Source organism: Sorghum bicolor, chromosome 4 (genome assembly GCF_000003195.3).
Source record: "Sorghum bicolor cultivar BTx623 chromosome 4, Sorghum_bicolor_NCBIv3, whole genome shotgun sequence".
Lineage (NCBI taxonomy): Eukaryota > Viridiplantae > Streptophyta > Magnoliopsida > Poales > Poaceae > Sorghum > Sorghum bicolor.
Genome location: NC_012873.2, coordinates 56,280,324 through 56,345,028, shown reverse-complemented (window position 1 = coordinate 56,345,028; position 64,705 = coordinate 56,280,324). Strand labels below are relative to the sequence as shown.

The window sequence follows — 64,705 nt, the reverse complement described above, 5'->3', positions numbered from 1 at the left end:
GCCAAGGTCCGGCGCGCGCAGGAGGCCGTCGTCTCCTCCCGCCCCTTCTCGGAGGCGCTGCCCCCGAACCAGGAGATCCAGACGGAGGACATCGATCTGCCCCCGAACGCCTCCGACCCCACCCCGCCGCCCCGCCGCTGCCGTAGCAGCAGCAGGCGGCCCCGGCCCCAGCTCCGGCACCTCGCGCGCCCAGCGCGTGGGGCCCACACGCGGAGCCTCTCCCTGGACGCCGCTTCCTCCGTGGCGTGCTCCAGCTCAACCGGCGACGGGAGCTTCCTCCGTGGCGTGCTCCAGCTCGACCGGCGACGGGAGTTGGAGAATGGGCGAGGAGAAGCGGAGCAGAGGAGACGAGCAGAGAAGGGGAGTGGAGAGGGTGACGGAAAGCACACGCGAGCTGGCCCAAGCCTGGCTCCAGAAAAACGGACCCCCTATCTATTTTCTGGGAGCCTAGCCAAGGCCTGTACGGCGGCCAGTGGGAGCCTGGCTAAAGCCCAAAACCAGAAAACCAAACAGCCCAATATTAGCCCCAACTAGCCTGCCCAAGAGTTAGCCTGGCAACCAAACAGGCCCAATGTTTTTGAGATGCCAGTTGCCACACCAGGAACGCCGAAACGCGCGGAAGAGAGATGCAGGCAGTGGGCACCGCACCGCACCGCACGGTCGTGGTGTCTAGCCGGCGCATTGGCGCAGGAGCAGGACGGCAATTCCCGCCTTTTTCAGCGCCGTCACTCGCGCGCGCCTCGCCTGCGTTTGACGTGGTCAAGTGGACGGTGGACCTCCGGCGGCCTCCTACTAAACGGCCCAAGGGCTCGACGTCCAGTTAGCCTGCCCTGTGACTGTGAGAGCGTTGTTAGGCCCGTTGAAGCTGGTGATGGATCTGCTTGCCCGCAATTAACTTGAGACCGCGTCAGGAATACGTTGATGGGCTCTAACGATTCTGTTAATTCAGCCCAGAGTGGGAACTGGGAAGCTATTTCCCTTTTTTCATTCGAAGTTTGCATATGCCCAGGGTGAAGTGAAGCCACACGTACCCACGAGCACGACTGAGAGCCACGCCCACGCTAGCCAGTGTTATATTGTGTACGAAAGAGTTAATTTTTAGAGTTATTCTAAGTTAAAAAATTTTAAACTTTGATCAAACTTTTAAAAAAATGTTAAGATTTATGGTATCAAATTAGTATCATTAGATTTATTATAAAATATTTTTATATAATATGTATTTTATGTCATAGATGTTGTTACTCTTTTCTATAAAGTTAGTTAAATTTTAAAAAAAATGACTAGCATAGTAGTATGGATTTTAGGAATTGATTTTTTTTTTAACGGAGGGAGTACTCCGTTACTTACTATGCATTTGATGCTCATAATCTTGATAGGCAATTGGGCATGCTAATTCTACTCGGGAGGTGGGACGCCACGGTTTAGGTGTCAGTCGTGTCATGCTGCAGCTTTCTCTTTGGGAAAGGTCTTGATTAGAGGTGAAAAAAATTTGGATTTCGCTACCGTAGCATTTTCGTTTGTTTGTGGTAAATATTGTCCGATCATAGACTAACTAGGATAAAAAATTTATTTCGTAATTTACGGTCAAACTATATGATTAGTTTTTATTTTCATTTATATTTAATACTTCATACATGCACCGCGAGATTCAATATGACAGAAAATTTTAATTTTTTTTGATTTTCGAGGTGAACTAAACAAGGGCAAAGAACAATTGAGCCGGAAAGACAGCACACAGCAGCATGGGCTGTCGTGATGGTCGATGAGTCATTGAATCACCCCGACGCGTGTCCAAAAACCTGCTAAACTAATCAATACGTGTCCCTGAGTCAGCATAGAGACGCGTCGTAGAAGACACGAGCGACGGTTACAGGTGGATCAATTTAGGACGACACGGTCACGACTCACGCATAGTACTAGTATACTACTACTACGCGCGCCCACTCACTCGTAGTACGAGTGAATCCACCAGGCACCAGGTGCACGTACGCACGTTTGTTTGATGGCGCCAGCGCTGCCGTGCGTGTGGAACCGGGCGTACTCTACACGTCCCTAGTCCCTATCCCTGCCATCGTACCGGATCGTATCAAATCGTATAAAGTTTACATATGCTGATTCATCCGGATATTTTGACATCTTTTCGCCCTTGTTGTCAAACTCGCCGACGGCCGGTACCAATGCCCTTTAGCGCGAATCAGAACAAGCTCAGTGCTCACGGCTTCAGCTCTCCAGCCAAGCCAAAGGCAGCTCTGATCGATGGCGTGCTACTACGGTGAAATTAGATGCGAGCTTTGGTCGCTAAAAAGACTATGATTAAAAGTACTGTTTCCTGATTTGCTAGAAAAAAACACGGGTGTTTTCAACAGGTAAGCAGAAACGAATGCCTTGTTTAGTTCGCAAAAATTTTCAAGATTTCTCGTCACATCGAATCTTTGGTTGCATGCATGGAGCATTAAATATAGATGAAAATAAAAACTAATTGCACAATTTATCTGTAATTTATGAGATGAATCTTTTGAGCCTAGTTACTTCATGATTAGATAATGTTTGTCAAATAAAAACGAAAGTGCTACAGTATCAAAAAAAACCAATTTTTTGCCAACTAAACAAGGCCGAAGTGGACCGTCGGTGACCGCCGCGCCGAGTGACGCTAGTACTGGGAGCACTCCGAAAGGTGAAACCGATGGTTATGTCTTCGTTTGGAGCAAGCAAAAGGTCGAGGAGACGCTTTGGCGGGACGGAAGGCACACACCAGAAAAGCAGAGTGCGAGTGGAGTGCTCCGGAGTGGGAAATCGGTTGTTGTGCCTCGCCGGAAATGTGATCGGAGAAAGAATCGCGCCGTCCTTCCGGGTGGGGAGGGAAGCATGGGACCGGACCGGACGCACGCACTCTTCACTCCGGTCCACGTAATCCCGTGACTGGACTCCCCTTGCCTTGGGGATGAAAACGGTACGGATATTTTCCGACCGTATTCGAGACCGAATTCGTTTAGAGAGATTCAGATCAGTCCGTATCCGAGTCCGAATATTCAACATCCGATACCGTATCCGTATCCGAGTACTTAAATCGTATATTTATGATGTCGACATCCAATCGTATCTTATCCGACATAGTTGATATTATCCGTATTCGAATCCGAATTCGACCAGAAATACGAAAACAAATATAATATCGATGATATCCGTTACGATCCGTTTTCATCCACGCTAGGCAGGATCGAAGCTCCCACGACTCGTCGAGCCGGTTGCCGGCGGCGGCAGCGCACCCACCATCCCTTTTGTCCCTGCGTGAGCTTCAATTCTAGAGCCTTCGACGTAACGTGGCGATGGCCTGTGTGACATGTTTGTCCTTTGCCCGTACAGGCCTCGAGTGCCATCCTCTGTGCCCACCCTGTGGTGGGAGATCCTTTGCGGCCGCGTAGTCATGGGTCCAAACAGGGTTTGCGAATGGACACTACTGCCTGCCTTCACTGTTCATCCCGGTCCCGGGCCGGTTCGTCTGAGCTTGTTCTACGCACCGCGGCCCCAACGGAAAAAGGTTGTGCAAAAGCTAGGACGAGTAGTCATGAGTTTCTCCTAGTTACAAAGATTATTTCTTTTCTGTGAACAAATTTTAATTTACTAGCCTACTTTCATAAAATCTCTATGTACTTCTTGGCAATGTATCACTTACCACTTTAATTAATGAGGTATACATTATCTAATATGTAAAACACAAAATTACTTCTTTAGAGTCGAAACAAATGTTCCTTTTCATCGAACCCATCGATGAAGCTTAAAACTCACGCCTAAACTGGATAACCAAAATAATTTAGCAGCCGCTGTGCTAGTAATTTTTTCTTTAAGTACGAGGGTAGGAGTAGGACATAGAAGTGTAAGTAAATAAATACTCCATAATCATTCGTTTTCCTTGTACACCATCGTTATCTTCTCTTGGAAGCTAAGCATTTTCGATTTTAATCAAATATATATATATATATATATAATATTAATATTTATAGTATATAATTAGTATTTTTAGATAGATTATTTAATCTATTCTATAAACATATAAATATATATTTTCTATAAACCTTGACACAAATACTTATTTGGGACTGAGGACGTAGAAAGTTATTGATAAATTTTTTTTTCTACGGTAGGGATGAAAACGAAAATGATAGTTTCCATTTAAGAGATCGTTCTTTAGATTTTCAGACCTAAATAAATATGAAAGTGGTAACTAAAAATATGAAAACAAAAATGACAAGAATAATCAGGAATGAAAATGATTTTACCCTATTCCAATTGTTTTAAAAAATTACCTTATTTAGCTAGTAATTTACCATCGTTAGTTATTGATTCAAAGTCCTTGGATCCTAGGACCATATAATTCATATACTTTAGGTCCATTTGATTTATATCTAAGCATCACATCTGCATACACAAACACATAAGATATATTTTTTTCAAAAGGAACTATATGCGACACAAAAATCATCCGTATAGACAAGAAGGCAATCGGCCAAACACGTATTACACTCGTGGCTCTAGCTACTAACCGCAAACACTAACAGACTCTAGGGTTTAGCTTGTTTAAAATATAAGATGATATAAACTGTGGCTTTAGCTTATGGTCTTATCAACTGTAGCTTTATTTATTTTTGTCACATGAGATAGGTCGAGTTCTATTGCTCTTTTAATATTTTACAGTTTGACGTGTTTATTATTTTTTAGATATCGCTCTCGTAGATTCGAATCATTATCGATTTATTTTTTAATCGACTATTAATATTTTTAAAAATTACTAAAATATCAATACCATATTCATTTTCAACGATATAATATCAATTTTATTTTCAAAAATAAAAATATATAATTAAAAGTGATTTAGCGTGTTATCAATTGTTTCCGATCGTTTTCATCGTGAAACTCAATTGTACTCCACTGAAGGCCAGCCGATAGTAAAAGGGCCACACATTCGACCGCATAATCAGCGGGCTAGCGTGCGGCCGATCACTTGCGTGCCCCCTTCGCCTTTCCCCCCTTATCCCTTCCCCTCCATGGGCCCACTCCTACAGCCCTCTCCCGCTCTCCCCTTACCCATTGTTTAGTTCACTCTGAAGACCAAAAAGTTTTCAAAAATCCCGTCACATCGAATCTTATAGTACATGCATGAAATATTAAATATAGACGAAAACAAAAACTAATTATACAGTTTAGCTGTAAATCACGAGACGAATCTTTTGATCCTAATTAATCTATGATTAAATAATATTTGTCACAAACAAACGAAAGTGCTACAGTACCGAAAACTTTTCACTTTTCGGAACTAAACAAAGGCCCAAGCCGCTCTTGGCCTCCCACTCCCGGTAGTGTAGAACCCACTCATCAACGAAACGGATCCGTCCTCCCCCGGGACACGTGGAGCTCTGTCGCGGCGCCGGCCCTCTCGCTTTCACCACTTGCATTTCCTCCCTTCCTTTTTTTTTCCTCTCCCCTTCGTTTCCCTTCCTTCCCCTCCGCCACCACGCGAGAACTCGTCAGATATTTATGAGCGCAGCCGCGGGTTAATCCTCCCTTCTCGCTCCCGTGCTCACTGCTCGTGCTCGCGGTCGCGTTCGCTGTCGCAGCGCTGGGGCTGAGCCGCGAGTGGAGTGGATAAACCCTAGCCGGGGTGGCGTAGCTGGGTTTGGTGGTGGCTTTGGCGTCGGCGACGGCCCGCTGTTCTCCGGGTGGGTGAGAATTCCGCGACCGGCGTGTGTTTGTGTGTGAGGGGGTGGTTAGGCACTGTTGCTTTCCCCTCAATTTGGCTCAACTTTTCCCGATTTTTCGTGCGGTAATCAATCTACCTTTGGATTCTCCAGATTTTTTTTTTTACCTCGGAAGCACTGATCAGTGATGTCTCGGGAGGTTCCGGTTCTCTGCTCCTCTCATCCTCTGTTGGATTTGTGCTGACGTTCGATCGCTGTGTGGCTATGGTGTTTCGTTTGCTTTTTGAGTTTTAATTTTGTACCAGGTTCTACTGTTTGGGTCGTTCTGAAGAAGTCGTGTTGGTTAATTGGTGTGTTATTTTCTCTCAGTTTCGATTTCGTTTTGGTTTGCCTTTTTTGGTCAGTTAGCATAGGGTCCGATCGATGATTGACCCCCCAAAAAAATGATCTACTGTTCGCTTAATGTAATCTGAGAGCACCCGCGCTGATAAAAAAGTTAGCAAAAGAGGTTGTACAGTATATTCATTTACAGATTTGAGTCACCGTCAAATCCTCAATAAATATGTTCACGTTGCAGAATGGTGTGGGAGGTGACGAAGGCTACCATGTGCTCAAACTACACCACAATTGGATTATAGGATAGTCACGTACAGCTACCAGTTTCCTAGAATCAAATTGTTGATAGCGGAGAGGAGTGACTGGATTTTGTTCAATACTTTCACCTCGATCATGGGTGGTGTCTGCTCAAGGAAGAGAAGCCAATTGGTGGATGAAGGTGACTCTCTCCAGACATCCCCAAGGTTCTCAAAGACCAGCAGCTTAAAATGGTTGTTGCTTACACTGCCCCGCAGCAATTCTGATGTCTCTGGGAAGGGGCAGGGGAATGAACCTGGACGGTGCCCGTCCCTCATGGAGCTCTGTGTCGCTAGAATCTGCCAGGTAAGTATTGTGGCTACATGTGTTTGAATTTTGATATGGGATGTCTTTCTTCTTGAACCCTGTAATATTTGCAGGATATCGGCAAGTATTCTACTTTTGCAATGCTGCCGAGGGATCTCAGCCAGCAGATTTTCAATGAATTGGTAAATTCAAACCGTCTTATGGAGGCATCGCTTCAAGTTTTCAGGGATTGTGCTCTGCAGGTAAGGTTTCTGTTCTGATATGTCTAGCATTCCATAGGAGTATGCCCCTACTGTTTTCCCGCAAAAGAAATTTGTTTAGCTTGCTTGTAAGTATATAGCACATAGGTTGGTCCCATGAGATGCATGCCAAACTCGAGAGTTGGGATCTAGTAGTTACAATAAGGAATGCTGTCTAGCTTTGGAACCTCTTGTTAGATGTTTTTCTATTAGGCGCTTAAATGCTCTTTCCTCTCATTTGGAATTGATATTCACTTTTCAATTGAGGACTTTATCTGAAACTAGCTTTCACTTTTGAGAATGATTCTTGCATGATAATATGATGCTATTACATTTTTGTGATAACTGTTCTTTCATGTCTCATTGTTAGGACATTGGCTTAGGGGAGTACCCTGGAGTAAAGGATGCTTGGATGGAAGTAGTGGCATCTCAAAGGCAGTCATTGTTGTCGGTTGATATTTCTTGCTCTGAAGTAACTGATAGTGGGATAGATCTTCTTAGAGATTGCTCAAGCATGCAAAGCTTGGCATGTAATTACTGTGATCAAATATCCGAAAGTGGGCTGGTCGTATTGTCAGGTTAGTAACATGTTTCTTACTGAGGTTTTGTTTATTTAAGTGACTTTAGTTCACTTAATATGGATTTAAGAATGAGCTTAATGGTGAGTTATTATCAAACTCAAATGTGTCAAGAAACTTGGCCTATTGATAGCACTTGAAATACAAACCCCTATTTTGATTTGTGTTATAGACTATTAGTCAGTTGACTTGCTATGCTTCAAAACTTGTATTTTGTTATACTAAAACTTAATGCTTCTATATCTGCAGGACTGTCAAACCTGACTTCTCTAAGCCTCAAGAGAAGTAATGCTGTTACTGCTGAAGGAATGAGAGCCTTTGCAAATTTAGTGAACTTACTAAGTCTCGACCTTGAAGGTTGCCTAAAGATTCATGGTGGCCTTATTCATTTAAAAGGTCTCCTCTGGTCCTCATGAACTTTCACTACTTCTGGAGTTGTTTGACTTGAAATATCAGTTGCAACGTCTTTTTATTTTTCCAGATCTGACAAAGCTCGAGTCATTGAATATGAGATATTGCAATTATATTGCGGATTCAGATATCAAATATTTAACAGGTAGCAGCATATCTGTTTGTTTCTGTGTTTACCTCAGAAACATCATATAATATAAGTATGTCAGACAAAGCGGTTGTCTTGATAGAAATTTATCTATGGTCATTTTCAACATAGTAAAATTTATAGATGGCATTCCCAGATCTCCCATTTTTGCATGGCTGATGATCACCTTTCTTTTGTAGATCTTACAAATTTGAAGGACCTTCGATTGTCATGTTGTAAGATCACAGATCTGGGGGTGTCGTATATCAGAGGTAAACAGTATGACAAGTTTCTTTTTCTTGTTTGGAGGTTGATTGTTCTTGCTGTGGATGTACCGCTGTCTGCTTTGGGCTTTATTTAGCTTTTTTAATGTATATTGATATTTATGACCTGTGTTTAACTGTGCGGTAAGTCGATCTAAAGTTTGACAAGTATGCTTATTTTTGCCTGTAGGCTTGCAGAAGCTCACTCACTTGAACCTAGAGGGCTGCCCAGTGACCGCTTCTTGTTTGGAAGCTATTTCAGGTCTTGCATCGTATCCTGATAGTATCTTGTGTTGTTCTGAGTCTTGATATTATGTGACCTCAGTCAAAGTTTCATATCTGTTTCTGTTGTTTTCTTGGTTCATCAGCGTTCGGAGTTCTACCTCTGTTGCACTTGTATGGAATGATAATGTACTAACTTGCTATGACTTTTTGACCTTTTCCCTAATTAGGTGCCATAAACTGTTCTGCAATCTGCATGCAACACAAACTCTTGATTCATGTGAGGCTGGCTTATGAAATTTGTATATAATAAAGTGCTCAGTCATTAGATAGATGCTTCTACAGAAACATTACAAACTTTAAGAACAATGTGTAGACGAGGCATTTCTCACTTTGGGAGCAAATAGAGTTCGATCGATGCCGTTTAGTATGATTGCTTTCTTATATTTATTATAATCAACACTAGCTTTGTTTAGGATTTACAACTCAGCTCTTGCAGATGAGAACCGACTGCATGATTATATCTTGCACTGATCATTGATCTATGTGGGTAATTGATTTTAGTATACTTTTCTGTCTTGTGTTCTATTTCTAGGATATCGGTTGTAGATGTCAAATGCATCTTTTTAGCAATGGCTGGTTTTGTTTGGTCTGTAAGATATCTTCATTTCACTGGCATTCACTTTTGTAGGATTGTCTTCATTGGTATTGTTGAACTTGAACCGTTGTGGTATATACGATGATGGCTGTGAAAACTTTGAAGGTAAATGTAATGCTACTTGCTAACTATTTCTGTACTCGGCAGTCAGCACTAGTGCAGTTTTTATAATTTGCAAACATTAATATTAAGCGGCATACATGTTGTGCAGCCAGGGTGTGTTTTATATGTTTAATGGAGCGACATACATTTTGTTTGGGTAATTCTTCCTTTTGTTAAATGGCGTGTGTGTGTGTGCTCGTGTGCATCTGCGTGTCTCGTGCGTGCGTGCAACATTAGATGCAAGGAATTTGCATGAAATCTGGAAGGATGTTTATGAACCTGCCCCCCCCCCCCCCCCCCCCCCAACCTTTTCTTGTTCTCCTCTGTAAAATGCCCAGGTTTTTAGTAAACAATAGGCAAATAACATACGGTTGCAAAAAGCATTTGTTTCAAGTACTTTAGAAGTTATTATCTGCTTTTATGTGCCAACATGATACATGCATTTAGTTCCACTAAGCATGTGTTACCCTGATAACTGATTTAATCATTTTTGTGCATGTTTATTTCATGCTTAACTGCTGTCTAATTCATTCCCTATTGCTGCATTCCAGGTCTTAAAAGGTTGAAGGTTTTAAACTTGGGGTTTAACTATATTACAGATGCTTGTTTGGTGCATCTCAAAGGTATGATTATCTTATAATGTAGTTGAGAACTCATATCTTAACTTCTTACATTTGGATGTCTGCACAATACAATGTATGTATCGAATTTATATTTTATTATTTTAATATTGGCTATTTGTTTCAAGGAATTGATTTTGCACATAGTACTACATCACTAGTTTATCCAATAGTTATTTTTTTCCTTTCAAGAATTAAAATGGGCTGGTTCTTCAGGAGCTTGGATGGATATTATTCTTCATTGATAAAATGAGCTAGTGATTTTTATTTCCTGTTCTTGATACCCTGATCAATAAGCAAGAAACACTGTTTGTGGAACTAAGTGTTTGATCTTAAAAAAATCAAAATACATAGATCAGGGAAAAATGTTCCAAGACCAAAAGATATAAAATTAAAGCATGTGATTTCCACTGGGCACTCATACATTTTTATATCCATGCATATTGCTGCAAAAGGATGACCCCCTCTTCTGTTTTGTTGCTTTTAAAGACACTGGAAATCCAGAAAATCATTCTAAAGTAGAACTTCAATGTGGTTAAAACTTAGTTCTTGTGATTTTGTTGCATCTAGGATTAATCAGTTTGGAGTCTTTGAACTTGGATTCGTGCAAGGTTGGAGATGATGGTCTATCACAGCTGAAAGGTGAGTAACAGTTTTACTGGTTTTCAGTCTACTGCATCCTTTAGGTACAGTTCTTTTTATCATCTCTGCAATTTGTTTACTCGTTCCATTCTGTGCCTATTAGTCCTGCAGGTTTTTGTCAATGAAATGTTGTTAACTACTCCCTCTGTCTCAGGACATAAGGCATGCACGTATTTCAAAATTCAAACTTTGTTATCTTTGACCAATAATTAGTCTAATAATATAAAAAAAGTATAGTACAATAGTGGTAACATTAGATTTATCTTTACAAATACTTTATAATGATACTTTTGTTGTTACCATTAATTAAATATAATAGTATACATTAATGGTTAAAGTATAATCTTAAAGACCGCACCAAGTCAAATCATGCCTTCTATCTTGAGACAGGGAGTATTTGTTTGACTCAGAATTTATACATCTGTGTGTGAATGTCTGTTCCTTCTTAAATATTTTTAAGAATATTTGTGCTTGTAACACTATGAGCATATGTTAATGCAGGTCTTGTGCTGCTTCAAAGCTTGGATCTTTCTGATACTGAAGTTGGAAACAATGGACTCCAGCATCTATCTGGTCTGTCTTGACTTTTGAAAAAAAAATGAAGTAATCTTTTTTAGTTTTTACCTCTTAGATTGATTGAATCCTAGGCCTTGACGAAAGTTGTAGAGTTGCTTTTGACAACAATATACTAATGTATGTACTTTCGCCAAGTATAAAAAGAGAATGTTCTAAACTTCTAATTTGTGATGCAAAGTTACTAGCTTCCTGTGTGGAAACTGTATGCGACTCTTAACAAAACATGGATTATGTGAATATTAGAGTTATAAGTGCATCTTTTACTTGTTTCACTGTGCCTCTTTTTTCCCTTCTAAATGCATTATTTCAGTGGCATGCTTATAAATGCACTGTTTTTTCTAGTTGTTAAATAGTGTAATGGAGATCTCCATGTATTTCCGCAGGTCTTTGTGATCTGCAAAGTATTAATCTCTCATTTACTTCGGTCACGGACATTGGTATGAAGAAGATCTCCATGTTGAATTCGCTGAAGTCAGTCAACCTTGACAATCGCCAAATTACTGATGTTGGCTTGGCAGCACTTACAAGTATGTATCATACATGGATTGTGTGTACATGATCCTTCTTGTTCCATACTTCCATTTATGGTGTACTACTGGTATTTGGTAGTTCCCACTAATATACGGAGTTGGATGATGCAGGTCTCACTAGGCTGACTCATCTTGACCTTTTTGGAGCTCGCATAACTGACTATGGCACAAACTGCTTCAGATGTAAGAGCATACTCCAAAATCAGTTTCAGTTGCAAAATTGGTTGTTAAGCTATGAAAAATTGGTGTGTTCTATCCAGAGGCTAGTCACAGTTAGTTTATACTTTTTACTAGTAGTCAACAATCTTCTGCTATGTAGTAATACCAGCCTTATTTATGAGGTGAGTTTCATGGAACAGTACCCTAACTAACCTGGCAGCCTAAAAAAATAAAAATTTGCATACTACATTGTCTGTTATGACTTGGTTGTGGTGGTCATATAGTATATAAAATGACTGAAGCACTGTACAGAAATACCTTTTGCTGGGCCCTGTCGAGTAGGCGAGCTTGTTGGTCATGTTATTTAGGCATCCCTGTTCCTATTTAAAGATAATATTGAGGATACATCGTTTGAAATTAGTTATCTTTTCTGTGCCTAAGCAGGCCACATCATTTGACACAATTTATGTTGGTGCAGATTTTAAGAATCTTCTTTCTCTTGAAGTCTGTGGTGGGTTCGTTACTGATGCTGGAGTGAAGAACATCAAGGATCTAAAGGCTCTGACACTGCTAAATCTTTCTCAAAATGTTAATCTGACAGACAAAACCTTGGAACTGATCTCTGGTATTGTTCTTCCCATGCCTGAAGCCCGGAATAAGTTTACTTTTTCTTTTTACAGTTTAAGTCTCATGGCCATCTGGTTTACAGGCCTGACTGCTTTGGTCAACTTGAACGTGTCAAACTCGCGGGTATCCAATGCTGGTCTCAAACACCTGAATGACCTGCAGAACCTGCGTTCACTGTCTCTAGACTCCACCCGGGTCACGGCAAACGAGATGAGGAAGCTCCGAGCAACGATGCTGCCAAATCTGATCAGCATGCGGCCAGAGTAACTTTCCACTTGGTACCTGCTGTAAATAATCATCAGGTTCGAGCAGGCTGTTCTGTAGATAAGTTATGTTGGAAGAACCAGAATTGAACGCAGGCATATATATATATATATATATATATATGTCAACAATGGTTTTAACGAGTGGTAGGTGTTCTGCTATATATGTCAGCGAGCTCGTTCGTTTCGGGTGATGCTGAAGAAATGGCAGTTGCTCTGCACCGTGCGTGCACCCTACAAGGCGCGATGGGAAGAGACAGAATTGTAAATAGCGCGCTTCCTCGCCATCTGGGATGATTATGTGTGTCGATCTTGTTATTTTGGTTAAATTGGAGTCAAGTGTGCGTTATGTTGGTGTCTGATGAGCCCTGGGTGCTTATTTTCTGTTTGTCTCGCGTATGCTTTTGTTCATGTTTTGGCTGTTCACTCTGCAACCACAAAGATGGGCGGTGACCTATCGGGTATATAAAGTTATCCTTGGCCACAAGGACTTCCGGATAATGGCCCTGTTAAATAGATGTATTATGAAAATATAATTAATAAAGAATCTAATGATATTTAGTTGATATTATAAATGTTATTATTTTATATATAAATTTGGTTAAATTTAAGATACTAATTCTTCAAGATTCTTAAAATGATTTATAATTTAAAATGGAGGGAGTAGTTTAGAATATAATTTTTTCAGTGTCTTGGAGATGCTCTACCCAACTGTTATTCCAGCAGCTCAACGCCTCAACGACATCCGCAAAACACGAGAGTTGCGTTGAGCCAAGCATTTTTCGTGCCACTAGCAACAGAATTCTCCAGGTACATTGCCTCGACCCAACATCAACCAAAGATGTGTACTTATTACCAACCTAAAACTCACCTGTCGTACACGGCGTTGCGCGCGTACTTGTGCGGTGTGCACGCACGGCCGGCACGCCCCCTCATCGTTGGGTGCCGCCGACTCGGACTCGATCGATCAGTGTGCCGTGTGCAAGACCAGCCTGGAAGCTCCTCTGCCGATCGAGCAAGGCCGCGCTGCACACGGTGCGGCGCATGCATGCAGCGGCCGGGCATAGCATAGTAGATTTAGATCCCGAAATCCGCACTGCCAAAACTAACTGCGCCGCGCGCGCGCGGCAGCAGCAGCTTCTGTTACCAACGAACTCTCGCTAAACTCGTTCCCCTTTGTTCCCGCAACGAGGAGACTGCGTGCGCATTTTACCACCGCCGCTACTGCCCGCTGGACTGCCAGTTCCGATCGAGTCAAGAGGCCTTGTGCAGCATGCGCGGGCGGTCGTTGGAGTAGCCGACTACGTACGCGCGAGCCAGCGAGGGAGATCGTCGCGCGCATCAGAGAAGCTCTCTGGACGGAGGACGGGAACACTTCCATGGAGAACGGCCGCCGTGTCGCTGCGATCGCCCTGCCTCTCATCGCCTGCGCGCTCGTCGCCGCAGCCTTCGTTCTGCCGCCTCCCGCCTTCCTGGGCGGCGCCGCCGCCGAGTCGGCCAGCGTCGTCCGGGAGCACTTCCTGCGGCACGTTCCGCATGAGCCCCAGAAGGCGCCGGCGAGCGCGCAACTCGCCGAGAAGGTACGGTAACGTACGCACACGTGACGTGACTCGTGCACAAACGCGCGCGGCGTCATGGAAATCACGACACTCTGCGGGAAATAATCGTCGTTTCGTCGCGTTTGATTTGATCTGGTCGTCTGTCTACGTACGTGTGCATGATCAGGTGAGCGTCGGCCCGATCGAGGAATCCCTGGCCCGGTCTCGGGCGGCCATCCGCCGCGCTGCTCGCGAGGCCGCCCCGGCGACGGCGACGGCGGCGGAGAGCGTTCGGCGGAGCTTCAAGGACGTCGGCGACGCCTTCGTGCCGCGAGGCGCCATCTACCGAAACCCCAGAGCTTTCCACAGGTAAACACGTATGCGTTACTACTGTACTTCTCTTAGTTCTCCCAGATGGCCGGATCGATCTCATCGACATGCATGCGCAAATAGAGGATATATTTTTTTGTTATATATACATATATATAGACACAAATAAAGCATATATACCGTCAGTGCACAAATCAATAAAAATTCAATCTTTGACATGGATCGCCTGATCATGGATCAAGGAGCTACCTGGAGATGGAGAGGAAGTTCAAGATATGGACGTACAAGGAAGGAGAGCCGCCGCTGACGCACCTGGGCCCGTCCGCCGACATCTACTCCATCGAGGGCCAGTTCTTGGAGGAGATCGAAGACCCCCGGAACCCCTTCGCCGCCCGCCACCCCGGCGAGGCCCACGCCTTCCTGCTCCCCGTCAGCGTCTGCAACCTCGTGCAGTACATCTACCCATTCTACCGGCGCAACACCACGGCCTACATGGCGCACATGCGCCGCGCGCTCGCCGACTACGTCGACGTCGTCGCCGGCAGGTACCCCTACTGGAACAGGTCGCGCGGCGCCGACCACGTCATGGTCTCGTGCCACGACTGGGCGCCTCTGGTCTCCGAAGCGAACGGGGAGCTCTACGCCAACGCGATCCGGGTGCTGTGCAACGCCAACACCTCGGAGAGCTTCCGCCCGCGCAAGGACGCCACGCTGCCGGAGGTGAACCTCGGCGACGGCCTCCTCCGCCGCCCCACGTTCGGCATGCCGCCGGAGAACCGCACGACGCTCGCCTTCTTCGCCGGCGGCATGCACGGGCACATCCGCAAGGCGCTGCTGGGGTACTGGCTCGGCAGGAAGGACCCGGACATGGACATCCACGAGTACCTCCCCAAGGGGCAGGACTACCACGCGCTCATGGCCAGCGCCCGGTTCTGCCTCTGCCCCAGCGGATTCGAGGTGGCCAGCCCCAGGGTGGTGGAGTCCGTGTTCAGCGGCTGCGTGCCCGTCATCATCTCCGATGGGTACCCGCCGCCGTTCAGCGACGTGCTGGACTGGAGCAAGATGTCGGTGACCGTGCCGCCGGCGAGGATACCGGAGCTCAAGGACATACTCAAGGGGGTGTCCGAGCGGAGGTACCGGGTGCTGCGCGCCAGGGTGCTGCAGGCGCAGCGGCACTTCGTGGTGCACCGGCCGTCGCAGCGGTTCGACATGATCCGCATGGTGATGCACTCCATCTGGCTCAGAAGGCTCAACGTTAGGCTCCCGTACTGATGCAGGTTTCGGTCAGGTTCATTCATTCATGTGCTCGTGTTTTATTGTACATTATGCTTGTGGACATGTATTGATAGTAGTAGATCTTTTTTTTTCCTTCATGTTGCACTGTCAAATGTGTTTAATCTGAGTTGAAGATTGCATTGTATACGGCAGTACGTACAAAAGCTACCTACTTTTATATAGGTATAGTTTGATAGTCAACCCTAAAACTGTTGCCGAAGTCTGGATATTCAATCCTAAACTCTCAAACCGCGCAGGAGCTGCCCATCGGTCTCATGAACGCAGTTTTTTTTAAGCTTCAAGGGCACATGCCTTTACAAGTATGAACTACAAGATTTGCATTGAGACTCGGAGGAGTACTCCGAGCTTATCCTCGAGATGCTGCGTGGGTTCGTCCCCATCCGCGGATGCTTTGCCGCGTCGATGGTGGCCTTGGTTTGGAGCCATTCCTCGTCCGTGATCCCGAGGGCCTTTAGCGACTCCTCGGAGGAGTCGGTTGCCGCGCACGGGGCGGTCATGTTTTCCGGTGGATGCTTTGCCGCCGAGGAGTTTTTGTGGATGCTTTGCCATCGAAGTCGTCGTCCCTTCCGGCAGATGCTTTGCTATCGAGGTTGCTTGGACGGATGCTTTGCCGTCTGGAGGTTTATCTTCTACAGCTACACATCATTGCTGGTGACCAACGTGTTGAGCTATTTTGTGTTAGGTTCAGTTGCTTGGGGTTGTCTTGTGGAGGGTCCCCCCACCTCATGTTTCTTGCTTCGTTTGTGTTATGGACTTCGTTGGTAATCCATGGATTACTTGCGAATCTATTATATCGGTTACTTTGCCGCTCCATCGGCTCTCCTGCTTAATGAAAAATGCGTGAAGTCACGATCTCGAAAAAAAAAAGATTTGCATTGAGATTCGTGTCTAACAAAAAAATTGTTTCTCTCCTACTAGGCGTAAATCTCAGTACAAATATTGTGATCCATATTATGAGAGCATATGCCATTAAAGACAAAATTTACTTTACCTCGGTCTTATTTAAAGGTCCTTTTACTTTATAACGGGATAGTTTGGAAGTCTTGCCAGATCACCTAGCCTCGTCTCGCTAGACAAGGTTAGCCTTTCCAGTAGAGATGGACCAAGTTGGCTCGCTTGCTCGAGCGAGACAAAGAGAGTGTTTGATTCTATAGGCCATCGTCTGCCGACAAAACTTGTTGTATTCTCGCCATAGTTTGTAATGTGATTTTGTCTACCATAGTTTATAGTGTTGCCAAGCCATAGTACTATTTGGCTGATATCTAAACAGCCTCAAAACCTTAAGAAAAAGCATGCATGCTCATCATGACACCCAAACAGCTGAACCTAAAAAAACATGCATAGAAAATCGTGCTCATGAGCCGAACAGTTAAGACTTAAGAACCTTCGGTTTCTTGCTGAGCGAGGCAACCCGTTTCTTTTGTTTGGTGATGTACATTATCATTTTTAGTGCTTATTAAATGTTAGTCCCTTTTTTTTCTAAGGTCGTCTTAAAGGTTGAGCCTGCCTTCCGTTCTCTTTCATAATGCGAACATGCATGCATATGCATATCAGAATTCAAAATTTAAAATTCTCTGAACAATAATTTAGCTAATATTTTCCAAATATTATAATATAAACTTGTTATTATTGTTTTTGTAATTAAATGTAATATTCAATTATCATAGGTTTATAAGTATGGGGAATATACTATAAAATAAATAAATAGTCAAAGTATAATTCAGAAGACAATGTCATGTCAAATTATGCCTTGTAAAAGAAAATAGAGTGTAAGGTGGATCCTAAACTTTTAAGACCCCTCTTTTTGCACGCTACAGATGTGGTAAAGAGAAATATTGTGGCTCCCGGAGTATTTTTGTTGATATTGTGGAGTATGAGTACTAGAGCCTTTATCTCTAAATAAATCATTTTGTAGAGTTGCCTTAAATCAAAACATTTTATGTTCAACCAAATTTATAGAACAAAGTAACATTATTTATGATACTAAATAAACATATTGTGAAAATATTTTCATGGTGATAATTTGATGTCATCAATCTTGACGGTTTTCTACAAATCTGATTAAACTGAACTTGAGTTAAGAAAACCATACACGAGGGAAGAGAGAAGTTGTTTTCTGTGCAACCATATATACATGAGGAATCGGACGTCTCTTGCGAGTTATGACTAGTATGCTTTTCGGCCACATTATCTATTCCAGTCTAGGATGCTTCTCACATGACCAAACAAAAAATTTATGGCGTTTTAATATAAAAGATTAGGTTGATCCAGCAAATCTCCTATCTGATCTGCATTTCTAATAATTCATCCATCCCAAATTGTAAGTTATTCTAAAAATATTGGAGAGTCAAAGTATCTCAATTTGACCAAAATTATAGAGAGAATTATGAAAATTTATAACATTAAATAGGTATATATAAAAATCTAATTAATGAACAATGTAATGATACTAAGTTGATATCATAAATATTATTATCTTACTATAGAAATTTAGTGGTGTTTTGACTCTCTAATATTCTTAGAATGATTTATAATTTGGGATGAAGGTAATATTTTTTAAGGATGTCTCAAAATCCTGGTGATTGCGCCCTCGTGGTCAGTGCAAATCTCCTATCCTGTCTAATCCGGCAAAGTACGTCTCGCTCTACCGCCCACTGGTCACTGCGCCCTCGTGTTGATGCCAAGCGCCCGCCATCACGCCTCACATAGCCAGAAGTGGGGGAGAAGGAAAATTGGTTTGATCATGACATGACCATGTGTCCATGTATAAGAATGGATGTAAGGCTATCTTCAATTCCAACAGAAGACCTATAAGGAGACCTAAATTTAAAATAGGTTTTCAACATAATACTTATACCCTCCAATATAGTACCTATACTAGGTAGCGTGCTCGTGCGTTGCTACGGGACAGCTAAACTTTTATACTAAAACACATGGATCGCACGATATGATAACAATATTATAAAATAAAATGCCGATATTTAAGTGACTTTTAATAAAAAAAATACAAAGTTGGACAATACCCCATGCGTTTTCGCGGGTCAATCAAAGGTAGTGATTGGTTGAATATATGATTTTGTTGTACATATATGAAGACTTTAGGATAATTACCTATTATAAGTACATAAAGAAGAAAGGCTACACCTCAAATAGGTGCTAACATGAATTGATCCCAGTACGACACTATTTTAATCTTAAAGGAAGGTTGAAACCATGAAGTGGCAAATTAGGACAATTCCATATGAGGATTCGAGCAAAGTATTCCTTTATGATGAGCTTCGACATAAGCGTTAGGGATTCAATATAAATATTTGCACTATATAGGGAATATGTGACATATGATGAACTACTATGTGAAGCCAATATCATATGAATTGTTTGGTTGGAACATGTCATATGCAGTACTATTCCAAGTGTCAACGGAATTAAAGAGCAGGAGGGGTCGATCTGGCATACCGGACTAAAATATCTCAGTTATACCATGTCAGAAGACACCTCAGCCGCAATGCAAAATAGATATGATATAAATGTTTGGCTCAAAATGGCATGTCATATCCACTATTATTCGAAGCAAGAATTTAAAAAATTAGAAAATCATAAAGAAGACTAAGAGGGGTCAGGCACAAAGCAATATCATAATGTATGCCACATACACAATGTTAAGCCTTTACAGAGTGTGAAAAACAGAAATTTGATGACGCTATCTAGATTTGAGTGGTACTCAAAGTAAGTCCCACCTCTATGTTTCAATCGGCAAGACCGTTGAGTTAAAAGTGATTACAAATGCAAAATTATAGGAAGGAGATCAGTAACCATAAATTCACAAACACATCGCTGCAGCTCTGTTTCTGTTTCTGTATTTTTCTTTCTACTTTATACTGTAATTCCTTTTCTTAGACAGATAAGCATAATGGGGGCAAGGTAAAATCTAGATCAACATGTTCTATTATTGGTTGCTACAAGCTGCAGGGTATCCAAGTAGCTGAGAACAAAAATAACAATAAGAACCAATAGTTGTAGTAGTACCTGAGAAAACAGATCAGCCAGGTAGATTAGCATGCTCTGTTCAAGATCTCCAATGTTTTATTATTTGTAAAATGTTTGACAAATCTGATCACTGTAGCATTGAAGACCACTGAAATTAATTATAGCGAAACACTGCAATTTATCTCTCGGCCAATTTGGCTTTGCCACCACACCCTTAGGAATGCATTGTCAAACCAGTGATTATTAGCCATAAGAAGCTTACAGTTAGATAGCAGGCTTTGTGTGTTTATTATTTTCAACCACCAGTCCGTTCTTAGGAAGAGGCCCCTTAAGCTGCTGGAGGCAAGAGCAAGTGCTTAACCCCTGTTAAAAGGATAGCAAATTAGCAATATTAACCATTGTTGGAAACTTGGGATATGAGGAGACCATAATTTGTGTAACTAAAATTGATACGCAAAAAAAATACTAAGTTGTATAAAAAAATTATGTATCTGAAATATAAATTAAAAGATGAGGCAAAACCTTTAAAAACTGTACATATGGAACTGAGAAAAGGTTTTGCATAGTCATGGCTGCTGAGGCAGGATTACGAATTTATGATGACCCTGCCAGGACAGCCTCCGGCCGGCCCATCAGCACGCAGCACAGCTCTAGGTGTGCCTCGCCACTCTTGTCTGCCTTGGCCAACATGGCACTAAAATAAAGACAATTTCAAAAGGATTAGGCTTATATGATGAGTTGCTTAACTGGCTTCACAGCTATACTTCAGTATATATGTTTTGTTTATTTCGATATACAAATGCAGAAGTGCTCGAATTAGCAACAAATTCATGACTGATCAGTGTTTTCATGTTTAAGTTAAGCAATAAAAAGGACAAGATATATAAGAACTTTGTATTTATTTTAGTAAGGTAGCAGCTGAAAAATCATTATCAAAATATCTGGAACCAAGTTGCAGATATAAAAGCTAAGTGACGATATAGATTCTGCAAACTTTCACAAGATCCTAACAACCCATAAGGGGTGCCAAAATCAACAAATGGTACAATGTGTTCCTGTGAATCCCTTTAAAATTAAATACCTAAGAAAGTGTACTTCTCAATTCTATAAATCAATTAAGCCAAGCATTGCATACACTAAGTTTGATTCCAAATCGATAATCATGACAGTGTCATGACATTCAAACTCAAGATTGAGCATGGAACAAAGATGACGTGTCAAACTCAATGCAACCTTCTATGTGATCCATTTGAAAGCTTACTGGAAACCAAAAAAAGCCTTGTCAGCTGTATTCCCAAACAAATCTAAGCAGTGCACTACATTAAGCTAGTTTTCCTTTTGCCTATACATAATCATTGGTGCTGCCTCCTCCATCAAAGGTAGAAAGCCCCAATGCCAACAGAACTCTGAAACCCCAAGCATCACAAGTTCAGAAATTGGTACAGCCCATTGGATTCAAAATAGGCACACGCAGCAAAGGAATCAACTTTCAAAACATGCATACTAAACCAAAGTAACCATATCTTGCAGGGAACATGCATACTAAACCAAAGTAACCATATCTTGCAGGGTCCTACTCGTATTTTTATGAATTGTATCTTCCTACTTGAACCTTGCTGATTTCACCTATATGGTAGCTTTGCTTGAATCTGATTACTATTTAAACAGTGCTATAAATTTGACAGATAAGGTTTTCAAAAGTCATTGTTCAATCCAGCACACAGTTGTTCTGCAAAATTCTATGCATGCAACTTTTACAGAATAACTATTGTATCCTATAATTGACAGATGAATATCGTAAACATCATATGTTGGTAAGCTATTACGGGATGAAAGTGCAGAGCCAACTCCTCTTGATTTATCACTTTTGGAAGGCATCATAAATAATTTCTCTGCTGAGCAAGAGATTGATCAAGGTTCCATAGTTAGCTTCGACTACACATCCCTCTAGTATATTCCCTATACATTTGGGGAGGATTGACAGCTCACCGTGGGCCACGACGCAGGTAGAGGGCACTCGATGCAGGGAGGGTAGCTGCCTTGAGCTGCTTGGTTTCCGAACGGCTTCGACGTCGCGGGCACAGGGTCTCAGGCGCCTTGTTGCATCCGGTAGGCAGCGGCAGGAGTCGCGTCCGACATCGGCCTGTCCAACGGTGACAGCGGCTTGGCGAGGTCATCGATCCTGGTCACCTCCAGCAGCGGCACGGCGACGATGCCTTGGCGAGGTCGTCCGGCATCCTGAAGATAGTACTCAACTTCATGATCAGCAATATTGAAAAGCACAAGAGAACTATACTGGAATATCTTCATAGCAATAGCAAAATCTGTTGTCCTTCACTCCAATGTTCTGCATAAATATCAATCAAAGTCATGCGGAAATCAAATAGGTTGCATGGTAGCTCAGTGTCAATACAGAGCATGCCGTGTGGGTGAGGCTTGAGTTTGCAATCATCAGGCAGTGCAAAAAGCTCCAGTTAAGTAGTTGACCAAGTTGTAATGAAAATGTAATTATAAACATTATGGTCTCCACAACCGATCATGCAAAGGGAGACTATTCTAGTATCATAAACATCCTCAGAAAATTATCAAACTATCAGGATGGTTTATTAGAACATCCTCATAAAAAACAAAACATTGAACACAGCTATGGCAATGTAAATGTATGGAAGAAAAATACAGATTATTTTTGTTATTTATTTATTTATTTTCCTCTAAAATCTGAAGCAATACTTGATCCAATTCATAACTTCTCTTGCTCCTCCAGCTGGACCATCATTGAATTGATTGAATTGTCTTGTTCTGTACGAGAAACACTAATAGCTAGTCTCTCTTTCTTGCTAGAGGATAACAGACCGAATTTGAACCACAAATCCTGCAAAATGTCCAAAGTTCATTTTTGTTGACAAATGTTATATAGTTCATATGAATAATTCTTACATTATATTTAAATGCCCTAAAGTTCAGTTTCGTTGATGCACATATCTGCAGAAGGAAAAAGTGAAACGTTTTTTTCCTAAAATTTAGTTTGAAAAAAAATACACTATGCCCTAAAAAACTGATGAGACAAAATTTGCAGAAAAAACAACCAATCTCTTTTCTAATGGAAAAGTACACTACGACCCAAACAAACGTGCACTGTCAAAATTGCAACAATCTATGTGACAAATATGATAAAGCCACCTAACCTTAGTTTCTAGAAATTGACAGAATCTTCTTTGTTTTCATAATCCAAAAAAAAAACCACAAACTCCTTTGCAATAGATACAGGATCGTAAAGACAATTGTATGTCCACTGTAGTGGATAGAACCATAGGAATTAGTCCTGCATCAGCAGGTGCCATATCAAAAAGTCCAAACTGTTAGATCTCTGATGGTTGCTGCTTCACCTATATATCTGCACATGTGAATTCAAGCCTCTAAAGAATGGGATCAGTTATTCAGATGAAATGGGACTATATTAGGTGAAGCAACAACAAGATGTTGTGGCACGATGTATGTTCTAGGGCAGTAGCAAGAAAAATAGAGAACAAAAAAAGTTTTGCATGTCCTCCTAGGATCCATCACACATACCAACTGGTAAGAGCTGAGATTGAACCAAACTTTCAGGAGTTATCCAAGTTCAGAACTTGACACTAACCTTCACTACCGGATCCACTGTGAAGTAGCAGCAAGATCTGTCCTGTTGGGTGCTTGTTGCTGCATGATGAAGACCTAAGCACCTGGCATGCGACGGTGGCACCTTCTCTTCCTCTGAGCAGCACGAGGTGATGGCGGCACAACTGGTGTTGTCTTCAAAGATGAGCAGCTGGAGTTAGGACCATCAAAAAAGACAGGAGGGAGAACAAACATGAATTGTTAGGTCACGAACAATAGGGCAATCAGTGGCACCTGGAATGGGTGGCGAGCAAGCACCATGAGCGTTGATGCCTGATCTCTACGCTAGGCACATCCTCACCGACAATGTAGGGACTCCGGATCTTTACTGATGTCATCGATGAAGCCTAGAAATGACTCTAACCAGGAAGTTGAGGAGCTAGGCACGTCCTCACCGGCGACGCAGGGACAGGGGCTCACCAGTGGTGTCGTCAACAAAGTTTAGTGGTTGCTCCCACCTGCCTTTAATCATCTGTTGGTGAATAGATTTTGGTTGGTACCAGACTACCAGCAATCAACTTAGGACATTAAAAGTTCAGAACTAAGATATCTAAATCCTATAAAATTTTAAAGTAAGAAACGTCTCAGGTGCACTCTAAGTTTAAATACATGTGTATATATAAATCAGCTCCGTCTACAACTAATGTTTTTGGTTGTATATGACAACCAGTGGCACATGTACGCTTGATAATCTTGTATATGACAACCAGTGGCATATGTACGCTTGATAATCTTTGGAAGGGATCAAAGTTAGTAGTCATAATACATGTATACACTTGTAATTGGATAAGATCTCTGAATACAAATAGCCAAATGCTTGGTTTAACATATCATAAAGGCAAGGGAGAAGGATGAGGAGCACAAGGGCTAGGAACATTCAGAACAAAACAGATCAAATCACATAGAGGTGCAGGCGCAGATCCACTTAAGTCTGAAGGGCATTTGAGTGTGCACATGTACGACTGATAACCTTTGAAAGCGACCAAAGTTGTAGGCATAATACTTGTAAAGGGATACAAATATCTTAGTTCTCTGGAATCAACGGAAATCAAAGACTATAGAAAATCAGAGTGGGGTATATCTGAAAGAGATACATGTATACACTTGTAATTATATCAGATTTGAATACAGTGACTTTGGGTGCTCGGTTTTGCAAAACACAAAGGGAGAAAGTGTGGCATACCTGTGATGAAGGGCCCGACGCAGAAATTGCATGTGGCGGTGGCACCTTGTCCTTTTCAATGCTCCGTCCTAGGAGCAGCAAATGACGGGCACGGATCAGGGACGAGCGAGGCGGCGGCACATGTCGGAGGATGGCCTTGCGGCGGTGGCTTGTTCCTATGGTAGGGCTTTACCGGCGAGCGCGGACGCGACCAACGGCGAGCTCGTGGAGGCGGTCGCGACAGCGCACGACACCAGGGTCTGCGTGGACGTGGACGCGGCCACCAGCGCGCTCGTGGCGGCGGTCCTGACGGTGCTCGAGACCAATGAGGGGACCAGGGCGCTCGCGACGGCGTTGGGCGAGCGCAACCGTTCTCGTCCAGGAAGGGGGTCGGGGCGCGGGGATCGATCGCGACGCTCGCGCGGACGCGATAGGAGAGAGGGAGAGGATCGGGGAGGGGATCGACGGGGACGCGGACGGGGACGCACGATGCGGGAGGCAGACAGACGAAAAAAATGCCGCACCAGAAAAGTGTCCATCTTTTACTCTTTTTATTAGTTGTATTGTATATAGGATATAGGATAACTCAAATATGAGTATCCTCTCTCATCGAGACCCATTTGCAGAAATGATTCTCTTTTGAGTCTGTTGTTGGAGAATACTAAAAATGATAATAGAATCTTTTATCTGTAGCGTTACTCAAACTTCGAATAGGTGATAATAGAATCTTTTATCTGTAGCGTTACTCAAACTTCGAATAGGTCTTGTATTTTGGGTAAGGGTCGTTGGAGACAGTCTAAGGGTGAGTTTTGCGTGATCTATTGCTGCATGACACTTCTATATAGGGTCTGTTTAGTTCGTACCCTAAAAAGTTTTTGAGATATTGTAGCACATAAGTAACTATAGCAATTAGTGTCTAATCATGGACTAACTAGGCTCAAAAGATCCATCTCGTAAAATACATATAAATTGTACGATTAGTTTTTTTTTATCTATATCTAATGTTTCATGCATGTGTCCAAATGTTTAATGGGATGGGATATGATAAAAAGCTTTTAGGTCGCAACTAAACGAGGCCATACTAAAATTACTTTTAGGAGAAGAAGGAAAAGTGAGCCGACAGAGTTACTCTAATCAACACCCACGGTACCTTCTAAAAAAATCACACCCGCGGTGCTTTGCACTTCCAGCATGTTGCGTGTTCGACTCCAGTCCGATTTTGTGTACCTTGCGTGTTCGGTACCTTCTATTTATACGCAGTTATGCACCAACACCAACATGTGTACCATTCACAGTTATACTCTCCTGGTTTACAATCCATCAGTTATGTCACAACCTTTTCCCATAATATAATCTTTCCAGCGGATCACATTACCATTCATTTATTCAGTAAAAGAGAAGCATCGAGTGACGATTAGTCATTACAAGTGTGATTGTCCAGCCACAATCCACAGAATATTAGCATCGGGGATGAGCTAAAAGCAAGATAGGTAGCAAGGCTCTAAGTCGATGGACATTTAACGTCAGGGGAGAAGATGCATGTCATTGGAGCCCTTGGACGAGAACGGAAGGTATTCCTTACAGCTGCTACGTGGTATGACCAAATCTAATTCAGTATTAAGCAGGGGCCGCAGGGTAATATTTACACCAAAAATCCTCTTCACACTTCTGAACTCTATCTGTTGTCGATCACGTTCTCCAGCTCCTACACATGATCAAAATCATCACAAAATAGATGAAGACAATTATTATGTACCTAGATGAGCGATTAACGAGTAGTTTAGTTGAAATTTTCTGAAAACTTAATAATGAAACTAAACAAAAGGTGAGTTTGGCAAACCTACATTAAACACAGCAACCAAGGGCAACGAAGACACTGTCATGAGTGTCAAAAGAATCTACTGGGGCAGCATCTGTTGAAGAGAACACTTCGTACAGTTCAGCCAGCAGGCAATCACCCCTAGGAAACCTGAAGTTGCTGGCTGGCGAATGTCACCTTCTCTTCTTTGTAATGACCTCAGGAACTCCTCTGAGCTCAGGTTACCATCAGAGTTAGCATCAAACACATGGAAAATTATGTCCACTACTTTGTCAGTCAAGTCCACTCCACAAACCTATAAAGCAAAGAGTAAGAAATCAATCAGAATACGGATCTAATCTAATATTTGTGAATAACTGGAGCATCTCAGCTATAAACAAACAGGCTAGCTAGCAGCCTAGGGCAGAATACTACATAATGAGAGAAATGTGAAACAAGTGCTTCTTCTAATGAAACCTGGAAGAAATATTTCAATTGGTAATAGCTAATTCAAACTACACAGGGCAGGTGTAGAAGACCTTACATGTGATGCAGCACGTTTTAGATCCTGCTTCGTCAACAAACCATTTACTTTGCCATAGCTGAAGATGGCCATTGCAAATGGTTCCAACCTTCTTCGAAGATCAGCAAATGCCTTGAACTCCTGAGATTATAGAATTTTAATTTGAAATGGAACAATGGTGAACCCAAAGAACAATGATGATTGATGATGAATAGCTAATAGTCCAACCTCGAAGGTAATGCGCAGATCCTTGAGGTCAAGATTGTCATCCAAATCGTCGACTCTATCCAGTAATTTGTCTATGTAATTCATATCAGCAGAAGCAACCATGGATAAAGCAAAGTCCTTCACAGGTATTGTGTTGGATGATTTCACATCGTAGTGACTGAACTCCAAGCGGACAATCTGCAGAAGATTCAACCAGGGGGAAAACACAATGAGTTAAAAATTTCTCGTGAATGGACTAGGCATAATGAGAGGGAGGGGGTACCACATAGGCTTGTGGTGCTAAGAAAATTTTCATGCTTTCACTGAATCCTTTAACAAGGATTATTAATGCTTATTTTATGATGGTAACCCAGATGCTGGTCAAGAGGTAGAATACAATGGAAATAATCACTAATCTACACCAATACAAAATGAGATGCACTAGTAAAAACATTGAACTTTGACCTTACCAAAGCTCAGTTTCTCCAAGACCAACACACTAAATAGTTACAAAACAAGGAAACTCTACCATAAGTTGTGCGTTCAAAATCTGGAATGAATTAGAATTTGGTAGTGCAAGCTTGTCCCTTCTATTTCTACATTCCAAAAATTGCAGTTTTTTCCATGTACAAATATTTTGTTTCTGATTCTCCACAGTTTACTTCTTTATAGAAAGTACATAAAACCAAATACAACTCTATACGAATTAATCTGCAAACTTACATATAGCATGGTCATGTTCATCAACATTTTCTAGAATAGAACTATTTGTGACACATAATCTTCCTCTATGAAATGAATAGATTGTTTTGAGTTCTGAAGAAATACAGAAGCAAATGCTGACAAGTGCAGTTGATTGATACAGACTCTGATTTATTTGGCTTTAACTAAGTCTCTCCAGAGTTATATCAATAGAAACATTATCTAGATTGATAATATATTAATGAACAAAAAAATGAAAAAGAAATAAATCACCTCATCATGCAATTGCTTCAAAAAACTAGAGAACTTATCATAGTGTAGATGTTCATTCCCATCCTTGCCAAAGAAGTACTCGACCAGTCCACCATCTTCCACCGGCTGACAAACCTTACGTCCAAAGCGTAAACCATCCCTATGAGCAGCTCCTTGTCTATTATAGGATCGCATCAGTGTCATCACTTTCCTAAACTCATCTTTGTCAATTTCCCTGTGATGAAGACATAGTAGCAAGTGAGAACAAAGAATAATAAACAGAAAAACAGTGTCGAATTTAATCATACCCTTGGACATGCTCAAAAAGCAGGTTTTTTTTGTGGATGACAAACTGTACATGAATTGCCAAATGTAAACAACATGTAGGGGATAATATAGTTTAAAGGCGTCGTTCTGTAAAGCACATACCAAAATGTAAAGTGAACCACATAATTTTAATAGATTCAGAAATGGAAAAAAAAAAAGAGTCGAGTTTAAAGGGATCAAACAATGCAGAAGTCAAAACTAGCGATGTCAGGTATTTCTTTTACTCTTTCTGATTTTCTTCCAGAACTATGCCATTCACAGTTTTAAATTCTAAGGACTTACATTGGTTAACTGTTCCAATGCAATAACCCATGTATAACCAGATTCATTAATTAAAATGGGTACTAGATTTGCTACGAAATGTTGTGATAAAAATTTTGGGGTGGGGTAGAGAGATTTGGAGGTGTTCTTTGTTGAGAGATTGAGATCTGGTGCTTCCTTTGAATCCATGGAGGTGACATTTTGCCAGTGGGGTCACATACTCACATCGGGAGTTCTATATACCAAATGTGATCAAATGCCACCAAAAGAAACATGGGATTGCATTTTCCCCAGATACCATTAGCTGTAGAAGATCGCACATATGACCATAGTCATCTGATACCAGTATTTCCAAATAAGATGTGGCTAGTCAAAAAATTTCCAAACTAAAATATGTAAGTGAGCAGGCTTGCAACAATTAAATGGTTCAGAGCTAATTAAATTAAAATAAGAAGAGGGACCAGATGCTGAGATGCACAAAGAAGCCTCTACAGAATATGAATATAAACGGGCTCCAGTAGCTGGAAGATAACATACCCATTGTGATCAAGATCAAACATCTTGAAAGCCACATTGAAGCTTGATTCAGGGATGCTAAGTAATGTTACAAAGAAGATATACCTGCATGAGGCAACATTAGAAATAAAAAATTAGTAGTACAGAAAGGCATGTGACACTAATAGCCAACAACAAAGCCTTTTAGTCCCAAGCAAGTTGGGGTAGGCTAGAGTTGAAACCCGACATGAGCCCCTAGTCACGGTTCAGGTACGTCGATAGCTGCTTTCCAAGCACTCCTATCTAAACAAAGATCTCTAGGTATATTCCAACCCTTTTGACACTAATAGCATAGAGATACTGATACCCAGTAAGCTAGATGCCTAGATGTGTCAGTGTCATCCCTACGCATGTATAGTTGACGGCGCGTCCGCGCCTATATATGATAATATATCCCTACATTAGCTTGTCTTAACTATTTCATTGCATAAAGATAACAAGACAGAACGAAGAGAAACTACGAATGTAGATGCAGATATGTATAGTAGATGGCAGGGGAAATGGCAAACAATCATTTTAGTTCAAGTCACAACCCACTTACTCAGAAAAGGAGATGACTCCATCACCATTTGTATCGAATAGCATGAAAAACTCAGATGGGGCACACTGTAGCTCGCCAGGGTGGCGCTCCCCCCTCAATCTCCCTTCCCTGACAATTTTGGACTCTGATGGGGGGAAAACGGGAACGACCGCCCTCATCAGGTCGGTAGGTAACATGTACATCTCACCCTCCGGGCTGTGGACGGATGCGAAGTACTCAAAGATCTAGCAGAAGAAGCACAAGGATTTGAATGGGAAAATTATCACCATATGACGTAGAATGGTTATTCTGATTTCTGAATATGGAATGCCACATTACCTTCTCTGGAGGGCTGCGCGTCCTAATCCTTTTCTCATACTTGAAGAACACCCTTCGGCGATATGAATCTACAAGACGATGTTAACCAAATCATCATGCCGTTTCTATCAACTATGACCAAATTAACTTAAATATACAATATACACGGCTACAAATGCTCTTCAAACGAGAAGAATGCTGATGGCGACTCGGCTAGAAAAAAACACTAGCATTTTTCGTGCAACGATAGCCACAAATCCACAGGCTCGGACGCGTCACATCATCTACACAAAGCATCGCAGACGCTAATTCATTGCGTAAAGCTACGTATTGTTCAACCAAGGGTGCTCACCCCCGAAGAGGAATCTGGCCTCCCGCTCCCCGGTGGCTCCAACACCGCCGAAAGCTGCGGGGAAGCCGCTGTTGCCTCCGCCGCCTGCGGTGGTGGCATCCTCCGCCAGGCCGGAGTCCGCGAGCGGCTGCGGGTTCGAGGACAGCAGCCAGATCCCCAGCCCCGAGCCGGCGGCCACCGCGGCCGCGGTGAAAGCCCTAGAGTCGCTGGCCGCCTCGGCCTCAGCAGCGGCTGCGGAGAAGGCGCGGACGCGGGCGCGGGAGGGCCCGAGCCGCTCGACGGCGGATCGGAGGCGGGTTAACGCGGCAGCCATGGATGTCGGGGGCTAGCGGCTTCGATTCGCCGAGGACGGAGGGAAGGGAAGGGAGGGGGGAAGCGGCGACGCGGGGACGGGGACGCACGGACGTTGGCGGAGCCTGCCGGAATGCGAGGGAGGAGGGAAGGAATAGGCGATTAGCTGGCCGGCTTTCTTGGGCTTCCCATTTTTGTGCCGTGGAGACAAGACAACCCGGCCAGGGCCTGTCCGGCTTTGTAGCCTCAGGCAATATGCAAGCAAAAAAAATGTTCTTTTTCAATTTCCTTTATTTATTCAAAAAAAAACACGGCTTGTATATGGCAGTGGCAGTAAGCTTTGGCAAAACTACATCGAGTATTTCAAAGTCACATGACTTCGGTAACATTTGGCGAACCTTGCTAACTCCACCTGGTCTACCCTGACGGAGAAGCCAGTGATATCTCATGAAAACAATATAACAGTGTTTTGTTTGTGTTCTTTGTTGTCTTAGCCTTTCCCGCTACGAAAGTCGATGGAAAGCTACTCAAAGAACATGTGCATCCGAAGGATTAAGTGTTCCGTGTTCCGATCCCGTGGTCCTACGTAATGCAACTTAAAAAGTGCTTCATGAAAATCCAATTAAAATTATGAATGAAAACAACATGTGCCAGTGCTAGTCTATTTTTTGTATAAAGCTTGACATTGAACAAACACTTAAACTATGGATATATACATACATACATACACCTTTATAGTTCACAACATCTTTTGTTTGACACTATTTACTATTTTTGCTCTAAAATAATCAAATACAATGTCAGATACGTATATCGTATCTGACACTATTTACTCACCTGCTCCGCCATGGTTGACATTGTATTTGATATGTCTATTATTTTAGCATGAAAATGGCTCCACACAGATAATATTGTGAGTTGTAGAATTTTGTTTCAATCCAATCCAACTCATAAAAAAGTTAAGATTTTTTGTAGTGAGTTGTGCAGAAATGGAATCCCTATCAATTGAACGCGAGATTTGAATTTCTTCAGTACCACTTTTTTATTCAGAACAATTGTTTAAAAAAATTTTAAAAAAAAGCTTACCAGCGGTAGTAATAAAGCCCAGTATGTAAACAGTAAGAAAAAGGGCCCCCAAAAGGAAAAGCCCATGTAACCTCAAAAGAAAAGAACAAAAGCCCACCTAACTCGCATACATATAACCAGCCGGATGAGTAGGGTTTTGGTTTGGGCACGCCTTCTATCCTCGCGCCGCCGCCGCTGTCGCCGTCTACGCCGTGCGCCGCTGCCCGTTAGTCCTCTCGAACATCAACCATGGCGGAGCAGGTGAGTTGCATCCGTGGACTGCATGACGAGCTATCCATTTGTTATCTTTCGATAAGCCCGAGTGGGGAATACTAGCCTTCCCGCAGCGTTCTTTTGGCCCAATTTGCTATGGTGCCTTGCTTGTAAGTCATGTTGACACCTTCAGGTCTAGACGTCTAGTGCTGTTCTGTCGAGGTGTCCTTGCTCTTATGTAGACGTCCTATTGATCCTCATTAGCATCGTTCAATCCTGATACTATGAAATGGATGTGGGTAACTAATTTCCTCACTGATTGATTCAGGGCCTGTTTAGATCCCAAATTTTTACATTCCAAAAGTTTTGGCTGTAAACTTTACATCTGAATAGGTGTTTAAATGCTTCCAAAACCTTTTTGGTCTGCAACATATAAGACAGATTTGCCCACATTTAATGCTTGATTTGTTTTATTAATTGAAGTACAGGCACATGATTGCTGGGGGTATATCCGTCCAACTCGGGTCTCTAGCCACTTTTTGGACAGTTTTGGGACTCAAGGGTCCCAAATTCTAAATCTTTACAACCCATGGTTTACATACCCCTGTTTAGATCCATTCTTCCAAAAAGTGTACATTTCTCCAAAACATTTTGGTTTTTGGCTGCATCTAAACAGGCCCTCAGTTGCGACGCTATAAAATAGATGTAGATAAATATTCAGTCGAGCACCAGATCTATGTGGATCAGTCTAGTTCTTACTATGTAGCACGAGTGGGTTGCTATGTTTCTGTTATCAGTACAATTTCATCAACTTGTCACCATTTTATCTGTAATAAAAACTAAACACTTATCTGTTTTTTGCAGACAGAGAAGGCTTTCCTCAAGCAGCCTAAGGTTTTCCTCTGGTAAGAGAAATTAGTGTTATTCTTTGTAAATTGGGTTCGTGGTATTTTGTTGTGCAACGAACTACTAATCATGGTTTCATTTCTATAATGCTGCAGCTCGAAGAAGGCCGCCAAGGGGAATAAGCCTGGCAAGGGTGGCAACAGGTTCTGGAAGAACATTGGCCTTGGTTTCAAGACTCCCAGGGAAGCCATCGAAGGTTTGTCCTGGAGCTCGCTTGTCCAACAATTTTGTCATTTCAGAACTCCCTAATTTGATGTTACTTGTTAGCTTAATGTAACTTACTCTGGGTTCGTAGTGTTCACTGATTCATCACTTTTAAGAGACTAGCAGAGAATCCACAACTGATCAAATCCAGTATAAGTGTACCCTATTTAAGCTATCGGTCACTCAAGTGTTTCATCCTTTATGCAACACTTGGGCTGTACTGAAATAGAAAACATTAGCAATCTTATGGCAATGTTGCTATACTCCAAGGAGTGCCTGGTTCTCTTAATGGCCATTGAAATGAATGCTTTGTATCCAACCTGGAGGTGTGACTAGAAACAGTATGGATGGCATGAAAATTTGTCTTTCAGTTCGTCCTTGATTACACGTGCTTCTTTATCTACCTGATTCTTTATGAACATTCCTGCTCCCTTAAACTAGATTGTTTGCTATCCACTTACCATTGGTCTGTCTCTTCATGTTTTTTTTGGTGTCTGTGTGGCTCTTTTTTTTTGGTTTCCAATGCATTTACTCAGAATTGCTTGCCATAGCTGTCCAGTGCAGAAACTAAGTAAACTTTGAGACCTAAATGTTCTTCATTTGTCTTGTATTGCAGGAACCTACATTGATAAGAAATGCCCATTCACTGGCACTGTGTCAATTAGAGGCCGCATCATTGCTGGAACATGCCATAGCGCCAAAATGAACAGGACCATCATTGTTCGTAGGAACTACCTTCACTTTGTCAAGAAATATCAGAGGTCGGTGAATATTCTTTGATGGTTTTCAGACTTGTATGGGATAATTTCATCATACTAACCGTAATTCTGGTTTTCTTGTATAGGTATGAGAAGAGGCACTCTAACATCCCCGCCCACATTTCCCCTTGCTTTCGTGTGAAGGAAGGAGACCATGTGATTATTGGCCAGTGCAGGTAAAAAGACAGTTTTGATTATTTTGAAGCTAAGGCCTTGTTTAGTTCGCGAAATGAAAAGTTTTCAGGCACTGTAGCACTTTCGTTTGTTTGTGGCAAATATTATCCAATCATGGACTAACTAGGGTAAAAAGATTCGTCTTCATCTATATTTAATGCTTCATGCATGTGCCGTAAGATTCGATGTGACGGAGAATCTTGAAAACTTTTTGGTTTTTGGGGTGAACTAAACAAGGCCTAAGCTTGGTCTTTGCACAACTTATCTCTACATTTGCACCACTTTTCCCAATACGATTATGGCATTACTATAGATACTAGATTTTCTGCTGTGCCCATAATAGCTGCTCGATGGCACTCTAAGCTCTCAAAAACTCACTGTTGTGCCATGTGCCTATGCAGGCCACTGTCCAAGACGGTGAGGTTTAATGTGCTGAAGGTTATCCCTGCCGGGTCAAAGAGTGGTGCAGTGAAGAAGGCATTCACTGCTGCCTGAGGAAGAGGAATACATCAAAGATTCTGAAAGATATAGATCATGAGAAGATTCTGAAAGTTATAGATCATGAGAAGATTGCGAAAGTTATAAGATCACGAGATTTTGATGTCAGTTTCTATATGCCATTTGTACTAGGATTTTTGACTCAGAGAAATATGTGCGAAGTTAAAAGTCAAATGTGCTGAATTCAGCAATATTGTGAAGAGCAAAATCTTGAGTGACGTATTTAAGGCTTTGTTTCAGTTGAACGATTATCCTTTTGCGTTTACAGGTGAAAACATCTCGCTGGTTGTGATTATGTGGGTTCTTCTAAGAGGGCCGACACCGATTGGTCTATGCCTAATTTGCATGGATCCCATTCCTGACATCATCGTCGACTTCACGAATTGTTCTTTTTCCTGTAATCAAAAGAACCTTAGGCCTTTCCAGGAATTTAGAGGAATTTGAAAATAACCTAGGTAATCTAAGTAATAATAAAATAGCAAGGACTTTCTAGATATTAGTTTCAGCTCATGTGATCAACGCAAGATCATGTGATCAACGCAAGACAGCCGCCACTTGGGTGCTGGGATAGAACAATGGGACGCAATCACGCAACCCTTGTGCCGTCTGCCGTGACACTGGTGAACTACAACCGCTCTAAGATGTGAACGTACAAGCATTCCAGACGACCGCTCTTCTCAAACAGTTCGCACGATGCAGTGGACGCAACTGCTGAACTCATACGTGTCTAGCGATAAGCCGGCCATTCGGCCAAGGCCAACAGTGACGCGCTTCTGGGTTTCCGGCGCACACCTCGACTCTCCATTCCCTCCATGGACAGGGACACGGCCGGGAGCAGAAAGCTGCTGCAACGCTAGCGATGTCGCAGTCTCGCCGATCAATTTCCTCGTTTTGTCACTGTGCTTTTTAATGTTTTTTTCTTTTGACAACCATGCTTTTTAGGCCTTGTTTAGTTCGCAAAAATGTTTGTTTTTGTTACTGTAGCATTTCGTTTTTATTTAACAAACATTGTCTAATCACGGAATAACTAGACTCAAAAGATTCATCTCACAAATTACAGGTAAACTGTGCAATTAGTTTTTATTTTCGTCTATATTTAATGCTCTATGCATGCGACCAAAGATTCAATGTGACGAGGAATCTTGAAAATTTTTGCGAACTAAACAAGCCCTTAGGCCTTGTTTAGTTCCGAAAAGTGAAAAGATTTCGGTACTGTAGCACTTTCGTTTGTTTGTGACAAATATTATCTAATCATGGACTAACTAGCATCAAAAGATTCGTCTCGTGATTTACAGCTAAATTGTGTAATTAGTTTTTGTTTTCATCTATATTTAAGGTTTCATGCATGTGCCACAAGATTCGATGTGACGGGGAATTTTGAAAACTTTTTGGTTTTCAGGATGAACTAAACAAGGCCTTAGTGTTTCATTCAGCCTTGGGGAGCAAGGAAGAATCCCGCCGGATTATCGAGTAGTGACATGGACCGGTCCACACGGATATTCTGGAGTTCTCCAGAGTGCTCTGGGCAAACGCGATCTGTTTACATCCTCGTCATTTCAAAGCTAATACTCCCTCGTTTCAATTATAAGTTAGAATAAATTTAAGATACACTGCTTTTACTATATATCTAAATATATATATTATATTCATAATGAAAACTATGTATTTTAAAAAAAAACAGACTGACTTATAAGTTGTGTTTAGTTTCATCTAGGCCTTGTTTAGTTCCAAAAAATTTTGCAAAATCGACACTGTAGCATTTTCGTTTGCATTTGACAAAAATTATCCAATCATGGACTAACTAGTCTTAAAAGATTCGTCTCGTCAATTTCGACCAAACTGTGCAATTAGTTTTTATTTTTATCTATATTTAATACTCCATGCATGCGTTTAAAGATTCGATGTGACGGAGAATCTGAAAAATTTTGCAAAATTTTTTGGAAACTAAACAAGGCCCTAAAATGTCAAAATTTTCAGGGTCCATAATACATGAAACTGTTTTTTGGGTTCTTGATAACAAAATTCAAAATGCAAAATAACAACCATTTTGTCAAAAAAAATTTGGATGGTGTTTAGTTTCATTTTTAGTTTCATTCTGCAGAATGGTGGACTAAAACCTAAAAATTTTTGGCCCAAATGGGGAACTAAATAAGCCCTTAATTTAAAATAGAGAGATTATAAACTAATTGACTATTAACTACTAGATGTCTTTTTGGGGGGTCCAACAGTTAAAAGATAGATGCATTGATATTTTTTTATGAATAATGTTCTTTCTATTTTAGCTGCTATTACTTGAATTTAGACAATACCATATGTCCTGAAATACGAAGTATCCTAGACATTTTCTTAGACATGATAAATCAAACGACACACATAACCCTTAGTAGTTACCATTTTTGAGTTAGTAGTGTGAATTAAAGGTAGATATATATGTGAAATGTTGCCTTTTTAAACTGAGTAGTTTTCACCTAGACTCCCTTATAATTTAGGAGAAATTCAAAACGCTTGGATAGCTTCATTTCAAGACAAAGGAAGCAGTGATTAGCTAGCCTATATTAACTAATGGCTTGTTTAGACTAATTAGGGCTAGTTATCGATAAATTCTACAAATTGGTCAGCTAGTTGTACAAGTACAACAACTGGTTGTGATGTGGTTTGGGGTGGGGGGGGGGGGGAGGGGGCAGCACATATTTTGGCCACCATTTGAATGAGTTATTAGAGGTTGAAAATTAGCTAATTATAAGTAACAGTTATTATTCATATATGCACCCAAACGGCCCAGGACTGATTGGATTGATCGGAGCTATCTTTTTTTAGCTACAAGCTGTAGTGCAATGTTTTTCATTTTTTTTTACGTTCAGGTGAAATCTATCAAAAGCGAGGCAGCGTGACTGTGTGTTTTTGGTCCGTCTGTAAAAAAAACAGCGGGGTGTTTATTTGGAAGAATAATAGAAGGGTGAGACAGGCTTCATACAAAATGGTTTCGTACATGCGGTTCCAGAAATGGTATAGCGTTCTCATTTGGAGGTCGACATTTTAGTTTTAGGCCTCGTTTAGTTCCGAAAAGTGAAAATTTTTCGGTACTGTAACACTTTCGTTTGTTTGTGACAAATATTATACAATCATAGACTAAATAGGATCAAAAGATTCGTCTCGTGATTTACAGCTAAACTGTGTAATTAGTTTTTATTTTCGTCATTATTTAATGTTTCATGTATGTGCCACAAGATTCGATGTGACGGAAAATCTTGAAAATTTTTTGATTTTCAGGATGAACTAAACAAGACCTTACCACGATGATTTTCCAACGGAATCAAAACAAAACCAGCGTGCATGCAACACGGTAGGAGATGTAGAGATGTACAGTAAAGCAGTTACCTTCGCGTACAAGTCTCCACGTGCAGACGTGACTGGGCAGTGGCCCCGCGCCCTCTGGGCTCGCTCTGGCCCCTGGCAAGCTGACAAGCACACTTGGCCCTTACTTCCACCCAAAATTTAACATTTTTTCAACGAATTTTTAGACGCATTTATAAAGTATTAAATATAGATAAAAATAAAAATTAATTACATAATTTAGGTCTTGTTTAGTTCTCAAAAAATTTTGTAAAATTTTTTAGATTTCCCGTCACATCGAATCTTTAGACGCATGCATGGAGTATTAAATATAGACAAAAATAAAAACTAATTGTATAGTTTGGTCGGAATTGATGAGATGAATCTTTTGAGCCTAGTTAGTACATAATTGGATAATATTTGTCACAAACAAACGAAAGTGCTACAGTATCTATTTTGCAAAAATTTTTGGAACTAAACAAGACCTTAGTTGAAATTTAGTAGACGAATCTTTTAAGCTTAGTTAGTCTATGACTGGGCAATAATTATCACAAACAAACAAAAGTGTTACAGTGTCACGATTTTTTTTTTTCTGCAGAAACTAAACACGGCCTTGTTAAGCGTTCGAGAGCCCTCCACGTATTTCTCCTCGCACCAACACCTTATCCTCCCCCAAAGCCCTTCTATATATTCATCCATCCATCTCTCAAGCTCCAAAGCAACAAGCACCTGCAACTGCAACTGCAACTAGCCAGCTGCAAGCAATCACCAGTTTGTCAAACAGCAGAGGCGATCGTCGATTGGCCCGCCGGCGCGCCGGCAGCTCGCAAAGACGATGGCGGCGGAGGCAGGGAAGACGACGGCGGCGACGAAGAGCGGCGGCGGCGGGCAGATCATGACGGTGGTGCGGGGCCTGGACGTGGCGCGGTACATGGGGCGGTGGTACGAGATCGCGTCGTTCCCGTCCTTCTTCCAGCCCCGGGACGGGCGGGACACGCGCGCCACCTACCGGCTGCTGGAGGACGGCGCCACGGTGCACGTCCTCAACGAGACGTGGAGCAAGGGGAAGCGCGACTACATCGAGGGCACCGCCTACAAGGCCGACCCGAACAGCGACGAGGCCAAGCTCAAGGTCAAGTTCTACCTCCCGCCCTTCCTCCCCGTCATCCCCGTCGTCGGCGACTACTGGGTGCTCTACGTCGACGACGACTACCAGTACGCGCTCGTCGGCGAGCCGCGCCGCAAGAACCTCTGGGTATGTAAACCAATTGCCAGTCCTCTTTCAGTTTCAGAAGGAGACATCACGTTCCAGATCCACCTCGGTTCGAAGCTGTGCGTGTGCTCATGGATCTTCGATTTGTGTATGTACGCGCGTGCGTGCGTGTGTGCAGATTCTGTGCAGGAAGACGAGCATCGACGAGGAGGTGTACAACCAGCTGGTGGAGCGGGCAAAGGAGGAAGGCTACGACGTGAGCAAGCTGCACAGGACGCCGCAGGACGACCCGCCGCCGGAGAGCGACGCCGCGCCCACTGACACCAAGGGAGTATGGTGGTTCAAGTCGCTCTTTGGGAAATGATGACTGTACACATCACCGCACGCGTACTCCGGTGCTTGCTGATAGTACTAGTAGTATATAATCTGCGCTGCACGCAGCAAATAAAATGAGACCTGAAGAGGATTGATGTTTAGCTGTAGTATATACGTTGTAGTGTATATGTCTCTGTGTGTGTGGACTGTGACGTTATAGTGTTTTGATAATTAATGGGATTGAAATGTAATGTTTGATTTTACTATTAATTGCATTGGCGAGGTAGTCAATCTGAGGATCATCATGCATGTGAATTTGCAAATTATACTAGGTACAGCTTGCTTGGTTGACAGCCAGCCAGCTGCTGTCGAATGATAGTTCTGGCACTAATAACGCTTATGAAAGCAAGTCAAAGATGGTCGAGCTTGTGAAAGGTACCGGCCTGGGCAGCAGAACAAACCTGCGAGGCATTCATTTTGATGTAGCCTTTGGATCGGACTTGAATGAATTAGGGACACCAGGTTTACAAAAAGGAAATGTATGGCCTTAGCTAGCTCAGCCGACTCACAAATCCACCCGACACTTCTATTTGACACGGAACTTAGGCCTTGTTCAGTTTGCAAAAGTTTTTAGATTTTGACACTGTAGGGCCGCCTCGCTTCGGATGATGGTGGAGGTTGCGACCCTTTGTGATCTGCTTGATGAGGTGGTTCTATCGGCGGAGCCGGACACGTTCTCCTGGTCACTCGACGAGAGTGGTGAGTATTCAGCTGCCTCGGCTTATGGGGCCATGTTCTTTGGCTCCGTGGCGTTGCCGGGGGCGAGGCTGGTTTGGAAGACCGCGGCGCCGCCGAGAGTGCGCTACTTCTTCTAGCTCACGCTGCATGGAAGATGCTGGACTGGGCATCGGAGGTTCAGGGATGGGCTGCAGGACTTCGATGTCTGCATCGTTTGTGATCAGCACTCGGAGACTATGGACCACATTCTGGCGGACTGTCCTTTCAGTCGAGAGGTTTGGCATCGGTGCTTACACAGGCTGCACCTCGCGCACCCGCTTCAGCTACCGCTTGGCCGCGCCCTGGATTGGTGGACGACTTCCAGGAAACTCGTGCCGAGGGCTCTGCGCAAGGGTTTCGACTCCTTCGTTCTTCTCGTCGGTTGGTCTCTGTGGAAGGAGCGGAACGCGCGCACGTTTCGGGGGGAGTCATCCGCGGCTCCAGTCCTGTTCTTCAAGATTTGGGACGAAGCCTCCTTCTGGGCGGCGTCCGGCTATAGAGGTTTAGGCGCCCTGTTTGCAGCCGCTGGCTGAGGCTTTTGTGTTTTCTGTGTTCGTTTCAGTTTGTTCTCGGCTATGCCTGCTGAGTTGAGTTTTTTCTTTGGGAAACTTGTGCTGTTTCAGACCTTTTCTGCTTAATGAAATACACGCTAAGCGTGATCTAAAAAAAACTAGGTTTATATCCATTTTTTTGAATTTTGACGCTATAACACTTTTGTTTTTATTTGATAAACATTGTCCAATTATGGAGTAACTAGACTTTAAAGATTTATCTCGTGATTTACAGGTAAACTGTGTAATTAGTTTTTGTTTTTATCTATATTTAATGTTCTAACATATATCACAAGATTCGATATGACGAGAAATCTTGAAAAATTTTTAGTTTTGTGTAAACAAGGCCTTAATCGTTTTTCCTTAGTCCTTACTACTCTCGAAGATGTGCTTGGCGGAGTACATAGAGCGTATCCGGCGCCGAACTACCATTTCGGTCACAGCGAGAGCGTCGTGGCAGCCATCGGACGGGCGCCCCACGCGAGTCGACGGCCGAGATCACGCGGAGTGAGGTGGAGCCGCGGTCCGCGGGGGCCAGCCAAGCCACAGCCACAGCAGACCGCCAGTCAGGCCGTCCGCGGACGCGAGGCCCCCTCAGGTGAAGAGGATTCCATGGTCACCCGACACGTCCGTCCGCTGGGGGCTGGCGGTGCAGGGGACGTTGGCAATTTTGGCAGACCCCGCGGAAGTGTGCAGTCCAAACCACCACCCGCCCGCCCGCGGCTACCCCATAAATCGCCCGCCGATTCTTCCAAACCTCACCTCTTCTCACGCACGCCCCCCAGCGCAGCGCCCGCAGCTAGGCAGCTAGCCAAACACAGCCCCAAGCCCCCGCCCGCACCGAAACCTCGTCGCGTCGCGCGGAAGAGAGGAGAGGGGCGGGGGCCGAGAAGGGAATACCGCTGCGGATTCCCTCGTCCTCCACCGCCGCTAAACCCTCCCGTGCTCCTCCGCGGGCGCGGGACGCCGAGCGCGAAAGGCGCCCGCTCTCGGCCCGCCGCACCCCGCACTCGCACTCGCGCCGCGAGGGGAAACCCTAGCCGCGGCAGATCTAGAGCGGGCGCTCTCGATCTGGCCGCGTAGACCCCGTTTCGGCCGGGGAAATGGCGGAGGATCCTGCCGCGGAACAGGAGATGCGTCAGCTAGAGGACCGGCTCAGGGAGGTCGGGGAACGGCTGCAGGCGCCACCCGACGACGCGGAGGACCTGCTCAACCTCCTCATCGTGAGCCTGCTCTCCTCCTTCACCGCCTTTTCTCCTCTCGTTGATTGTTATGCATATGTTAGGACTGCGCTTCTACGATGTGTCGTGTTTGCGGGCGCGGTTACGGCTCGGTTTGTATCGAATATGAGTAGGAACCGAGTGAATGTTGTGCTCTTACCTGTTCGCGGTGGTTGTTTGGGTCGCGGATGAAATGCTACTCGGCCTGGTGATTTGCTTTTAAGTTGTCTTCCGTGCTATGCAATTTTGTTCTGACGAGTGTGCTCCGTGGTGGACTGTTGTTATACGGAGGTATCTGATTTCCTTGGAATCAGTTCAGTGTTTATCATTGTCTTTTGAGACTTGACTTCTCCTTGAACTTGAATTCTATCACTGTTTTTGGGGTTTGAAACGTGGAGTAATTATCTATTGGACATGCCAGTCATGACGATTTTATTTGTAGTTTTGATGGTGCTGTTTGGTTTGAAAGGAAACTGGAAATGTTGGCCTCTTAGTATCTTATTGATTTGTTTGAGGTTTTTGACGAATATAGGATTGGAGTTTAGCATTAGCCTAGTTTATTCACTACTGCTCCAGATTTCATTTTTTACTTGCTGCACAGAGTCCTTTCCATGATTTAGATTACTGGGTATGATGTACTTATACCATTTGAGTAAATATGAAGACTTTGATCTTGCTGACTGACCTACCTAGGTTTGCTCCTCAAATCGTATGAAGTCATCAAGTTGGTTGATGGTTTGTTCATGCAGGAAATTGAGGAGTGTTTACATAAAGTAGAGCAGTCACCTCCTGAAAGCACATCGAATGCTCTTCGCCCAGCAACTGAAGCTCTGGTCAAGAAAGACCTGCTGGGCCATGCTAATTCAAATGTTAGACTTGGCGTGGCATCATGCATATCTGAGATCACACGTATCACAGCGCCTGATGCTCCATATGATGACGATGCAATGAAGGTATAGTCGACCCTGAATAAAATGATTTCTGCTGTACTGTGTGTCCTTACATATGTTTTTACTTGGTTTTAGGATGTATTCTCTTTAATTGTGGGGGCCTTCGAGGATCTGGATGACGTAGAGAGCCCCTTCTTTGAAAGAAGAACTTCAATTCTTGATACTGTGGCAAAAGTTCGGTCCTGCGTGGTGATGCTAGATCTTGAATGTGATGATTTGATAAATGATATGTTCCATCACTTCTTGAGGACTGTTAAGTAAGAAATATCTTATTTGTCTTAGCTGCATCTGTTTCTTTGTGGATTTCTTGATGTGCTAAAACATGTGTTTGCTAAGATAGATTTTGAATGTGATGATTTGATAAATGATATGTTCCATCACTTCTTGAGGACTGTTAAGTAAGAAATTTCTTATTCGTCTTAGCTTTGTCTGTTTCTCCTCTTTATGGATTTCTTGATGTGCTAAAACATGTGTTTGCTAAGATAGATCCTGGATACATTCTCAAGTTGTTTTAAATTTGTCTACCATATACGTCTAAGATTTATTAAGTAACACGAGCATTGGATAGCTCCTTTTTTTCCCTTGGATTTGGAACTGTTCTGTACAGGAAATGAAATCTCATAATCTACTTTTGGCGTCTGATTTGTTTCCTATTTAGATGCTATACTAAAACTATATGTGTAGTTTTGCCAGCCTTGCTTAACTGCTAAAACTTGTCATTGCTCTGTTTCTCTGGCTGGGAGGTAGATGTGCCCACTCTGACTATTGAATAATGATAAATGAATCTTCTTTATTTTGTTCTTAATCTTTGCTTTTACTATATCCTGCTGCTAAATTTGTTAAATGGGTCAGATCTCCTTGTTTCAGAATTCTTATATTCTGTGTACAAGTTTTGAACTTTTCTGTGTCTTATTTCAGTTCTGGACATTCAGAAGCTGTCATATCCTGCATGGAAACAATAATGAGATTGGTAATCGAGGAGAGTGAGGATGTCCAACCACAGATTGCTTCATGTCTACTCCAAAATGTTAGAAAAGAAGAAAAGGTATCATCCTTAATTTTTCTCACATCAGCAACATAGATTTACATTTATAGCATAAGGCTTACATGATTTAATCATTTTGATTTTATTTCCAGGAATCTTCTTCACCTTCCTTTGAGCTTGCTGAAAAAGTGATAGATGCATGCCGTGAAAAACTTAAGCCAGTCTTTCTGCAATCACTAAAAGGCACTTCCTTGAGCGAATACAGCCAAATTGTTGCATCAGTTTGTGAAGAGGTTTCAGATGACAGGGAAGATAACAATGCTGATCCTTCTGGGAAGGATATGGTTAGTTAAATTACTAACTTGCTATGATTAATGTTGGAAGTTGTTCGCATTGTTGTTGCTTGATAACTGTTATGCCATTCTCACAGGTGCTAGAATAGGCAATCTTGTTTTCTCTTTCTTTGTTTTGTTTCAGATATGAATGTAGTGAATGTAATGCATGATTGTTCACTTCACTAGGTTGAATTGGATGATTTGGGAGTTGAAACCATGATTAGTTTTTAGCATGTAGAATGAAATTAACAACTTTCAAATGCTGGAATAGGTGCTGTTTAGTTGATTTGTGTCTTTGATGTTTAATGTTCAGGTGGATGATGGCAAGCTCTCTGAAAGGACTATTTCTGATGAATTACCTCAGGTATGATCTGCATCTTCTGTATTTATGTAAATGGCTGATCTAACAACAGCATGCATTTTTTTTGGCAGGAATCTTCAAAGGCTGAGCAAGATGTTAGCCGTCCTGAACAAGATGGTACTTCTATGAATGGTAATACAGGTACTGCTATTAGCAGTGGTGCTGCTCCACCAGATACTGGTGAGTCTGATGATCAAGGACCACCTTCTACAAAAGAGAAGATTGAAAAACTTTGCAATGATGAAAACATAGCAGATGCTGATCAGTTGAAAACTGACCACAATGAAGGTGCTGATTTCAATGCAGCAAAGCCCAAAAAGAAAGCTGCCCTTGATTCAGACAAAAGTACTAAGAATGAAGATCTTAGTACACCTACTAATTGTGAAGCAATTGTGGATTCTGATGCTGACACTAAGAAGGGAGATCTTGTAGCATCTGCAGAAGGTACCAATGGAGCAGCTGATGATGCATCAAGGCCTGCTGATAGTACACCTACTAAACCAAAGCGAGGCCGTCCTCCTGGCCCAAAGTCATCGCAGACGAAGGCTGCTGGAAAGGATCAGTCTTCAGGTTTGGATTTGAAAAAGGTCGAGGAGGCAGGTGATTCAGCTGCGAAGTTGGCGAAACGATCAGCTAAGGATGAGAAGTCTTCCGCAAAGAAGGCTGGTGAAGGAGAATCGTCTAAGAAGACTCAAAAGAACAACTCAAAACAGCAGAAGGATGAAACTCTTTCTGAGGATGATCCTGCCAAGGATCTGATCATAAAGGTTTTTCTCTCTCTTAACACTAGCAGGTTTTGTGTTGAGTTATCAATATGGTCTGCTTTTTGCAGTTAGTCCTCTATTGTATACAACATGGTCTGGTATCTGCTAGGTTGTACTATTATGGATCCCTCTTATAGTTTTCTTTGAATGTCTATTTATTTGTTCGATAACATATTGTAAGTTTACTCTTTACTGTTGGTAGTTAACAAGTCTTCTTTATTTTTAGTCTAAAACAAGTACATGCATTTGGAATATTCTATTTTTTTGTAACTTTGTTATTCCTTGACTTTTAGTTGCTGGTTTGATTCTACCTTTGCTGGAATTGGAACCTAGAGATTTAATTGCATGTAAATTCAGCACTTTATTGGATATATGCCATCATGTTTTTTTTCATTGTATTTTATTGTGTCGCACCTTTAATAGTGATTAGTGTATTGACTCTTTTACCACAATGCAGGAAATGATATCGCCGAAATCTTCGACCAAGGGCCCAGGTAGAATCAAAGGGCAAAGCACAGAGAATAACACACCTAAGATGAAGCAAGAACAAGAAACTGAAGAGGTAGAGGGCAGGCTTGATTAAAATTATTGCAAGACAATAGAGTGTTTTTCGATGTCTAGTTGAGCTTGAAATATTTGATCAATTGGTCTTTTGCTTGGTCAAGAGTTTTGTTCCATGTTGATACCTAACAAGTTCTTGATAGTTTTATATATGTCTTATTATTTGAATATTCTAGTCTGAGCACTATATATGTCGTATGCACATAGAATTTTGTTTGTTTGTTTGTTTGTTTAGGTAACCTAAATCTGATTCTTGAGTTTCTTTTCACAGCCTCCCCGTTCAAGGAAAAGCAAAGGCCTTGATAGAAGTCTAGTTGGTGCAAGGATCAAAGTTTGGTGGCCAGATGACAAGATGTAAGTAGAATGAACAATTCAATTGTTATGTGGCTGCTAGGGTTGGGGGAGATTGATTGGGATTGAGGGAGCGGTGGCTGAAGGCGTGAACGGTACCCGCGGGTACTATTCACAGGGAGGCGGCTGTGAGAGCGAGAGAGGAGGCTAGGGTTTTGGGCTCTAGGAACGCCAGCCGTGGGTGGGAGGCGGCTGTGAGAGCGAGAGAGGAGGCTAGGGTTTTGGGCGCTAGGAACGCCAGCCATGGGGTTCTGCCCACGGCCGGCAAGAGAGAATGGATTTTCTTCTAATCTCTTGCTTGATTTTAGATTAATACATCTCCTCTCATTATATAGAGAGGTTCACAACTCCAACAGTTTGCTAAAAGTACTTGGCATTCTAGGATTTTTGCCAAAACCACAAAAAACAGCCTCCAACAAGTTGGCAAAACTACTTGGCAATTTTGTGAGCTTGGAAAAATTCCCCCTTCACTTGGCAAATATGCCAAGTCCTCCATCATTTGGCATCACGTGTATCCCAATTTGCCAACTAGTTTTGCCAACTTGTTGGAGGCTCCATTTTGTGATTTTGGCAAAAATCCTAGGATGCCAAGTTCTTTTGCCAAGCCCAAATAGCAAACTGTTGGAGAAGGCCTCTTTTTTCACTTGGCATTTGGTTTTGGGATTTGGCAAAACTATAGATTTGCCGAGTGAGTTTTAGCAAACTGTTGGAGTTGCTTAAGCAAGCGACTAATTAACCCTAATGGGCTAAGGTCCAATAGGCCCTGGACTCTTCTAACATCAATATTCTGAATTTTTGAAACTCGTTGAACTGGTTATTTTCTTCTCTGTTTGATATTATAAATGTGCCATTATTATTTGTAAACCTGTTTCTTTTTACTTATTTATTATATCTTGTTGTTTTTTGTAGTTCCAAATCTGACATTTTCTTTCTGATGGTTGCTCTTTTAGAAATGAATGTTACTATTTGGATTTAGCAAATCGCACTGCGGTGGCTTACTATTTTTATTCCTTTCCAGATTTTAATCCTTATTGTTTTGCAGGTTCTACAATGGTGTTGTGGAGTCATTTGATTCTGTTTCTAAGAGGCACAAGGTGTGTTTTGTGCACTGCTATATCCTGCCCTGGCTATTTAGTTTGCAGGAAAAAAACTATTGTTAATTAATTGATCTTTGTTTAATTTATGTTTGTTTTCATCATGTTCTCTTCCCTTTCTGGAGCCTAGGTCGCATATGATGATGGGGATGTAGAGGTACTACTGCTGAGGGATGAAAAGTGGGAATTCATCAGTGAGGTATGCACAGATGCACAGATGATTTTATAATTTTGCACTGATTTCTTGTTTCTGATTAACTTTTACTCTGACAGGAGAAGGGAGCTTCTGTGGCATCTGAAAAGTAAGCAAACTCATTTGTGCTATTTTTGCATTTGCGTTGTTAATTGCAGCTATATCTGTGCCATTAACTACAAACTTCAAATTTGGATATTTGTTCATGCATCAGCTGGCTGTAGAACTAGTTCCCATATTGTATTATAAGTATGCAATGCACAGGGTCACTGTTTACTTGCCCTTACGAGAATAGGGTCTGATTCAGTGTTTAATGCCTTGCTGCTAATATTTTTGCTTGCCTGCATGTGGAGTTGTGGACGCTCATAAACTAGACCTCCTGAATAGTAGGTCTGGGTTGTGGTGAAGTATTGTGATGCTCTGCTTTCAGTGTGATACATGTGTACTTTTCTCCCTGCTTTCTTATATTTTTCAAATGATTGGCTTACTGTTGTCAAGTGTCAATCAGGACCGAGCATTGGCTTTGGTTTTTTTGTTTGCTATGACCACTCCACAGATGTTGGAACTAGCATAATCTTAGCCAAGTTCCATCTCTTAGTCTGGAAATTGTTTGTTTTTCTGAAAGAAGCATGAGGGAAATGTTAGTTCTAAACTAGTTTGTGGATACCAGCATACTGCATAAGCCCCTGCTGGCAATTGATGATTGGTTATTTATCTGAATTCCAAGCATGCCAATAATCTCATGCCTCTCGATAAGTGGTTTTGTTAAGTTTGTGTTATTGTTTGTTTCAACAGGCCACGAGGCAGAAAAAGGAAAGTGGATGCGGTGAAGGAAGAAAATACAGAAACACCTAGAAGGTAAGTAATTGATACAAAGAAGTCACGATGACTCATGCCTGTAGCTTTTCTGAGACTACTGTTTTCTGCATGGTTTGCAGTGATGCTGTGGATACTCCAAAGAAAAGAGGACGTCCAAAAGGCGTGCGATCCAGCAATGGGACACCAAGTAATTCAGCTACTCCAAGCACGAAGGGGAAAACTGCCGGCAAGGGTGCCAAAGAAACACCTAAAACTGGCCCCAACCTTAAAAAGGAACTTGAGAAGAGCTCCAAGGGCAAAGCTAGTGTATCAACTGAGACAAATGATGAATTGCCTAAAGATGATGATAAGAGTGCGACCAAACCTAAGGAGGCTATTAGCAAAGGTAAGGATTCAAAAGATGAAGGGAAATCCACTGAAGGAAAAGCTAGGCCAGGTCGGAAACCAAGAAATGCTGGTACTCCCCTGAAGAGTGATGCTGACAAAGAGAAGCGGAAGGAGAAAGAAGTCAAGGCAGCTGAAATAGAGCAGGAGGCATCAGGAAATGCTTCTACAGGAAAGTCAGGGAATGCTTCTACAGGAAAGAAGCGCAGAAGGAAGGCTTGAAGTTAACACTGATGAACTTCTCTTGTAAATGGATGTGCTCCCTAGGTTTGCTCCTTTAGGCAGAGGCGTTGGCGCTGCACCTTGTACTATTGAGCGTTAACTCGAAATTTCGTCTGATTGGTCTCTATTAGTTAGGTGTGGAAGCAACATTTGCTATAGCTGTAATGTTAGGAGTAACATGTGTTCGTTGTGGTCAGATCCATGTTGCATTGGCGCTGAGCCTTAAGCGGAATGAACCCTATGCTCGCTGTGAGGCCCATGGCATCGTGTTGTCGGGTGGTGTTGTAGCTTATTGATGTTCTATTTATTATAACCAATTTAAGCAGTGGATTTTGTAGCAAATGCACCTTTTTAACTAGGATCTTGGCCTGTTTTTCAAGTTCAAGGCTTGTTTCTCTGCTGTATGCTAATTAACTGCTCTTGTAATGTGCAGATTACCTCTGGATCTTGGCCTCTGCAGACCTTGTAATCTGTAGTAGCTGAATAGCAACTTTTTATTATATTTATATTTACTTACGTTCGCAAGAGCAGCATCTACAGTCTCTTCGAATGTGTAATAAGATTAACTCAAGCTGACAATCAATGCTTATTTAGGTTTAGAGAAAAATTTCAACATTTATAAAAATATATTCCATGGTTTGTCTAATAATATTTATTATGTATAATTAATATTTTTATCGTCAACATTTGTGTCTAATAATATTATTAGACAAGCATGCCTTCTCGGTCTAAAAAATATTACATTTCTAGGTGTTTTTTTTATAATAAGTCTCTAGTCGAAGATTTGAACTCTAGGAAGAAATAATAACAGTAACAATGATAATATTGATAATTTCAAATGTGATCACTAATCAATGACAGCTTCAGTACACATGAAATTTTAGATGTTTCCGTTGAATGTGAATGTAAATGAACAAAAGATTAGGAATACATGTCTGTTTTATTGATTATATACAAGTGAGGGGTCACGTCGTACGGACATCTATAGATGGCTAACCGTCCTGGTGGAGGTCATGCCACCACAGGTTGTCATGCCTCACAGGTCAAGATGGTAATGGGGAATTCCCCGGATTGACCCACCATCCCCGTCCCCGCGGGGGAAAATTTTTCCCGTCCCCGTCCCCGCGAAGGCCATTGGGGAACATTTTTCTCCCATCCCCGTTCCCCGCGGGGAATTGGTCCCCGATGGGGATCTCCGTACCCGACACTAAACAAGATAAAGGCAATAGAACAATAAGCATGTCTAAGACATGATTACACACATCATAATCATAGCATACAACTAGTCACATTCTTAGTTTCTCAATCATAGTCTCACAGATCATGGCTTCCAGCCATCTAAGTCCAAACTACTAGCACAAAAGCATACAACAACATCTAGCAAGACCGCAAGGCTACAAGCAAAGCAAGCACATGTTGTCATGGAACTTGCCTTAGTTTAGTAGCAGCAGCACAAAAGCGTAGCATTAAGTTTACATGTTCATGGTAGTGGCACTTGCACATTGACATAGGATACAACAAGCACTAAATAACTAAAAAGTGAGAACTGAGAACGCAAAACAACACTGAGCAGTCCTCCTGAGAGCAGTCCAAAACTTCACATCTTCATAGAAGTGCAAGTCCCTACATACAACATGCAACAATGAATATAGGAATACAAATTGACCAAGTATTTTGTAGAGTAGCAAAGCATGTCAATTATCATTTTTTGCATTTAATACCTCCATCCCATCTTGGATTTCTTGAAGACAACTCCAAAAGCTTGCTGTTTCTTCCTTCTCATCACCTATAGAAAACAATTACAATGGTCATACAACAATGACAGTAAGAAAATGTATTAATGATAGTATATGATTGGTACAACATGTATACCTCGATATTTGTTTCGTAGCCAGTTTTGTGAACACATTAAGGCCTCCAATATTTCTGGAGTGAGGCGGCTACGGTGCTCACTAACAACCCTTCCACTAGTGCTAAATGCTGATTCTGATGCAACTGTGCTAACTGGAATAGCATATATATATCTCTTGCTACCTTCCTCAATATAGGATAACGTGTGCCAGCCACCTTCCACCAATCAAGAATCTGAAAGTTTTCTGTTTGAATAGGGACCAACTCATCCTCTAAGTACCTATCTAGCTCAGATTTGAACATAACTCCTGCAGGTCTTCTACTAGCAACACGTGCACTGATTGTGGAAAGCACACCTGAATTTGCAAGTGCAGGGGTTGATGATTCTGTGTTATCTTCATCATCATCCATTTCATACTCCTTCATCAAATCATAAAGAGTGTTTGTAACATCATCTGCACTATCCTCACTTGAGTCACCAGTAAGTGTCTCAATAAACCCAAGGAGATAGTCAGTCTTAAACCGAGGATCAAGAATGGTGGCTAATCCCATAGGTCCTTAAATTTCCTTCCAATACTTGTCACACTTTGCAATCATCTCTACTGACATTTCTTGTATAATATGATTGTCACATATAGCCCATTGCTTCATTTGTTCTTTAACCTCACAAATTTTTAGAAGTTGCACATTGGTTGTCACATAATTTGTTCCAGAAAATACTTCAGTTATGTCATTGAACAACTTCAGCCTATCAACTACCTCTCTAGCAAAAGCCCATTCTTCCTCACTAGGAGCACAATCAAAAAGCTTATCAACACGTGCTGCACGGCTAAAAACAGCCTTTAGAGGTAGAGCAATGCTAAGCATCTTGTAGGTAGAATTCCACCTAGTTTTGCAATCAAGGCCTAACTTGTGCTCAATTTTAACTTTGACATGCTTAGCAATCTCTTCAAATTTCTCTACTCTTTTAGGTGTGGCTGTCCAAAAGGCAACATTGTCACGTATTTTTGCTATTGAACCGTTTATAACCTCTAGACCATCCTTCACAATCAAGTTGAGAATATGGGCAGCACAACACATATGCAACAATTTTCCTTCTAACATCAGTTTGGGTTTTCCTATCTTCTTGATAAGCTCAGGAATTACCTTATCATTTGTGGAACAATTATCTAGTGTCAAAGTCGATATCTTTTCATCAATATTCCATTCCACCAATGCTTCGTACAGCTCTTCACTAATAACTTCAGCTGTGTGAGGTGCAGGCACATAAATAAACCTACAAATAAATAAAGGCAGCAAGAATTGAGTTTATATACAGCCAGAAAAAATGATGGCAGCAAGAACCTATACAGCCATATAGAACAAGTACCTCATGTTCAGCCTAAGACACAGCCTGTGAACTCATGTTCATGCCGGCTGAGAAGCACCGCTCGAGATGCCTGATGAGCTTTTTTCTATTTGCAAAAGGCTATTGGGCTATTAAGCAGGCCGAGCAGCCAAGGTGGTCATCGAGCCACCAGCGTGCCTATACCATTTCGGGCCATGTGAGGGCCATGCCGCGTGCCTGGGCCGTGGGACGGGCTACTAGGCCACGGGCTGCAAAGCCATCTTTACAAGACACGCCTGTTCCGGAAAAGCAACCGTGAACTGTTTACTAACGAATTGACAAGCCCCTTCGAGCATCTCCAAGAGTTTGCCAAAACCACTTGCTATCCTTTGTTTTTGGCAAAATTAGAAAAATGAATGGTCCAACAGTTTGGCATATGGCTTGGCAAATTTTGACAACTTGCTATCCTTCGGTCCATCACGCGCATATTTGCGAGCGTTCTCCGACTTGGCATCGCGAGAATTGCCGCCCTCCTCTCCTCTCCCGCGCGCGTAGGGAAATTTCACCGTACCCTTCGTATCCCACGCCAGACCGGTTCGTATTCATATACCGGGCCGACTTGGAGAGTCCCCAGCGTCGACGTTGGTGATCCCCTTGCCCAGATCGCGAAGACACAGCCGCGCGGTGGCCGAGTTCACCAAGTTCGTCAAGGAGTCGAAGATCCCATCGCCACATTCAAGATCTCTCCCGTTCCTGGAGGTATGTACCCCGGTCTTTGATCTAATCTCAGACTCAGACTGCATCCATGTCTTGATTTGATTCCCTTCTATACCTTGATTGGATTTGCTATATGTTCTGGTAGATGTGATCTTTGTTGCGCCCTAGGGTTCAGATGCCTTGATTGGATCTGCTATTATGTTCTGCTAGAGTTTATCTTTGTGGCGCCCTAGGTTCAGATGCATTGCTCCTTTTTTTTGTACTATGTATAATCAGAATGGATGATGCAATCAGAATGCATTGCGCCCTAGGGTTCAGATGCATTGCTCCTTATTCTTTGTTGCGCCCTATGGTTTATATTTTTTCTGGTAGAGTTGATCTGTGTTGGTTGTTTTTTTTCTAATAGGAATGGAGACACAACCAGATGACCCTTCTTTCTTGTCGGACATTCTTGGACAAGGTGGTGCTGTTGCTGGTTTAGATGACCTGGACTTTGGATTAACTCAAGACACTCAATGTCATGATCATGAAGTGCAAGTGAGCCGCAGTGCAAAGAAGGGTACTGCCCAGAGGAAAAAGAATTTCCATTGGAAGGAAGATGAAGTTATATGCTCGGCCTGGTTGAATGTAAGCAAAGATCCTCTTCTTGGTGCCAATCAAACTCGTTCATCTTTTTGGGGACGAGTTCATGCTTTTTTTGAGGAACACAAGGAGACTAGTGAGGTGAGGACAGAAAGCAGTCTTATGCATAGGTGGCTGACAATTCAACTGCAAGTGAACAAGTTTTGTTCATGCTACGAGGCCATTCTACGTAGGAATGAAAGTGGGTTAACTATTGATGACAAGGTATGCACGCAATGTGTTGTTTTACTTCAACTTTTTTTGATTGTTATTAAATGATATATCATTGACAATATCCCTACCGGATGTGCTACAGATTATTAAAGCCAAAAAATTATATGTGGAATGGGACAAGGAGGACAAAAGTTTTGGTCTTCTACACTGTTGGAAAATTTTGAAAGAGGAGGACAAGTGGAAATCGAAGATGATTGAACTTGCCGAGTTGGAGAAAGAGAAGCAAGCAAGCAAGAAAAAACAAAAGAGTTCAAGGCCGAGGGATGAAGGAGTCACACATGAGGATGCTCGCATACAAGCTGAAACAGAAGCTGAACAAACCGAACCAAGGAAAAGGTCGGATGGGATAAAGAAGGTAAAACTAAATCTAAAACGTGCTGGTGGCGATGCTTGCATGCAAGCTTTGGACAAGATGATGGCAAAGAGGGAGGTTTTGGACAAGGCCAAAGAGGAGAGGTTCATGGCGTCACTAGAGGTAGAGAAGGCTGCTCTCGAGCTAGAGAAGAAACGGGTTGCAAGTGAGGAAAAAAAAGCAGAAGCAAAGCTACTAAAAGAAGAAAAAGATATTATGTTAGCGGACATGTCGTCCCTCAACCCGACCCAGCGTGCATGGCTTGAGAAGAAGCAGAAGATGATTTTGGAGAAGATGGAGGACAATTAGTTCAAGTTATCTAGCAATTGAGTTTAAGTTATCAATTAGTTCAAGTTATCTAGCAATTGAGTTTAAGTTATCAATTAGTTGAAGTTATTGTTTAATGTAATTGAGTTATTATATCCATCACTGTTTCTAGTTACGTAGTACTGTTGAACGATTTTATCCAGGTATGACAAATTTTTGCATATTAGTTGAGTTTAAGTTATCATATTAGTTGAAGTGTCAATGCTTTTATGATTTCATGTTCGTGTACGTTGCTGCTGCATACACCAAAGAAGTGGCCGGCAAATCTGAGATATAAAGTGATGACAAATAAAACTGAAATTAGCTAATATATAAAAGTACAGGTTCCTTAATCAGTACAGTACTAGTGCGATGACAAATAAAACTGAAATTAGCTAATATAAATCTGGGTGCTTGTTCCAGAGGTGCTCGATGAGATCTTCTTTCAATTGAACATGTGTTTGCTTGTCCCGGATCTTTCTATGAGCTTCAATGTACTCTTCAAGTGTACGGGTAGGCTTGTCATGCTCGGCTTCAACATTGTCACCACCATAATCAAAACGTTCATTTGGGTCAACGATGAAGCCTTCATCTTCCACAATCATGTTATGCATGATGACACAAGCTCTCATAATCTTTGTTAATGTTTCTATGTCCCAAAAGCGAGCTGACCCTCGAACAATTGCAAACCTTGACTGTAGAACCCCAAAAGCTCTCTCGACCATCTTTCTGGCTGCTTCTTGCGCTTTAGCAAAATATTGTCTCTTGTTCCCCATAGGTTTGGTGATCGACTTGACTAAAGTAGCCCATGTGGGGTATATTCCATCTGCAAGATAATAACCCATTGTATAATCATGACCATTAACAGAAAATTTGACTTCCGGAGCTTTTCCTTCTGCCAAGTTATCAAACAACGGGGACCTATGAAGAACATTTATATCATTATGAGAGCCGGGCATTCCAAAAAAGGCATGCCATATCCAAAGATCGTTCGAAGCAACAGCCTCCAAAACTATAGTGGGCTTCTCCTCTTTCCCCTTGTACTGACCCTGTTTATCATACGGGCAATTCTTCCACGCCCAATGCATGCAATCTATGGACCCTAGCATCCCTGGAAAGCCTTGTTGCTCGCCCATTGCAAGTAAGTGTGCCGTATCCGCCTCATTGGGATATCTGAGATATTCTTCTCCAAATATTTCATCAATTGCAGTAACAAACCTCCGCAAGCTCTCTAGTGCAGTACTTTCGCCAATGCGAACGTACTCATCGGTCGCATCAGCGGGAACACCATACGTGAGCATACGTATTGCTGCAGTGACTTTTTGTAGGCAACTCAAACCAAGTACATTAGCTGCGTTCCTTTTCTGCACAAAGTAATCATCATGTGCTTCAACCGCATTCATTATCCGTACGAAAAGCTCTTTAGACATCCTGTACCTGAAGAAAACAAAACAAATTTTTAAGAACACCAATAGTATTTAATCACATACAACAAATCAACGTTATTGAAATAAGAACCTTCGTCGAAATATTTCAGGGCCATATGTTGGATTCTCCGCCAAATAATCTTGAAACAACCTCTCGTGGCCGGCTTCTCTATCACGGTGAAGAACTCTATGGCCTGCGACAGAGCCACCGTGTTTCTTTTCGGCATTGGCAAAGGAGTCCACAATTACAGCAGCCGATAACATGTCAAAATCATCATCATCGGATGTTGAATCATCCAATTGACTTCGAGAAAGGGCTCTCTTCCTAGGCATGATCTCTAGGTTACTGGAATACGTATAACCTAGATCATTGGATGGGAATTTTCCTTAGCAACTTGCAACGAACTAAATAAAATATTGTAAAAAAGTCAACAGTACCTAGTTCTTGGACTAGATGGCCGCAACAGATGCTGGTTTCTTGATCGCCGGCTAGAAGAACGATGGCAGCGCCCACGAGAGGTTGTTCTTGGACTAGATGGCAGCGACTTGAAGACAGGACCGATCGCAACAGAAGCAAGATCTCTCCCGTTGCGTGCTTGGTCAGCCAATCTTCCGTGCTGAAGATCGATGGCAGCGGCTGCAAGGGAAGTCGCGGCCTGGCGAACTGCGGCGGCGCGCGACCAGGCCAAGAGACGCGCGGACTCGCGAGTCGCGAAGAAGAGACGCGCTGGAAAATTAGTTGATGGAGGTTTGGAAGTGGGCCTATTTTTTAATTATACCAAGCTCATATGGCAAACTATTGGAGAAACTACAAAATTACATTTGCCATATGTTTTAGCAACTTGCCAAATCACAAGATTTGGCAAGTGAGTTTTGGAAACTCTTGGAGATGCTCTTAGTACTAACTGCAAACTCTAACTGCTAATCCTATTCCTATGTTGATGAGAGCACTGAAGAGGTGTCTCCTGGTGGAGCAAACTTTAACTGCTCAGCCTATTCGCTTGTCTGAAATACCATGGTTAAAAGTACTGTTCGCTGATTTGTTGTAATAGAAAAATAATGTTGAATGACTAACAGATTTAGCGGATAAGCTCAAACGCTTGAGCTTATTTGCCGAATCTGTCAGTCATTCAGCAGTGTTTTTCTCTTACAATAAATCAGCGAATAATACAATTAGTTATTTTTTATCACAGTTTGTCGCTGCAGACGCCCATGAAATCCAGCATTATTCAAAATTCGTCTCACAAATTACAGACAAACTATACAATTAGTTATTTTTTATCTGTATTTAATGCTCTATATATATGCCACAAGATTTAATGTGGTGAAGAATCTTGAAATTTTTTTAGATTTTAAGTGTAATTAAACAAGGCCTCAAAAGAAGACCGAGCAACCTTTCAAGATGGTGGTATTACAGTATCACTGTATTAGGAATTGCCTGTCGCTTTCTTCCACCGTGGAATATGAATTAGCAAGTCCTAAATACGTTGAGCTGATTTCCTCAACAGAGGCGGTTGATCTAAAAACTCGAGAGAATGCAAAGCTGCAAACACTAGCGCAATAACACTAATACATTAGTACACGCATGCAATAAGTGGAACGAGTATATATGATTCTGTCAGTCTGCATTAGAGATGAAAACAGATCGGATCAGAGCGATAATAGCTTTTTCATATCTAATTCTTTTTTCTTGATCGAATTCGGAGTGGATCGGATATCACGCGGATTCAGATACAAATATGGATTTTTTAGATGTCGGAAATGGTACGGATTCGGACCGGTATCGGAGCGAAAGCAGATTTTTTTAAAGTCAGATAATATGTGCTTATGTGTTATTTTTTATGATGAGAAACAATTCATTAACCAAAGTCATAAAACGGTTGTACAATACAAAATAATCACCATCAATCCACCACTTCGATTTAAGATCTCAAAATTTTAATATAAGTTAGCCGTTTAAATTTAAGAATAGAAAAAATGTGTGAAATAAGTAAATATTTTTAACTAGGCAAAACTTTGTCTTCACTCTTTACCTTGTACTAGTCCTTCACTTTGGTAGAATTCTTTCATTAGACGAGCTTTGCTATGGGGTATAATATAATAATGCTTGTGTCATGGGTTAGGATGACTTATATTCTTTTCACTTGTGCTTCTTAAAATATTCGAATATTCTATTATAAGCGTCGGATAATCCGTGTTTAATTATCGCATAATCCATATCCGTCGGATTTCACTAATCTCATATCCTACACCGCACCGCCTATAGTCAGATTCGGATTATCCATATCCGCATGAATATTAAAAACATTTATCCGTAACCTTAAAATTTGGATTCGGAGCCATACCACTTTCCACCATCAGCCCCGTTAAACTGCTCTTCTTTTTTTCCTTGCACCGAGTCAATCAGCAACGTTCAACAAACATCGACCAGGTCCTCAAAAAACGAGAAGAAAAATGTCTCAACTGTGGTCACCGCATCGAAGCATCAGGACGGCGACCAGTTCAACAAGTCCAGAACACTTCGAACGACTAAATCGATGGTGTCACGTCCAGGTGGTCAACTAAATCACGAACCATCCCTCTATCTCACTAATTTTCTCCACGGGATTCTCTAAATTTGTTCAGCAAAACACATAAAGCTAGGTTTAAGTTTAACCTGTACATGTACTGTACACCCTTCGCGACCAGAGACAGACCACAGTTTCATGCATATCAGGAACCAAAGATACACAGTCTCGTAGTGGTCGTCTCGACCATGCATGTTTTAGAGCAGAGTCAAATGGAGTACAAGATTAGGCAGTGCGATTAGGCCGCCGCCGCCCGCCGTCCTCTTTACTTTAAATTCGCACCATGCACGGCCATCGGCCGCCAATTCTACTACTGGGGTCCGCGGCGCTTGTGCATGCACTCGTCAAACCGATAAGAACGCGTGCGTTTCTTTCTTGAAAGAAAGGAATGACGCGAGGATAATCCGAGCCCAGCACTACCAGAGCCGATGACCAAAGATAAAGACCTGAATGCGCTGCTACGCCGGCTCGATCGCCGTCCTCCTGCTGCTTCGCCCGACCCATCGCTTTCCTGCAGAATTTTTTCGCCTTCCTCTTGTCACTCGTTGAATATCTCACTGGGATTTACGGACAGGAACTGTCCGCGCTTCGGTCACTTGTTGAATATACTCCTGTCTCACTTGGATCTACGGACAGGAACGGAAGTGAGCCATCAATTCCTCTTTCCTCCCATCTGTGTGCCATCATTTTATCTCCCATCAAAGGATGTAGGAGTAGTAAGATGAGCCAACGTAGCGTAGCTAACCAATTCCTTTGCATCGCAGTATTGTGAGCTCGAATTCAGAATCCAGGCGGTACTAGCATATAATTGCGCTAGTACACGGTGTCTTTACCTTTTGCATTTCCACTCTTTAAGCTCAATCCAGCGTCCTAAAAAGGCGTTCTACCTGCCGCTGTTAAGTTGTCTTGGTTACCAGCGCTCAGTTAGTATACTGAACGAGGCTGCAGCAGTGCAGCTGCCACTTTTGGAGCCAGTGAGCTAGAGCTACTAGTCCCAGCGTTGTGCTGCTCGAGAGTGGTTCGGGATCTTCGCCGCAGCCGAAGTACGAGCGGCTACTTTTGGGGCGTGCAAGCGCAAGTGCAATGCGACACCTCCCAGTCCACTGTCCACCAAGGCCCCCAACCCATCCACAGAACTTTCTGATCCACTACACTACCACTACGCTTGCTTTCAGTTCCAGCCCCAAACTCGCGAGCACAGGCCCCGGGATCGCGACATCAGGCGAAAAAAACCCGCCAGATTTTCGTGCCACGCACCGCAGACCGCACCCGCACTCCAGGTCCAGGACCCCCCAGCACCCAACCCGGCGAACCCACTGGCCACTCCCCGCGATCGCCGCCGCCCCACCAAATCCGTCGTCGCGCCCGCTCCCGCCCCACCAGGCCACCACAGGGCGGACCGGCGGAGTCCCCCCAGCACCGGACGCCACTCCCTGTCCCACTCCCGTCTCCCGTCAACGGAACAACCGCCGGGGTGTGGACGTGTGCGCGGTGGGTGACGTCTCGCCCGAGCCCGAGACGACCAAATCCAAATCCCGCGCCTTGGACCTCCTGGACGACCCCGCGCCTCCTTTTCTCCGTCCCATCCGGCACGGCACGTCGGCCGCACGAGGCTGCCCTGCCCCTGCTGCCGCGCCGTTATATACGCCAGCTCCCAGCAGACCCGGGTGGCCGGGTCCTCCCGCTCGTCTCGTCTCATCCCCGCAATATACCCAACATAACGGCCGTGCACCGCGCGCAAAAAAAAAAAAAAAAGACACGCGCCGCCTCGGCCATGTGCACCCCCGCTGCGGTCCGCGGCCGCGTGCGCCTCAACGTTGGCGGGCGGGTGTTCGAGACGACGGCCGCCACGCTCGCCAGCGCGGGGCGTGACACCATGCTGGGCGCCATGCTGGACGCCTCCTGGAACGCCTGCCGCGACGACGCGATCGACGGAGGCGGCGCTGCGGCCGAGTACTTCATCGACCGCGACCCGGCAAGCTTCGCGGTGCTGCTGGACCTCCTCCGCACGGGCGGGCTCCACGTTCCCCCTGGCGTCCCCGAGGCGACGCTGTACCGCGAGGCGCTCTACTACGGCCTCCTGGACCGCGTCCGCGCCGCGCGCCTGGGCGAATTCGACGGCGACCGCCTCTGCCTGTCCGCCTCCGTGCCCGGGCGCGCGCCGGGTGACGGCACCGCCGTGCGCGCGGCGCCCGACGGCGGCTGCTGCGTGGCGCACGGCGGCGCCGTGCGCGTGTACAACTGGATGCTCGAGGAGCGCCGCCCCGTGTACTACCCGGGCCACGCGCCCGTCAACGACGCGGCGTACCTGGACGCCGCCACGCTCCTCGTCGCCGCGCGGGAGCGGCCCGGGCGGCGCGACGGCGACGACGGCGGCGTGGCCGCCTTCTCCGCGCTCACGGGGGATCTGCGCCACCGCTTCCGCGTCGCGCACGGTCGCCAGCCCAGGTCCTTCACCGCCGGCGCGCTGGCCTTTGACGACGACGGAGGAGGCTGCGGCGGCGTCTTCGCGAGCTGCAAGGGCCGGTTCAACGAGTACGGCATCGGCGTCTGGGACGCGAACACTGGAGAGCAGGCTGACTTCTTCTACGAGCCGCCCGGCTGCGCGCTGGGCGACGCCGACAGGCTCCAGTGGCTCGACGGCACAGGCACGCTCATGGTGGCCACCATGTTCCCGCGGACCGACTCCTCCTTCATCAGCCTGCTCGATTTCCGGGACAAGAGCGTCGTCTGGTCGTGGTCCGACGTCGGCACGCCGGCGTCGCTCGAGGACAAGCACGCGGTGCATGCCGTCGTGATGGAGGACGGGAGGTCCGTGTGCGTGATCAACCAGTACGACGACCTCGGGTTCCTCGACCTCCGGAGCACCGCCGGCGGCGTGCGGTGGCGATCGAGGAGCAAGCTGCTGGCGACGGGCGGGAAGACGAAGGCGCTCGTCAGCGAGGAGGTTTGCTACCCGAAGCTCGCCACGTACGGCGGTCAGCTGTTCGCGTCGACGGGAGACACCGTCTCGGTGTTCAGCGGACCCGACCACGTGCTCACGTCGACTCTGCGCGGCGGTCAAGGAGGCGCCATCTGCGACTTCTCCATCGGCGGCGATCGACTCTTCGCCCTGCACAGCGAGGAGAACGTTTTCGACGTCTGGGAGACGCCGCCGCCGGCGATCATCTGACTGTCTCACAGGATTAGTCGTGTTACTCTGTGTAATCGGTGGTAAAGGAATTAATTACTGACAAAGTTTGGACAGAAAACACACACACAAACTGTACTTTCTCATCATTTTTAATTTGTGATGACACTTGTTCTGCTTCTAGAAAGGAATATGGACATGAGTGGAGCATTGTATTGTCATTCTTGACAAACACCTTTCTTACTCTTTGCTTTCTTTTCCTTCTGATGTTCATTATCACCCAGCAAAAAGATTGCCTGCTGCTGCTGATCCTGAACACGTCAGCAGGCAATCATGGGCTGTCGAGATCGTTGCGTACCCGTTGTCTTGTGTACTTACTGATTAGGAGGTCCCATGGGACCCTAATCACAATACATTATACATTATTATTACCATGATGAACTTCACTCAACATGTCTCCCTTAGAAAAAAAAATAGGAGCAAAAATTGGCTCCCTAATTGTCTTTGTCCACCTCCGCAAGGAAAGAAACAAAAAGGAACGAAGAAGCAGATCATGTTCAGACTCCCTCTTTTGCTCCAGCAGTGTATTTATCATCCACTCATCGGACTGACGGTCTCATCTCATCCCCTTTTGTACTTTGTCAAGCTTAGGCCTTGTTTAGTTCCAATTTTTTTTTGGAAAATCGACACTGTAGCACTTTCGTTTGTATTTGATAAATATTGTCCAATCATGCACTAACTAGACTCAAAAGATTCGTCTCATTAATTCCGACCAAACTGTGCAATTAGTTTTTATTTTCGTCTATATTTAATACTCAATGCATACGTCTAAAGATTTGATGTGACGGGGAATCTGAAAAATTTTGCAAAATTTTTTAGAAACTAAACAAGGCCTAAAACAAGTCAGGCTAGCTAGATCCACATGAACAATACTTGTCGTATAGCATATATACATTTGCCTCCTGCGTTGATGCTTTTGATGCAACCGCCTTAACATCTTTTGAAAAGCAAATAGCACCCTTAACCGTTAAGCAGTGAGCTCAGGTGCCGAGCTCGCCGCCACTGACGAAGAGCAGGAGCAGAGAGCAACCTCCCAGTCTCCATGCCTCGCCGTCAGTGAGCTGAGCGGCCGGCGGGTGAGCATTTGGCCTCAGGGTTGGTACGTTTACACGCATCCGACACAATTCCCTGGCGCATGCTTTCGCTTGAAACGTAAGGCACCCACAACACCGGTGTCTGTCGCCGGCCGGCGCGCCGTGTGCTGCAGCGAAAACCTCCCTTTCGTCGTACCTACTGAAGGAAACGGAATGGAATGAATATCCGTCCGTCCTGACATACCGACGGATGGATGCATGTCATGTAAATGTATCTTCGTGGAAACGGTGGTGGTGGAAGTTGTTTGCACATGTCAATCTCTGTTCCGTCGTGGTCGTGCGTGGACGGACGGCGTCCCTGGATTGGGTAACTAACTGAACAACAACAACAAGAGCACAGACCCGGCTACCAGGACGGCCGGGGGGAGGAGCCTTGCAAGCAATCGTTTGCTCGATCGGCGCTCGTGAATGTGCAGGAGTGGTTCGGAGTTCAGCACCGGAAGGAAGCAACTGTCATTGCGCAGACAGAAAAGAGTGTGGTATGATACTACTATACGTACACGTTGTAGACTAGAGAGGGCTTGCGTTGCCAAGCTACCTATACCATCGACAGGCAGTAGAAAATAGGTTTCTTGTACTCCACAGCCGCTGCTGGGCTACTCCGGTAGAGTCCAAGCATCATCGGATTATTATCTGAACGGTTGGTTTATTGGTTCAGTGTCGGTGAAACGGTTGGGCCGTCGGTTCCGCGGGCGCGGGAATCGGGTCGGTGGGCCGCCGAGGCGTCGAAGGTTCAGATGAATAGGGTTGAAGGGGTGAAATGCGGTGGGGATCGTTTATTGGGCATCAGACGGTTGTCATTTATTTATCCTTTTTCGCAGTGTAAAACATTAACAGTCAGTCAATCATTGAAAGAGCATTCATATGAAGGCCCTAAACCAATCCTTAAGCAAGGCTCCTATTCTAGGGCCTCGTTTAGTTCACCCAAAAATCAAAAAGTTTTCAAGATTTTCCGTCACATCGAATCTTGCAGCACATGCATGAAGCACCAAATATAAACGAAAATAAAAACTAATTGCACAGTTTACCTGTAAATTACGAAACGAATCTTTTGACCCTAGTTAGTTCATAATTTACTACAAAGCGAAATCCATAAAGTTTTCACATCTAAACAAGACCTAGTTTGAAATCCAAGCTCTACCGCTGCTCAACTCCAACCCTCGTGTCCCTCTGTTTTTCTTTTCATAGGCGTGGCTCTCTACTTTCATTTTTGTCATTCTCGTTATCACATTTTACAATCAAATTATTACGGCAGATCCTAGTTTGGTCTTGAGTCTTGACAAGGGAATCTAGAGCTCAGTGATTTCTTAATCTACTATTGGTTCAAGCTTTTCTGGGTAGAATTTCAACCATCCTCCCTATATTGCTGATTTCCATTTGGATTCTCAAAATTTTGTGGCTAAGCTAAGTTTTGTTGGCATATGAAAAACTTTTTAAGATTCATTATCACATTAAATCTTACGGCAACATGAAACATTAAATATAAAAAAAATAACTAATTATATAATTTATGAGTCAAATTTTTTAAGCTTAATTAGTCTATATTAAATAATAATTACTAAATACAAATAAAAGTGTTATAGTATCTGAAAAGTTTTCCCTGAATCGAGTATTCTGTTCTAGAAGAGCCAAGCCGAAGACGTAGCAAGAATGTTCCGTGTTTGAGGGATGTGGGGAGGGTGGGCCGAAAGGCGTACTTGCAACAAGGAGGGCCTCTGAGGAATGGGCGCCAGGTGGGTACCGATTCCGTTCGTCGGTTCGGTGGGAGCTAGCGGGCCGTCCCGCCTCCGCTGTCCGCAGCCTAGTCTCGGGCCGACGACGCCTCCCGCAGCGGCATCCGCTGCTGACGCGCGGGCTTTTCGCGATGGAATCGCGGGCCGCGACGTGCGCCGCGACTACAAATCATGTTTTCTTTGAGAACAGCGAGACCTTCCTAGGCTGGGCTGTAAAGGTAGGCAACGTACGCATGGGCCAGTACGGGCTCCCTTTCCCTTTTGATCCATCGGTGGCCCACAGTCGATGTATACAAGCTATCTTGGCGTCTGTATTTATTGACTTTTTCACCTTGTTTAGTTCACAGTAAAAATAAA

The 64,705-nt window shown here is 43.3% G+C and overlaps 8 protein-coding genes and 1 long non-coding RNA gene across 19 annotated transcripts; 6 read left to right on the top strand and 3 right to left on the bottom strand.

Moving 5' to 3' along the window:
* On the top strand, positions 5,489-13,108 carry LOC110434682 (F-box/LRR-repeat protein 14-like). Of its 5 annotated transcripts, XM_021459282.1 has the most exons (17): positions 5,489-5,714; positions 5,847-6,043; positions 6,271-6,632; positions 6,707-6,835; positions 7,203-7,410; positions 7,660-7,806; positions 7,892-7,966; positions 8,149-8,220; positions 8,402-8,473; positions 9,125-9,196; positions 9,745-9,816; positions 10,384-10,455; positions 10,957-11,028; positions 11,415-11,558; positions 11,673-11,744; positions 12,199-12,345; positions 12,430-13,108. In XM_021459282.1, exons 3-17 carry the CDS (start codon positions 6,423-6,425, stop codon positions 12,612-12,614), a joined length of 1,749 nt encoding a protein of 582 aa, XP_021314957.1. In that variant the 5' UTR covers positions 5,489-5,714; positions 5,847-6,043; positions 6,271-6,422; the 3' UTR covers positions 12,615-13,108. The 5 variants fall into 5 exon arrangements, with proteins under 5 accessions (XP_021314957.1, XP_021314956.1, XP_021314958.1 ...); XM_021459281.1 differs by lacking the exon at positions 5,847-6,043; XM_021459283.1 differs by lacking the exon at positions 5,847-6,043 and having other exon boundaries at positions 5,489-5,718.
* LOC8072457 (probable glycosyltransferase At5g20260) lies at positions 13,561-18,401 on the top strand. Its single transcript, XM_021460506.1, has 3 exons — positions 13,561-14,190; positions 14,336-14,517; positions 14,721-18,401. Exons 1-3 carry the CDS (start codon positions 13,990-13,992, stop codon positions 15,748-15,750), a joined length of 1,413 nt encoding a protein of 470 aa, XP_021316181.1. The 5' UTR covers positions 13,561-13,989; the 3' UTR covers positions 15,751-18,401.
* LOC110435125 lies at positions 19,594-25,089 on the bottom strand. 7 transcript variants are annotated; one of them, XR_002452797.1, is made up of 6 exons: positions 24,771-25,086; positions 24,599-24,666; positions 23,650-23,887; positions 21,751-23,550; positions 20,284-20,455; positions 19,594-20,124 (listed from the first exon to the last, which is right to left on the bottom strand). It is a non-coding gene; the product is annotated as an uncharacterized LOC110435125 (long non-coding RNA). The 7 variants fall into 7 exon arrangements; XR_002452800.1 differs by having other exon boundaries at positions 23,650-23,877; XR_002452796.1 differs by having other exon boundaries at positions 21,751-22,633; positions 23,399-23,550; positions 24,599-25,083.
* Positions 25,905-30,910, bottom strand: LOC8059679 (calcium uptake protein, mitochondrial). The gene is made up of 9 exons (XM_002452394.2): positions 30,393-30,910; positions 30,062-30,129; positions 29,744-29,967; positions 29,185-29,268; positions 28,081-28,294; positions 27,127-27,303; positions 26,920-27,039; positions 26,422-26,691; positions 25,905-26,282 (listed from the first exon to the last, which is right to left on the bottom strand). The coding sequence occupies exons 1-8, from the start codon at positions 30,703-30,705 to the stop codon at positions 26,476-26,478; spliced, it is 1,416 nt and encodes a 471-aa protein (XP_002452439.1). The 5' UTR covers positions 30,706-30,910; the 3' UTR covers positions 25,905-26,282; positions 26,422-26,475.
* On the top strand, positions 31,893-34,752 carry LOC8059678 (40S ribosomal protein S11). The gene is made up of 6 exons (XM_021460461.1): positions 31,893-32,009; positions 32,826-32,866; positions 32,963-33,063; positions 33,688-33,832; positions 33,916-34,005; positions 34,405-34,752. Exons 1-6 carry the CDS (start codon positions 31,998-32,000, stop codon positions 34,496-34,498), a joined length of 483 nt encoding a protein of 160 aa, XP_021316136.1. The 5' UTR covers positions 31,893-31,997; the 3' UTR covers positions 34,499-34,752.
* LOC8059677 (temperature-induced lipocalin-1) lies at positions 38,555-39,664 on the top strand. Its single transcript, XM_002454122.2, has 2 exons — positions 38,555-39,089; positions 39,226-39,664. The coding sequence occupies exons 1-2, from the start codon at positions 38,670-38,672 to the stop codon at positions 39,409-39,411; spliced, it is 606 nt and encodes a 201-aa protein (XP_002454167.1). The 5' UTR covers positions 38,555-38,669; the 3' UTR covers positions 39,412-39,664.
* Positions 41,456-49,314, top strand: LOC8059675 (microtubule-associated protein futsch). Its single transcript, XM_002454120.2, has 14 exons — positions 41,456-41,913; positions 42,660-42,863; positions 42,936-43,117; positions 43,779-43,905; positions 43,998-44,189; positions 44,494-44,544; positions 44,613-45,308; positions 45,763-45,867; positions 46,138-46,220; positions 47,260-47,311; positions 47,442-47,510; positions 47,585-47,613; positions 48,300-48,362; positions 48,443-49,314. The coding sequence occupies exons 1-14, from the start codon at positions 41,794-41,796 to the stop codon at positions 48,927-48,929; spliced, it is 2,460 nt and encodes an 819-aa protein (XP_002454165.1). The 5' UTR covers positions 41,456-41,793; the 3' UTR covers positions 48,930-49,314.
* On the bottom strand, positions 54,733-56,097 carry LOC110434825. The gene is made up of 3 exons (XM_021459564.1): positions 55,856-56,097; positions 55,451-55,774; positions 54,733-55,237 (listed from the first exon to the last, which is right to left on the bottom strand). Exons 1-3 carry the CDS (start codon positions 56,095-56,097, stop codon positions 54,733-54,735), a joined length of 1,071 nt encoding a protein of 356 aa, XP_021315239.1.
* Positions 60,007-61,715, top strand: LOC8072456 (BTB/POZ domain-containing protein At2g24240). The gene has a single exon (XM_002454119.2). The coding sequence runs from the start codon at positions 60,106-60,108 to the stop codon at positions 61,501-61,503; it is 1,398 nt and encodes a 465-aa protein (XP_002454164.1). The 5' UTR covers positions 60,007-60,105; the 3' UTR covers positions 61,504-61,715.

What these genes read in the sequence shown, in the direction of transcription:
- LOC110434825 (XM_021459564.1), bottom strand. Translation starts at nt 56,097, where the DNA reads ATGCCTAGGAAGAGAGCCCTTTCTCGAAGTCAATTGGATGATTCAACA. An exon ending in CCTGAAATATTTCGACGAAG is followed by an intron (nt 55,775 to 55,855) that starts GTTCTTATTTCA and finishes TGTTTTCTTCAG; the next exon opens with GTACAGGATGTCTAAAGAGC. An exon ending in GGCGAGCAACAAGGCTTTCC is followed by an intron (nt 55,238 to 55,450) that starts AGGGATGCTAGG and finishes GTTTGATAACTT; the next exon opens with GGCAGAAGGAAAAGCTCCGG.
- LOC8072457 (XM_021460506.1), top strand. Translation starts at nt 13,990, where the DNA reads ATGGAGAACGGCCGCCGTGTCGCTGCGATCGCCCTGCCTCTCATCGCC. An exon ending in GCGCGCAACTCGCCGAGAAG is followed by an intron (nt 14,191 to 14,335) that starts GTACGGTAACGT and finishes GTGCATGATCAG; the next exon opens with GTGAGCGTCGGCCCGATCGA. An exon ending in AACCCCAGAGCTTTCCACAG is followed by an intron (nt 14,518 to 14,720) that starts GTAAACACGTAT and finishes TCATGGATCAAG; the next exon opens with GAGCTACCTGGAGATGGAGA.
- LOC110434682 (XM_021459281.1), top strand. Translation starts at nt 6,423, where the DNA reads ATGGGTGGTGTCTGCTCAAGGAAGAGAAGCCAATTGGTGGATGAAGGT. An exon ending in TGGACTCCAGCATCTATCTG is followed by an intron (nt 11,029 to 11,414) that starts GTCTGTCTTGAC and finishes GTATTTCCGCAG; the next exon opens with GTCTTTGTGATCTGCAAAGT. An exon ending in TGGCACAAACTGCTTCAGAT is followed by an intron (nt 11,745 to 12,198) that starts GTAAGAGCATAC and finishes ATGTTGGTGCAG; the next exon opens with ATTTTAAGAATCTTCTTTCT.
- LOC8059675 (XM_002454120.2), top strand. Translation starts at nt 41,794, where the DNA reads ATGGCGGAGGATCCTGCCGCGGAACAGGAGATGCGTCAGCTAGAGGAC. An exon ending in ATCCTTCTGGGAAGGATATG is followed by an intron (nt 44,190 to 44,493) that starts GTTAGTTAAATT and finishes TTTAATGTTCAG; the next exon opens with GTGGATGATGGCAAGCTCTC. An exon ending in CTGTTTCTAAGAGGCACAAG is followed by an intron (nt 47,312 to 47,441) that starts GTGTGTTTTGTG and finishes TCTGGAGCCTAG; the next exon opens with GTCGCATATGATGATGGGGA.
- LOC8059677 (XM_002454122.2), top strand. Translation starts at nt 38,670, where the DNA reads ATGGCGGCGGAGGCAGGGAAGACGACGGCGGCGACGAAGAGCGGCGGC. An exon ending in CGCGCCGCAAGAACCTCTGG is followed by an intron (nt 39,090 to 39,225) that starts GTATGTAAACCA and finishes GCGTGTGTGCAG; the next exon opens with ATTCTGTGCAGGAAGACGAG.
- LOC8059678 (XM_021460461.1), top strand. An exon ending in TTTGTCAAGAAATATCAGAG is followed by an intron (nt 33,833 to 33,915) that starts GTCGGTGAATAT and finishes TTTCTTGTATAG; the next exon opens with GTATGAGAAGAGGCACTCTA. An exon ending in GTGATTATTGGCCAGTGCAG is followed by an intron (nt 34,006 to 34,404) that starts GTAAAAAGACAG and finishes GTGCCTATGCAG; the next exon opens with GCCACTGTCCAAGACGGTGA.
- LOC8059679 (XM_002452394.2), bottom strand. Translation starts at nt 30,705, where the DNA reads ATGGCTGCCGCGTTAACCCGCCTCCGATCCGCCGTCGAGCGGCTCGGG. An exon ending in GGCCAGATTCCTCTTCGGGG is followed by an intron (nt 30,130 to 30,392) that starts GTGAGCACCCTT and finishes ATCGTCTTGTAG; the next exon opens with ATTCATATCGCCGAAGGGTG. An exon ending in CGCGCAGCCCTCCAGAGAAG is followed by an intron (nt 29,968 to 30,061) that starts GTAATGTGGCAT and finishes TTCTTCTGCTAG; the next exon opens with ATCTTTGAGTACTTCGCATC.
- LOC8072456 (XM_002454119.2), top strand. Translation starts at nt 60,106, where the DNA reads ATGTGCACCCCCGCTGCGGTCCGCGGCCGCGTGCGCCTCAACGTTGGC.